Source organism: Lutra lutra, chromosome 3 (assembly GCF_902655055.1).
Source record: "Lutra lutra chromosome 3, mLutLut1.2, whole genome shotgun sequence".
Classification (NCBI taxonomy): domain Eukaryota; kingdom Metazoa; phylum Chordata; class Mammalia; order Carnivora; family Mustelidae; genus Lutra; species Lutra lutra.
The window spans coordinates 206,980-279,068 of NC_062280.1; the positions used below are offsets into that span (position 1 = coordinate 206,980).

The 72,089-nt window shown below is 39.3% G+C and overlaps 1 protein-coding gene across 2 annotated transcripts; it reads right to left on the reverse strand.

Moving 5' to 3' along the window:
* Nucleotides 1-1,967: 1,967 nt before the first annotated feature.
* On the reverse strand, nt 1,968-35,539 carry ZSWIM2 (zinc finger SWIM-type containing 2). Of its 2 annotated transcripts, none has more exons than XM_047722558.1 (9): nt 35,256-35,539; nt 33,498-33,574; nt 31,290-31,330; nt 25,692-25,902; nt 18,185-18,436; nt 15,439-15,523; nt 14,647-14,759; nt 4,431-4,584; nt 1,968-3,450 (listed from the first exon to the last, which is right to left on the reverse strand). In XM_047722558.1, the coding sequence occupies exons 1-9, from the start codon at nt 35,472-35,474 to the stop codon at nt 2,641-2,643; spliced, it is 1,962 nt and encodes a 653-aa protein (XP_047578514.1). In that variant the 5' UTR covers nt 35,475-35,539; the 3' UTR covers nt 1,968-2,640. The 2 variants fall into 2 exon arrangements, with proteins under 2 accessions (XP_047578514.1, XP_047578515.1); XM_047722559.1 differs by lacking the exon at nt 35,256-35,539 and adding an exon at nt 35,112-35,130 and having other exon boundaries at nt 1,969-3,450; nt 31,290-31,721.
* Nucleotides 35,540-72,089: the final 36,550 nt, after the last annotated feature.

Consider the following 72,089-nt stretch of genomic DNA (forward strand, 5'->3'; position numbering starts at 1 on the left):
TTCTGTCGATTTAGACGTCTGCTGCCTCACTACATGTCTTTGTTGCCATGACACCGGCAACATGATTGGGCCTCAACACATTTCCCACTGAGAAATTCGTGTACGGAGCATCCTGTGCTGAAGGTCACATCCTGTGAGTCTCTCCACCTGGGCTACGACCAAGCAGCAACTAAAATACAGTCTTTGAAACAACCTGTTCGCTATGCCTCAAATTTCCATTTATTGGTCACTTCTCAAGTGAAGTCCCATCTTTATTCTCACCTTTGTCACTATACTTTGTGTTTCCTTTCTTTCCTAACAGCTCACTCCCCTTCCCATTCCAAACCCTTGCATTTTTTCTCTGGACTTCTGATTCCACTACCATGAGCTCCATAAACCTGGTATCTTTTCATAAAATGTTTCTGTCCCTCCCACCTTTCCTCCCCTCTTGCCTTAACCTGTATTCCTTCTAGGGACTTCCTTCCCTGCAGCCCTATATTAAAAGCATATTTATTTTCTCATACTGTCCTTGCATCAGGATCATTTCTCTGTACTCCTTGTCATTTGCAGATCATAGCTCCAGACTTTCTTATAAAAATGTCAGTTCCCTTTGGGATTTACCATTTCTTGATTCCTCTCCTTTTCTACCCCTCCTCTGTAGATCTTCCAGACACCTTCAGCTAAGGATTTCTGGCAATATATTTACAGACTTTCTTCCTTAACTCCTCTTATGAAGAAGGTTAGTAATGTCTATGAGGCTGACCCAGTTATTGCCATTGGTTCTCATTTTCCGTCACATTTTCATTCTTGAAGGCTTCTCTTTGCCACATCCACCAACCTTTAGCTGTACCTGGAACCTCACTGAAACTTGCCCTTTGAAATTTCTTCTTCAGTCATTACTTTCTCTGACCCAAACTTCCTATTTTTTTGCAGCATGCCTGCCTAGTACTCCTGTTTGACCAATCTTAGTCTTTCAATCCATTTATCATTTATCTTGCCTTAGAGTCAGCCTTTTCCTATAATCTCTTCTAATTTGTTCAGATTTTGAGTCTCTTTCTTCTTCGATCTCTCCCTTGTTGTGGCCCCAAACTTGCTTGCTCCTTTTCCTTCCATTATAACTAGGATCAAAATTGTACCCATCATGAATTCAGAGCTCCACCTTTTCTACAGTGACACATCGATCGTGTTGTGCAGCTAAACATCACCCAAATGAGTCAGATTGGTGCCATTATAGAGGTTCATAGCTAGCAAACTTAAAAGGAACTTAAAGTCCTGAAATGCTATTATGCTTCTCCAGTTCACTTTCCATTTCCCTCAAGAAAATAGTTTCTTTAATCCTTTTCCAACGACCTCAAACATCTTTCTTCTTTACCTACTCTCTGCTGATTGAGTCTACAATTTAACCACTGCTTGCATCTAAATCTGTAATACATAAACCCCCTTCTGTTACAGTGGATAAGTTCCTGCATCCTACGATAGGCTATCCTGACACTTATGCTCTAGATCCTTCTGTTATTAAGTTATCACACATACCAGCTGTAGCTGTCTAATATCAGTTATCACATACACCAGCTATATTTTAATGGCATTTAAATACGTTCAAGTCTCAGCTTAAAAACAAAACCCTAAACTTACATCTTCCAGTTACTTTTGTCTCTTTTTTCATTCATAATCTCTTGTCCTGAGTTGTATATATTTCTGTTTCCATGTTCTCACCTGCAATTTTCTCTTCAACCCAATCCAACCTAGACTTGGCTCCCACCACTCCACTAAACTCTCCTAGCTAAGGCCACTAATATTTTCCTTATTGCTAAAGCAAAATTGCATTCTTCAGTTTTGATCTTACCTGATCAATTGCTAAAAATTGACTACATTTTCTTTCTTTGGTTTTCTGATACCACATTTGTTTGTTTGTTTTGTTTGCCTCCTATGTGGCCACATGTCTTCATAATTCAGTAGTTCAACAAATATTACAGAACACCCATGTTTGTCAAGCACTGTATGTTAAGTGTACAGCAGTGAATAAGACAACAAAGTTCTTTCCCTGAAATATCTTATACTTTAATGGGAGGATTAAGTAATTTATACAGTCTTCAAAAATAGTAGAAATAGTAGAATTTGATAGTACTTAAGTTTCTTGACATCAGTGAAATCATTCTAAATGTGGCATAACTTATAGCATTGTAAGTATATTTACTTTTCATTTCAGGTATAAGAAATAACTTTAAAGAAATAAAGTGAACAAGATAACCACCATCTGGATTTTCCCATAGGTTTGTGGTAAATATTAATGCAAAAAATATTCAAGGTCCTGGAAAGAATCCTTCCATGTTACATGTTATCAAATGGAATGTTTAAAAACAGTGGCTTAAAGCAAGGAAAATCTATTTCCTTAATTTAAGTAAAAATAATTATTTTAATCAGTATGAAATAAAATTTCTAAAAGTTATTCATAATAACATTCTGACCATATTTATCAAATGTTTTAAGTCTTATAAAGAATGGGGTCATTTCTTTTAAGAGTAATCATTCATAGACAAGCAGGCAAAATGATGACAATTCTATATACATTTGTCAAGAGTATAGTGTTTATGTTGTACAAATAAAACATTTTTATGTTCAATATCCAAATATTTTCTGATGTTAATAAAAAATACATCTTCATAACTGAACTCCTTCTAATATGAAAGATAGCTCAGGACTTTTTATATTTAAAGGATGAGATTCAGGCCTTCTTGATGGATTACTACATTTTTGTCTAATTTTCCCCATACAATTATTATATCTTTTAGACAAACTAATTTTAGTTGTACCCCAATTGGTAATAAGATTTAAATCTGGAAGTAAAGTATCTGATCTCTTTTTGTCTTCTCTTATTCTAGCACCAGAAGTCTTCTTTGGATTGTGGTTAATATGTTTACAGTCTTTTGCGATCTTCTGGCTTTGACAAGTATGGTATTTTTCATTGATATGTGGGGTTTCCATTCCAGTGGGACATATAATATTTTTGTGAGCAATAGAAGGAAGAAATGTTTGAGATGACATTTTTCCAAAGGGTCCAGTTGGTAAATCTTGAAGATACCTGGGGAAATGTTGGCTAATTTTATATTCATAGATTAATTTTCTTGAGTTTGAATCATCTAACTTGATAGAGAATAGATCATCTATTGCTATATCCTGATAGGTATCTGTTGGACTTTCAGGTGTCTTCAACTTTTCAGAATTATGTTGAGTTATGCTAGGTAAAATTCCAAGTCTATTTTGTTTAAGGACTAATCCAGTACCAGGAATAAAAAGTTCCGGTTCTTCCTGTTTTGACAGATGAGTGATGTTTGTATTTGAAATGGACTGATGTGTGTGTCCATTTACTGCTTTATCTTTCCAGATTAAAGGGTTATATATAACTTGTCCATCAAGAGGGCATGAATTGCACTTGTAGAATAACCAACTGTCAATACATTTCCTATGAAACTTAAAAAAAAGGTGAGAGATAAAATTAGAGATATAATTATCTTGTTTATAATGTATACTACCTAAGTTTTTCCTTGTTTCATTATTGTGTTACTATTAAAAACTATTAGCAAGAATGGAAGATAATTATAATTTATCAAGTTTTATGGAACTATTTTAAAGAAAAAAATGGAATGGGTTATGGGACTGATCTCCATTTTCAACATTAAAATGGAAAGGCTTCTATGGATAACATTTCTGTAATATCGTTAAATCCCACTATTTATTAGGCCATTAATTTTACTGTTGCTTTATGAATGAAATTTACATGAAATGTAAATACATGATAATAAAATAATAAAAATAATACATGAAAATGTATTAAATAATTAAGCTAATAAATAATAAATAAGTCATAAACAACTAGAGTTGGAAACGGATCTAATGATGGTAAGGTATAAAATATAAAATAACAAATCACATTCTTGGGAAGAAAACAAACTATCAGACATTTTAAGTAAAGGTGACTCTAAAGGTATAAATATTTATTTAAAGTAACTATTTCAGAAAAAACTGGTTACCAACTATATATATGATAGAAAAACGTTAGACTTTAATTTCAGTGAATTCATTTGAAATAATTAACTATGTCAACTTAAACATTTCTGTTTCATCCAAAGAATCACAAAAACACATTATTCTATAAGATTTTTCTTTATATGGGTAATGAAAGTAGATAAGGTAGACAAAATAATCTAACTTAAAGAGTTATTTTATCTTATCTAAATACCATATAGCAGAAATGAGTCCTAATCAGTAGAAATCCATCCACAAGGGACAGAGCTGCCTTTATAGTCTCCACTGCAGCTCTTTTACGCATACTGTTCAATATAAACATCTCTGCACATAATACAACTAAAAAGTGAGAGACTTAAATTGTCAATTCATAGGTAAACACTGGCCTTATGAGGAAAGTCAAACCAAAATGATGCAACGTCTACCTTATGAGTACATGGTAGCAATCTTGTATGTTGACCCAGATGAAATGCCTTCAGACAAAGTCGACATTGATAGCCTGGAGCAAGCAGCTTACTATTCTTTGTAATCAGTAAGAGAGGCAGTGACTTCACCACTTGTTTTGGTGTGTAAACTTGGCTGAATGAGAATTAGCAGAAAGACATGAATATTTATATGTGATTATAGATCAGGAAGTCATCAATGACACAGGTAAATAAACTCCATATAAATAATGTGAATGAATCCAATATTTTCTTGAACTAAAGGTAAGAAATTTCATACATTATAAAGTCAAATAAATCTATATTTATATATTAATGCTGAACAAAATGGCCCCAATTTCAACATCAACTTCATAAATAACAAAATTTATTCATTTCAAATAAAAAAGCTAACCTAAAATTTTTTTATTTGCATTTTTTAATGTCTATGAAATAAGAACAAAATTTTAATGAGAACCATATACTCAAATTATTTCAGTCTGGGCCAACACTTACTCCTTGTGTTTAGAAAAATACAGTCCAATTCATGATGCCATCTGGTAGGGAGTAAGGTGCATGGTAAGCCACATTAAATATTCCAGGTTACTGTGATAAATTGCTAGATGAGAATCTAAGAGGAAACTCACTTTCCCTTGGGGTATATGCTTACTACTTTAGTATTCTTAGACTATGTTTTGATTCTGAAAGTACCATTTCATTTTTGTACCAGAAGTACCAACCAACAAAACTAAAATTAATGTAAATTAGAGGTATTTTATGCTTTAATGACTGACAAAATAGATGAAACAAGTATTTAAAAACAAAACTTGGTTAAAGGTTAGGCATATTCCTATCATTTAAAAGTCCATCAGAACAAAGTTCAAGTACAGAAATACCTCACAGATATTGTGGGCTTGGTTCCAGACCATTACCAGAAAGTAAGTCAAATGAATTTTTTGGTTTCCCAGTGTGAATAAAAGTTATATTTACATTATACTATAGTCTATTAAGTGTGCAATAACATTATGTCTGAAAAAGCAATGTACATACTTTAACTAAAGATGGTTTACTGTTAAAAAATGCTAACATTATTTGAGTTTTCAGTGAGTTGTAATATTTTGTTGATCTTGCCTCAATGTTAATGACTGTAGACTGATCAGGGTACTGGTTGTTGAAGGTTGGGATGGTTGTGGCAATTTCTTGAAATAAGATAACAATGAAGTCTACCTCATCAAATAACACTTCTTTTCTGTAACATGTGATGCTGTTTGATTTCATTTTACTCACAGAAGATCTTCCTTCAAAATTTGTCAATAGTCTTTTTCTTAAAGATTTATTTACCTTTTCCAGAGAGAGAGAAAGAGAGAGAGAAAGTGAGTAGGGGGAGGAGCAGAAGGAGAGAGGAAGGAAGAGAGAGAGAATCTCAAGCAGACCATACTGAGCATGGAACCCAACAGAGGGTTTGATCTCAGGACCCTGAGGTCATGACCTTAGCCAACATCAAGAGTTGAATGTTCCATCAACTGGAATTTTAAAAATCAGCAGGCTTGGTTTTAGGAGAGGCAGAGGGGATAAGAAACTGAGTCCCCACCCTAAAAGAGAGAGCAAAACCAACAATACCATTAAGATCAGCATAGAAACGGCAATTTCAAAAACTGGGATATACAGGAAGATGTATTTACTAAAATCAGAGTATGTGCTGGAGAGGCAGGGATCTCTGGGAGACTACTCCAAAAACCAAATAGCTGGTGGGCAGCATTTCCCTCCCCTACCTCCCAGCTAAATACAAAGATGTGTGTTGGAACCCGTACAGTATTAACACTCTCCATCTATACTGCTAACAGCAGCACTCTGCCCCTGTGTTCTCTGGGGATGCACCTCCTCCAACAAGCTCTTTGCCCTTGGCAAGAGTTTGTCCAAAGAGGTGCCACAAGCCTGGCAGGGTACAAGCAGCCCTGAGAGGGGATGGCACAACTCCAAAGTGATTCCTGCCCCAGTGAGAGGGGAAGATAACCATACACACCAATTTTACTAGGTCCCAGCAGTGGGCTGGGGCAAATCTGTGCCCAACAACAAAAGCCTCTCAGGAGGTAACACATGGAAAATACTTTGCAGTTTATTGTTATGCAATTATGGCAAAAGTTTGGTCTCACTCAACTCAAGCCCAAGAGAGCCCCAGACTAGCCCACTAATAACACAGGGACAAACCCTGCCCATAACAGACAAACCATTGCAGGTGACTGGACTGAAAACAAATTCAACTCAGCCACAACTTGGGCACACATAATCACATAGGAGATACCCCTGAAGTGCCACATTTTGGTGACCAGGGGACATTGCACTACAGGGAACCACATAACTTCTTTTTTATAAGGCCACTACTTTTAACATAGGAGACACAGCTGACTTTCATAACACTTAGAAACAGACACATAGAGTTAGACAAAATGAGAAGATAAAGGAATATGCCCCAAGTGAAAGAACAGAAAATCATAGCAAGAGAACTAAATGAAATGGAGATAAGCAATATGCCTGATAATTTAAAGTAATAAAGATACCACTGGACTTGAGAAAAGAGTGAACAACTTGAGTGAGAACTGTCAACAAAGAGATAGAAAGCATAAATAGAGATGAAGAATTCAATAACTGAAATTAAAAAACACATGAGAGAGAATAAATAGACTGGAGGAAGCAGAAGAATAGGTCAGTGACCCAGAGGACAAAGTAATAGAAAGCAATCAACCCTAACAAGAGAAAGAAGAGAGAGAAAAGAGGACAGAAAATTTATTTGAAGAAATAAGAGCTGAAAACTTCCTGAATCTGGGGAAGGAAACAGAAAACCAGATCCAGGAGTCACAGAGAATCCCCAACAAAATCAACTGAAGGAGGTCCACATCAAGACACATAGTAATTAAAATAGCAAAAAGTAGCGATATAGAGATAATTTTAAAAGCAGCAGGAGAAAAGAAAGAAGTTAATAAGTTAATATAAGGGAATCCCCATAAGGTTATGAGCTGACTTTTCAGCAGAAACTTTGTAGGCCAGAAGTGAGTGGCATAATATGTTCAAAGTGTAAAAGAAAAAAACCTGCAGCCAAGAATACTCTCTCCAGCAAGGTATCATTCAGAATAGGAGGAGAGATAAAAAGTTTCCCAGATAAACAAAAGGTAAAAGAATTCATCACCACTAAACTAGATCTATATGCAATGTTAAAGGGGACTCCTTGAGTAGAAAGAAAAGGCCATAAGCAGGAGTAAGAAAAGTAGGAAGCACAAAAGCAGTAAAATTAAGTATATCTGTAAATATCAGTCAAGAAATTCACAAAAAGGATGTAAATTATGACACCATATCCCTAAAATGTAGAAGGGAGAGAAGAAAAATTTAGTGCATTGAGAATGGGTTGAAACTTAAGTGATTCCAATTAAATATAGACTACTATATGCATAAGATATTATATATAAACCTAATAATGGTAACCGCAAATCAAAAATTAGTTATAGCTACACAAATAACAAAGAGAATTGAATTCAAGTATGTGACTAAAGAAAGCCAGCAAACCGTGAGAGGAGAGCAAGATTACAAAGGAACAGAGAAGAACTACAAAAACAAACATAAAACAAGTTGAAAAATGGCAATACATACCTTCAATAATTACTTTGGACACAATGCTCCAATCGAAAGACATGGGGTGATAGAATGGATAATAAAGCCAGAACTATATGCTGTGTACAAGAGAATCATTTCAGGGGCGCCTGGGTGGCTCAGTGGGTTAAAGTCTCTGCCTTCGGCTCAGGTCATGATCCCAGGGTCCTGGGATCGAGCCCCGCATCGGGCTCTCTGCTCAACAGAGAGCCTGCTTCCCTCTCTCTCTATCTCTCTCTGCCTGCCTCTCTGCCTACTTGTGATCTCTGTCTAAGAAATAAATAAATAAATCTTAAAAAAGAAAAAGAGAGAATCATTTCAGACCTGAAGACACATGCAGACTGAAAGTGAAGGGATGGAAAAACATCTATCATGCAAATGTAAGTGAAAATAAAGCCAGAGTAGCAACACTTACATCATACAAAATCGACTTTAAAACAAAGACTGTGATAACAGACAAAGGATACTATATAATCATAATGGGAATAATCCAACAAGAATATATGACAATTACAAATATTTTTGCACCCAACATTTGGGAGCAACCAAATAGACAGAGTAGCTAATGACAAACATAAAGTAAATAATTGGTAGTAACACAGTATTATTAGGGGACTTTAACACCTTACTTACATCAAAGGATAGATCATCCAAACAGAAAATCAAAAAGGAAGCAGTAGCTTTGAATAACACATTGGGCCAGATGGATCTTAAAGATATAATCAGAACATTTCATCCTAAAACAGCAGAATACACATTCTTTCCAAGTGCATATGGAACAATCTCTGGAACAGATCACATATTAGGACCACAAAATAGGCCTTAGTAAATTAAAAAAGATTGAATTCTATCATGCATCTTTTCTGACAAGAACACTATGGAACTAGAAATCAACCACAGGAAAAAAATCTGGAAAAAAGCACAAATACATGGAGGTTGAATAACATGCTATTAAATAAGGAATGGCTTACCAAGAAATCAAAGAGGAAATTAAAAAAAAAATACATGGAGAAAAAGGAAAACAGAATGGTGGAAAATCTTTGAGATGCAGCAAAAGCTGTTCCAAGAGGGAAGGTTATAGCAATATAGACCTACCTCAAGAAATAAGAAACATCTCAAATAAACAACTTAACATTACATTTAAATAAGCTAGAAAAAGAAGACCAGAATGCAAACTTGTAGAAGGAAGTAAATAATAAATATCAGAACATAAGCAAAATAGAAGTTAAGGAAACAGCAGAACAGATCAATGAACCAGCAGTGGGTTCTTTGAAAAGATCAACAAAATTAATAAACCTAGCCAGACTCATTAAAAGAAAGAGGACTCTAAATCAGAAATGACAGAGGAGAAATAAAAACCAATACCACAGAAATACAAAAAATTAGAAGAGATTATTATGAATAGTTGTATGCCAACAAATTAGACAACCTAAGAAGTGGATAAATTAGTAGAAATGTAACATCCCATAACTAAATTAGGAAGAAATAGAAAATTTGAACAAACCAATCTCTAGCAATGAAATTGAATAGTAATAAACAAAACAAACAAACAAACAAAAACTCTCCAAAAACCAAAGTCTAGGACAGTGTGATGTCACAGGTGAGTTTAACCAAACATTTAATGAAGAGGTAATATCTACTCTCCTCAAACTATTCCAAAAAATAGAAGAGGAAGGAAAGCTCCCCCAAATTCATTCTGCAAGTCCAGGATTACCAGAATACCAAAACCAGACAGTATCACTATAAAAAAAAAAACACTACAGGCCAATATCCCTGATAAACATAGATGCAAAAATACTCAACAAAATATTAGCCAACGACATGCAATCATACATTACAAAGATTATTCACCGTGCTCAGGTGGGATTTGTTCTTGGGACGCAAGAATTGTTTTATATATGCAAAAACCAATCAACTCATATATCACATCAACAAAATGAAGGGTTAAAATCATATGATCATTTCAATATACAGAAAAAGCATTTGACAAAGTACAACATTCATTTATAATAAAAGCTCTCAAAGTTGGTTTAGAAGAAACATATCTCAACATAATAAAGGTCATATATGAAAAACTCACGCCTAACATCAAACTGAATAGTGAAAAGCTGTGAGATTTTCCCCAGGACAAGACAAGGATGTTCATTCTTGGGATGCCTGAGCTGTTCAGATGGTTAAGCATCCGTCTTCAGCTCAGATCATGATCTCTGGGTCCTGGGACCGAGTCATCTTGGGCTCCCTGTTCAGCAGGGATGTTTGCTTCTCCCTCTCCATTTGCTTCTCCCCCTCTCATGCTCTCTTTCTCTCTCTCAAATGAATAATAATAAAAAAAGATGTTCACTCTCACCACTTTTATTCAACAAAGTAATAGCTATAGCAGTCAGAGAAGAAAAACAAATAAAAGACATCCAAAAAGGTAAGGAAGAAGTAAAACTTCCACTATTTGCAGATGACAAGATATAATATATAGAAAACACCAAAAACTACTAGAACCAATAAAGAATTCAGTAAGTTCACATGATACAAAATCATGTAGCAATCTCTTGCATTTCTATACACTAATAATGAAGCAACAGAAAGAAAATTTAAGAAAAATTCTATTTAAAAGTGCACCAAAAGGAACAAATACCTAGGAATAAACTTAATCAGGAGGTGAAAACTGTAAAACATTGAAGAAAGAAATTGAAGATTACACAACAAATGGAAATACATTCCATGTTCACGGAAGAACAAATATGGTTAAAATGTCCATACTACCCAAAGCAATCTACAGACTTAATGCATTTTTTCTAGATTTTTATAGGGATATAAACAGAATTAGAACAATCCTAAAATTTGAATGGAACAAAAAAAGACACTGAACAGCCAAAGCAATTTTGAAAAAGAAGCTAAAGCTATCACAATTCTGGATTTCAAGTTGTATTACAAAGATGTAGTGATCAAAACAGCATGGTACTGGCAGAAAAATAGACAATGGAACAGAATAGAAAACCTGGAAATAAACCCACAATTATATGGCCAAAGAATCTTCAAGAAGAAGGCAAGAACATGCACTGGGAAAAGGTCTCTTTGATAAATGGTGTCTGGTAACCGCATGGACAGAATGAAACTGGACCAAACCTTCTACCATATGCTAAAGTCAACTCGAAGTAGATTAAAGGCCTAAATGTGAGACCTGAAGCCATAAAAATCCTAGGAGAGAGCACAGGCAGTGATTTCTCAGACATTGGCTTCAACAACATCTTTCTAGATATGTCTTCTCTCTCTCTCTCTCTTTTTCTAAAATACTTATTTTGGAGAGAGAGAGAGAGTATATGTGGGGGGTGGGGGACAGAAGGAACAGAAAGGGGACAGAAGAGAGAATCTGCAGTGGACTCCATGCTGAGCAAGGAGCCCAACGTGGGGCTCAGTTTCATGATCCTGAGATCATGACCTGAGCCAAAATCAAGAGTCTGATGCTTAACCAACTGACCAACCAGGGGCCCCTCTAGGCATGTTTCTTTGAGGCAAAAGAAACAAAATAAAAAACTATTAGGATTACATCAAAATAAAAATCTTCTGCACGGCAAAATAAACAATCAACAAAACTAAAGACAACATACTGAATGGAAGAAGATATTTGCGAATGACAAATCTGATTAATAGTATCCAAAATATGTAAAGAACTTGTAAAGCTCAACACAAATCAAATAATCTAACTTAAAAAAATGGGCAGGGGGCACTGTGTGGCTCAGTTGGTTAAGCCCCCAGCTCTTGGCTTTCTGCTCAAGTGATGATCTCAGGGTTGTGAGATCCAGCCCTGCATCAGGCTCCATGCTCAGTGCAGAATCTGCTTGGGATTCTCTCCCTCTCCTTCCATCCCTCCCCCTATTCTCTATATAAATAAAATCTTAAAAAAAATAAAATAGAAAAAATTAAAAATGGGCAGAAGAAGACATGAACAGACATTTCTCCAAAGAAGACTTACAGATGGCCAGTAGATACATGAAAAGATGCTCAATGTCACTCATCAGGGAAATGCAAATCAAACTCAGAATGGGATATCACCTCACACCTGTCCGAATGGCTAGAATGAAAAAAACAAGAAACAACAAATGTGGCAAAGGATGTGGAGAAAAAGGAACCGTCTTATACCGTTTGTGGGGATGCAAATTGGTGCAGTCCCACTGTTGGAAGACAGTATGGAGGTTCCTCAAAAAATTAAAAATAGAAATACCCTGTGATCCAGTAATCACACTACTGGATATAGACCCAATGAATATGAAAACATTAATTTGAGAGGATATATGTACCCCTTTTACTGCAGCATTATTTACAGTAGCCAAAGTATGGAAACAACCCAAATGTCCATTGATAGATTAACGGACAAAGAAAAAGCACACACACACATGCACACACACAGTGGAATAGTACTCATCCATAAGAAAGAATGAAATATTCATCATTTGCAACAACATGGGATGTAGAGATTATAATGTTAAGTGAAATAAGTCAGAGAAAAATAAATATGATTTCACTCATTCGTGGAATCTAAGAAACAAAACTAGGAAAAGCAAAGAACAAAGGAAAAAAGACAAACTAAAAAACTCTTAACTCTAGGGAACAAAACTGTAGTTACCGGGGGGAAGTAGGTGGTGGGGATTAAGAGGACACGTACCATGATGAGCACCAAGTAATGTATATAATTGTTGAATCACTATATTGTAACCTGACACTAACAAAACACTGTATTTAACAGTTAAACTGTGTTTAACTCCTGGAATTAAAATTTTAAGGATTTATTTCTTAAATAATAAGATTTGAAAGTCAAAAGTATTCATTAATTCATGGGTTGCAGAATGGATGTTGTATTAGCAGGCATGAAAACAACATCGCAATAGTAATGTTAAAGATCACAGATCACTGTAACAAACATAATAACAATCTGAAAAGTCTGAAATATTGCAAGAATTACCAAAATATGATGCAGAGACATGAAGTGAGCAAATGCTGTTGGAAAAACGGCACCGATATACTTGCTTATCACAAAACTCTAGTTTGTAAAAAATGCAGTATCTGTGAAGTATAATTAAGACAAGTGCAACAAAAAAGCCATGCCTACATTTCTCAGAAAACTTTACATATCTTATCACTCCACGGATACACTTCCATCAAACTACAGCAATTGCTTTTACCAAGGTCCTCTAATTGTCAACTAAAAAAAAAAAAGTGTATTTTCATTATTTAAGGTGATAACCATACTTTATTTTGAAATTATCCCCTTTTGTTTATTCCACTTTCTCTACCTAGAGTGCTTTTCTACCCTAATGTTCTTTTGCTTCTACCTATAATATACTCAAAACCTTTAGTTACACAATTTGTCACTCTAATGTGTGATAACTAGACAGAGCCAGAGGAAATGGAGATGAAGAACATTTACATAGGCTTATTCTACACCTGTGAGGTATTTTATGCTCTTCAAGACTGTGGTCTTCAAGTGTGTGGACTGTCCATAAGATGTGAGTAAACATGCATTGGGTTTGACAGAAACGTGTGTGTGTGTGTGTGTTAATGAGAACAAGCACAATTGTTATTTGGATAATTCACTGAAATTATTTTTTAAAAATTAATTTTATCTCATCCTTTCAAAATGACCTCTTTTGTATAGTTTTATGATGTAGCTAATAGGTCAGTAATACCCAGCATACGTAATTCTCTTTAATGAAGAATATGACAGGAAATCTAGAGGTCCATCCACTGATAAACAGCCCAGTCAGACTTAAGAAATCCTCCTTCATGAGGTGAAAGTGGGGGGTGAGGAAGAAAAGACTCTCTTCCCCCAGGGGTCAATCACCTCAAAGCAGATATCAAATCCCCCTGCATTTTTTTTTTTTTTACTTATTGTCAGTTTTAATTTTACATTTATTTAAACAATCATTTATTTACTGAGGGAACTACTATATGCCTAATAGCTAGTAGAATCTCTGGTGAGATTCATAATACTAGACAATATTATTTGAATATTTGCTCTGTGTATTAACTCATTTAATATTATTTATTAATAAGTATTAATATTTGCTTTGCATATTAACTCAAAATTCTTATGGGGCTGATTTTATGATTATTAACATTTATTTTTATTTTTTTTTAAAGATTTTATTTATTTATCTGACAGAGAGGTCACAAGCAGGCAGAGAGGCAGGCAGAGAGAGAGGAGGAAGCAGGCTCCCTGCTGAGCAGAGAGCCCGATGCGGGGCTCGATCCCAGGACCCCGAGATCATGACCGGAGCCGAAGGCAGCGGCCCAACCCACTGAGCCACCCAGGCGCCCCTGATTATTAACATTTAAAGACGGAATACATGTGGCAGAGGAAAGTGAAGTAACCAGCCCAAAAGTCGCACAGCCAGCCTGCAGTTAGTTGTACAAGGACTGGACTCAGGCAGTCTGACTCTAGAACCTTCCTCTTTGTTTGTATAATACTGTTAACATATGATTCGTATTTCCTGAACAAAGGAATGAATAAAACTTACTCAAACTGAAAAATAATTTAAATGTCCCAAGTCATAAAAAGAAATGTAAGTTTCACTGAAAATCTCACCCTTGTTTTTCTTGAAAATGTGGCATCTTTTCTTCTATCTCATTTCTAATGTCTACATATTTTACAATTTCATCTGATCCTTTTTCTAGTGATTTCCATCTTTGATTTCTCTTCTGTAATAGGTAAAAATAGGTTACTTTGCAAATCATGGAAATTTTAATTTTGTGGATTAAAATTAGTTGTGTATCAACATAATGTAAATAATGAAGACTCATTTAAAAACACACCTTTTTTAACATTAAGAATTTACAAATTATTAGTGAGTCTAACATACTATTGCACAGCTACCATTTTTAAGGCAAAATATTAATAATGATAATTGTGGATTTTTATCTTGTGTGATAGGTAGAAGGTAGCATTAGTTCTAAGAAACAGGAGACACTTCTAAGTGCACAGTTCAAATGATTGTAATAACATTTTATTACTTTTGATGTAAGAAATTTTAAACTATAAGTGGTGTCAATAAGTTATATCAATTTGAAACACTGAGATTTTTTAAAAAATTAATATTCAAGTTCAGTGGCTGTAATTCCTGTACTTAAGATATTTATGCATACTATCATCAGATGTTTGTTATTGTGTTAGTTTTATAAACTATCAACGTGATAACTGCTTCCCTTGTACGTTCCTATGAAAAAAAGTTCTCATAAAAATTTGGTCTTAGGTTTTTATTTTAAAAAATCAGCTCTGTTAAAAAGTATTATCTATTCTTATCATTCTTAGATTTATTTTATTTAGGTTTACAACAGGACAAATAGAAATACAATAGAAAATTCAAGATGGATATAGCACCTCACGAAATGTAAATGGGTGAGGAAGATGGCAGCAACTATCAAAACATTCCTGGCATAAGTGATATTCTGTACATTTGGTACACCTAAAAAATACAAAAACAAGACATACAAGAAAAAAAATCCAATTATTTTGATGGTTTTGGTGAACAATTCCTGCCAAAATTCCCTCGGAACTAGGCAAATAGGACAAAAGCCCAAATTATCTCACCCATATTAGCTTCCCACTGCTACTATAACAAATCAAATTTAGCAGCTTAAACAACACAAGTTTATTATTTCATAGTTTTGTAGGCTAGAAGTCTGACATGGGTCTCAAGGGACTAAAATCCAGGGGTTGGCAGGATTGCATTTGTTTCCGGAGGTTCCACAAGGGAGGTGTCTCCTTGCCTTTCCATTTCTAGAGTCTCTCTACCTTCCTGGGCTTAGCTTGTGGCCTCTTACTCCGTCTTCAGTGCAGGCAACGCTTTGTGTCTCTGGGCCTTTCTTCCATAGTCGTGTTTCCCTCTGACTCCCTTTTTCCTGCCCCCACTTCCACTTTTAACAACCTTAGTGACGACACTGGGTCTGGACCATCAAGAATATTATGTCAGCACTCTTAATTACATCTGCAACTTGAATTTCTCTACGACATGTAACTTAAGATACATGTTCTGAGCATGAGGACGCAGACATACCTGAGAGGCATTATTTTGTCTATGCGCGTCCGTTTGATTTGTTCCCACTACCTTAGCTTTCATTTCTTTCTCTCTCTAAATTCCTACAGGATTTATAGCCTATTAGATATTCTATCATTTGATTATCCAGTGCTTTCAATTGTTTCATAAAGAATTGTACTTAGAATACTTCTTGCAAACGGGAATTCTATTCCCTCTCTTCCCTCACATAATTTACCCTCAGAGAGGTGCAGGGCAGTGAGCAGAAGCACAACAGTGCGGAATGCCCGTGTCTGGAGCAATGCCTGTGCCGCCAGAGCATGCGGATTGCTGAGAGCTGACGTCGATCAAGGCCTGAAGGACTCAGGAAGCGTTTTTATGCCCCCAACCCCAGCCATGCGCTCAACTGCCTAAACGAATTTAGACAGAGGCCTGGTCCAGAAAGCAGCTCTCGCCCGAGATAGCTACAAGAGTATGGGCTGTGGCTGTGAGCTGGACGGAGCTCCACAGGGCCTGTTTCCCCAGACTCCTCTGTGTCCCGTTGTTTCTGCGCGGTGTGGCACACGCTTGCTGTTCTTGTCTTCTCACGGGTTGTCCCCTTCCCCTTTGAAGCCCCGGACCTTACTCCCTCTGATTAGCTCAGGCTCATAAGCCTCAACTGCTTGTCTCTGAAACTTTCATGCCAATGTGAGGCTCCAACAGGAACAGATTTAAAATGCTTTTCTTCTATTAATGTATCTTATGCCAGTTAAATTAACAGACCCACTAAAAGAAGCTAGAAAGGTACAGATAACCTTTTCCTCCTGTGCAAGTCGGAGCAAAAAGAATCACCCACAAAGACAGAAGGCGCAGCCCAAAGCTCAGAATAATGACAGAGCGTGCGGTCAGTAACAAAATACATGCAAGAAAGATTCGAAATAGTCCACTAGAGCCACATACAAATCATCTGAAGAACAGGCGATAACGAAGTCTGAGAATTTTACACCGTGCCGCTTCCTGCCCTCGTCCCCCACCGCTGTTCCCCCCAGTCCTCTCTCACGTTAGCGCCTTACTGTTTGGATCCACGCCTCCTGAAAACAACAGCTGTGAAAACCGAAGATCGAGTCCTTCCTCCTTCTAGATTCTATTTAACCAACGTTCCTGACACTAGCTGAACACTCACCAAGCCTCTACAAAAGTTCTCCCCTCTTCCTCAATTTAGAAGGCTCCTTTGGAGACTTCTCAGGCCAGTCAATTTCCAGTAAAGACTTTTACTTATAATGATCCAGTTGATTTTATTCTATGTGACACATAGAGGAAACAAAGAACACTTCAAAACAGAAAAGTTATCATTTTTTGATAGGAGTGACAAAAAAAGTTTTATGGTTTTATAAGAGGGTTCTGAAAATATATTAATTGGGCTCATCATAATGTATTTCTAGGAAGACTGAAAAAAAAGAATATATTTTCTTTACAGTTAAGCTAAAATTTTAATTAAAACACAAATTTCCCAAGCATAGCAGTTAATTGATGTTTTAGTGTGGCAACTGTGGGAAAGTTTGGGGATTACTTACAAAGTAATAAAAATTGTTTTCTCTAATATTTATCTTATTGTTGTTGAGGTAGAGGATTAAAGAAAAAAAACAACTTATACTCATTGCAATTTCAAGTTTGGGATACTTGAGTAACTATTCTGTCAATCTAGTCAGTGCCCCAGCTCAGTCCTAGGAGCGTTTGGTAATGACCTCACTGATGGTTCAAGGAAAGAGAAGGTGAGAGGCCTAGAAGCTGAGGGCTCTGAATTGGGAAACTCATTGAGGTCTATGTCCAGATCTTCCGAGACAGGGTGCTACCTTAGACTCTCTAAGACTGGAGAACAAAGCCAGGATTTTTGTGTAAGTGAAGAAAATAAAACAGAATTTTCGAGGTCCTGGGCTGACATAAACCACCAGCCTGGAAATCCTACATAAGCAGCCATCACTTAAGGCAAACACACTGTCTGCAGAAGGAAGGAGGCTAAGTGATCAGTGCCCCAATGCTCCAAGTTTCCTGAAGTTAAAAAAAACAAAAAAAGTTAGAATACATGTTTATAATCTTACTGATGACACTTACTTATAACATTTCCCTTCCACTGGAAACTGTTTACAGTTATTACAGGGAATTCCAAGGTGTTTGTCCAGTCGCTCTTTTTCCGCTGCAGTCACAAGTTTGCTAGAGTTTTTGAATTCTTCTAAAATCAGTTTTAATGGTGCAAACTCTTTCCTACACAGGGGACATTTCAACACAGAAGTGTCTGAAGTCATATCCTGATAATTAGCTAGGATCTTCATGCATTTTATATGAATGCTATTGCCACAGCCAAACCTGTTTGAAATAAAATTTGACATTTGCATACATCAAAGTTATATACATAAATATAACGTTCTGCGCTACCACCTTTATTTCCCATAAAAACAGATTCTGAACTGATTTTCCAGATATAGCTTGATTATGCACATCAACACTATCTTACCTACCTACTTAATCTATTATCTTTAATTAATACATTAGAATTCCTAACAAATTTTCTCTCATTCCAATGAAATGGTGGTTTAAACAATTTTGCATCATTAAAATATTTTTCATTTTTTTTAAGATTTTATTTTATTTTTTTTTAAAGATTTTATTTATTTATCTGACAGACAGAGATCACAAGGAGGCAGAGAGGCAGGCGGGGCGGGGGAGCAGGCTCCCCGCCGAGCAGAGATCCCGACTCGGGGCTCGATCCCAGGACCCCGGGATCACGACCCGAGCCGAAGGCAGAGGCCCAACCCACTAATCTCTACACCCAGTGTGGGGCTTGAAACCACAACCCTGAGATCAAGAGTTGCACGCTGCATTGACTGAGCCAGCCAGGGGCTCCAATATTACTCATTTTAAAAGTGAGAATAAATGTAATCTTAACAAAAGGAAAATTGTAACAGTAATTATCATTTTTTTAAATAAAAAGCCTCATTGAGAGCAGGGGTACCACCTCATTTTTCTAGAAATCACACAATATGTGGTTGTACCTGGCAAATATTTATTAAGAGAAATAATACTTTGAGAAATAGTTAACAATTTAAAAATATGAAATAGAAGCACCCATATGAAAAACTACATGGATGAAAATTTTGGCCAATAATCAGGAGTAAGAAAATGAAAAATTTAATAAGAAATGGTTGCCCAAATATTCAAGTCCAGTTTTGCAGGGCCTCAAAGAATAGTATGAACACGACACTCTTAATAAGTGTTTGTGTATAGGTAAACATTTCAATTACTTAGGTTTAAAGATAAAACTTTGACACACTGAAAAGAATTTTTATAATATTAAAGTACTATCTTTACTCTCAGAAGTTTCTTTGTAAATGGTCTAAGCCGTGGTATCTATTCATGTGTATAAAATAAAAATTTGAAAATTATCCTACTTTAATAACTTAAAGTGGAAAGAGGAATAAAGCAGAGTTTAGTCTTTATTTTCACCCTTTACAATGTAGCCTAGAAATACTTAGAATAAGAACAGGACCTCTTACAACAGATATGTTAGGAAACAAAAGGCCAATTAAATATAAATTAAGCAATAGGTAAAGCTTTTTGTTGTTTCTCTATCAACATATCTCGTAACAATCAATTACAAACATCTTAAATTACAATTTTTTTTTCATAAGATTTAAATACGCAAAGAAAAAGCGTGCAGAAAGCTGGGAAGATGGCAAAATAGGAGAATCCTAAGCTCACCTTGTTCTGACACAGTACTGACATCCACACTAACATATAAACACATCAGTGCAATTAACTCAGAAACAACCTGAAGACTGGCAGAACAGACTTTTCACAGTTAATCACAGAGTGAGAGCAACATCAAAAAGTGTAAGAGGAGCAGGGATACGGTCAGGAACTAAACCCATGGGGAGACCAACCACCAATGGGAGGGATACCACAAGCATGGAGAAGTGGAAGCATCAGACCTCACAAGGGTATCCAAGGCCCAGGCAGTCTGCATTGAGAAGACAAGTCCCCATAACATTTGGCTTTGAAACCAGTAGGCTTAACATCACCAGTTTTTACAATCACTGGGGCTTAGCTCCAGGAGAGCCAGAGAGCAAAAGGAAACTGAGTCTCCACCCTTAAAGAGCCAGCATAACATATAACCAAGCTGGGACAGAGCATAAAAGCAGTAGTTTGAAAAGCACCTGGGGTATCATGGAGATTTATTTACTAATTTCAGAACATGCCCCAGAGGGACAAGAATCATTAGGAAACTTCTCCAAGAACTAAAGAGCTAATGGGTGCCATTTCTATCCTCCCCCATCCCATAGGCTAGACAGCTGGATGCTTTTTGGAGCCAGCGCAAACTCTCCCCACCTATTTTGCTATCACAATGTTTCCGCCTCCACATTATTCTGTGGGGCCACGCCAACTTGCCCCATTTAGCAAGTACCCCAGAAAAGTGGATGTTGGAATAACACACTCTGCAAGCAGTCCGGGCAGGGACCAGCACCACTCCAAAGTGATTCCTGCCCTAGGGAGGAGAGGAGGGGAGAATAACTACACACACCAGTGCACACAGTCCCTGTAGCCAAACCTTATAGCTGGCAGCTCAGAGACGGCCCTGCCCATCAGTGCAGTTGCAGCACTGGCACACAGACTGGGGGTAGGTATGTTGTCTGACCTCTGGCCTCATCCACCCATGAAACCTCTCAGGGGACAAAGCAGGGAGAGCAGGCTGCATACAGATCAGTGTGATGACAGTCACAACGGGGACTGGAAGTAGGCATGTGTTCTGGTGTCTGGCTCCATATACCAATGAAAGCCTCTCAGGAGACAACACAGGAGAGTGCCCTGCAGTTCAGTGTCCTGCAGCCCCAACAGACAGGATGAGGGCAAGCATCCAGTGTGACCACTAATACGGCCCAACTAAAAGCCTAGTGCTTTCAGATGAGTTCAAACTTCAGCGACCAACTTAGATATACATTTATATAGACTTTTATATGCATAAGATGTTATACGTGAACCTAATGGCAACCATGCATTAAAAAGAAACTACACATGATATAGAAAAAATGAAGAGAAAGGAATCCAAGCATAACACAAAAGGAAGCCATCAAACCACAATGGAAGAGAGCAAGAGAAGAAGAAAGGAACAGAGAACTATGAAGACAACCATAAAACAAGCAGCAAAATGGCAATAAGTATATACATATCAAAAATTACTTTAAATGTAAATGAAATAAATGTTCCAATCAAAAGATGGTGAGTAAATGGATTTAAAAAAAGACTCATCTACATGGTAAGTTCAAGAGACTCACTTCAGACCTAAAGATATATGCAGACTGAAAATGAAAAGATGGAAAACCACTTACCATGCAAATGAAAGTGAAAAGAAAGCCAGGGTAGGGATAGTTACATTACAAAATAGACTTTTTTTTTTAAAGATTTTATTTATTTATTTGACAGAGAGAAATCACAAGTAGGCAGAGAGGCAGGCAGAGAGAGAGGAGGAAGCAGGCTCCCTGCTGAGCAGAAAGCCCGATGCAGGGCTCAAACCCAGGACCTGGGATCAGGACCTGAGTCGAAGGCAGCGGCTTAATCCACTGAGCCACCCAGGCGCCCCCAAAATAGACTTTAAAACAAAGACTGTAACAAGAAAAAAAGGACATTACATAATGATAAAGGGAACAACCCAACAAAAGGATAAAACAACTGCAAATATTTTTGCTCTCAACATGGAAGCAGTAAATAAAGGAACTACGAACAGACTTCAGGGAAAAAGCTGACAGTGATACAGTAATAGTAAGGGCCATTAATAACCCGCTTACATCAATGAATTAGTCAGCCAGATGGAAAATCAACAAGGAAATAGTGGATTTCAGTGACACATTGGGCCAGACGGACCTAACAGATATTCAGAACATTCTATCCAAAAACAATAGAATATACAGTCTTTTCAAGTGCACATGGAACAATGTCCAGAATAGGTTGCATGTTAGGCCACAAACAAGTCTCAATAAATTAAAAAATACTGAAATCATATCATGCATGTTTTCTGACCGTAACAATATGAAATTAGAAATGAAACAGAAGAAAAAATCTGGAGAGAACACAAATAAATGGAGGTTAAATAACATGCTACTAAATATTGAGTGGGTTAACCAAAATGTAAAAGAGGAAATAAAAAATGCATGGAGACAAATGAAAATGAAAACACAATGGTCCAAAATCTTTCAAATAAAGCAAAAGCTGATCAAAGAGGGAAACGTATAACAATACAGACACACCTCAAAAAGCAAGAAAGATCTCAAACAAACTTTATAGTTAAAGGAGCTAGAAAAAGAATAAATCCCAAAGCCAGCAGAAGAAAGGAAGTAATAAAGATTAAAGTAGAAAGAAATGGAGACCAAAAAAAATCAAAACAACAACAAAGCCCTCCTCAAACAATAGATCAATGAAACGAGGAGCTGGTTCTTTGAAAAGATCAATACAATTGATAAACTTTTCACCAGACTCATCAAGAAAAAGAGAGAGGACTCAAATAAATAAAATCAGATATAAAGAAGGAAAAAAAAAAAACAATGGCACAGAAATACAAAGAATTATAAAAGAATGTTATGAAAAATTGTATGCCAACAAATTGGGCAAATGTTGAAGGAATGGAAACATTCCTAGAAACATAACACCTTCCAAAACTGAATTTACTTCCAGTAAGAAATAGAAAATTTTAACAGATCAATTACTAGCAAGGAAATTCAATCAGTAATCAAAAAACTCCTAAGAAAAGTCCAGGACCAGATGGCTTCACAGGTTGAATTCTACCAAACATTTAAAGAGGAGGAAATATCTATTCTTCTCAAACTATTCCAAAAAACAGAAAAGAAAGCTTCCAAATTCATTTTACAAGGCCAGCATCACCCTGACACCAGGTAAAGATACTATAAAAAGAGAGAAGTACAGGCCAATCTCTATGATGAATATAGATGCAAAAATTCTCACCAAAATATTAGCAAACAAAATCAAACAATACGTTAAAAAAATGATTCATCACAACCAAGTGGGGTTTATTCCAGGGATAAAGTGTGGTTTGATGTTCATACATCAGTCAACATGATATATCACATTAACAAGAGTTAGGACAAAATAATCATCTCAATAGATGCACAAAAAGATTTGACAAAGTACAACATACATTCATGATAAAAACTCAAAAAAATAGGTTTGGAGGTAACACTTCTCAACATAATAAAGGCCATATATGAAAAACCCACACTGAAATCACACTCAATAGTGAAAAACTAAGAGCTCTTCCACTACGATCGAGAACAAGACAGGGATATCCACGGTCACTACTTTGATGCAGCACAGCACTGAGAGCCCCAGCCATAGCAATCTGCCTAAAAATAAATATATGACATCAAATTCGTAAAGAGGTAAAACATTTAGCATTTGCAGATGACATAATATTATACAGAGAGAACCTTTCACACTGCACCAAAAAATACTAGAATGAATATAATTCAGTAAGGTCACAGGATACAAAATCAATGTATAGAAATCAGTCGCATTTCTCTGTACGAATGATGAAGTCGCAGGAAGTGACATTAAGAAAACAATCCCACTTATAATTGCATAAAAAGAACAAAATACTCAGGAATAAATTTAACCAAGGAGTGAAAGACCTGTACTTTGGAAACTATAAAACACTGATGAAAGAAATGAAAGATGACACAACAAATGGAAAGGTAGTCCACATTCTAGGATCAAAAGAATTAATACTATTAAAATGTTCACACTTCTCAAAGCAGTCTACAGAATCAATTTCTATCAGAATACAAACAACATTTTTCACAGAACTGGAACAAATAATCCTAAAATTTGTATGGAACCACAAAAGACCTCAAATTGCGAAAGCAAACTTGAGAAGGTAAAAAAAGCCTGGAGGTATTATAATTCCAAATGTGAAGATATGAACAAAGCTAAAGTACTCAAAACAGCATAATGCTGGCACAAAAACAGACACACAGATCAATAGAACAGAAGAGAGAGCCCAAAAATAAACCCACACTTATATGGTTAATTAATCTAAAACAAAGAAGTCAAGAATATACAATGAGGAAAAACCCAGTTTTTTCAATAAACGGTGCTGGGAAATCCAGACAGCTATAGGCAAAAGAATAAAATTGGACCAGTGGGTTAAAGACCTAAATGTGACATCTGAAACCATAAAAATCCCCAAAGAAAACATAGACAGTAATTTCTTTGACATTATAAAATCATTTTTCTAGACATGTCTCCTCAGGCAAGGGAAACAAATGCAAAATTAAACTATTGGGACTACATAAAAATCAAATGCTTTTTGCACAGCAAAGGAAACCATCAACAAAACCAAAAGGCAACCTACTGAATGAGGGAAGATGTTTGCAAGTGGTATATCAGATAAGGGTTAATATCCAAAATATACAAAAAACTTACACAAGTCAACACCAACCCCCCACAAATAATCTGATTAGAAGTGGGCAGAGGATCTGCATAGACATTTTTCCAAAGCAGTAATAGAGACGGTTGACAGACACACGAAGAGATGGTCAAGATCACCAACATCAGGGAAATGCACATCAAAACCACAATGAGACGCCAGCTGACACCTGTCTGAGTGTCCGAAACACACACACACACACACACGCAGGAAATAACAGGTGCTGGTGAGGGTGTGGAGAAAGAGGAACCTTCATACACACTGGAAATGCAAATTTGTGTAGCCGTCCTGGAAAGCAGTATGGAGGTTCTTCAAAAAATTAAATATAGAATTACCTTGACTTTGTAATTCCACTGAAGGTAATTTACTGAAGGAAAACAAAAACATGGATTCGAGAAATAACGTGCCTCTACACTTACTGCAGCATATTTATAATACCCAAGTTACGAAAGTGACTCCAGTGTCCGTCAGTAGGCAGTGGATAACGAAGCTGCGGCAAACACACACACACACAGAACAGAATGTGACTTGACACAGGAAGGAGTGAGACTTGCCATTTGCAACAACATGGATTAAACTAGAGGGCAGGTTCCTAAGTGAAGTCAGTCAGTCAGAGAAAGACAAATACCGTATGATTTCATGCATATGTGGAATTTAAGAAACAAAACAAATGAACAAAGAAAAAAGAAGACAAGCAAAATACCAGACTCTTTTTTCCTAAAAAGATATTAATTAATTAATTTATTTATTTTTGAGAGAGAAAGAGAGAGAGAGAATGAGTGGGGAGGGAGAAACAGACTCCCTGCTGAGCATTCCTCCCCACCCCCAAAATGGGACTTGATCTCAGGACCCTGGGATCATGACCTGAGCCGAAGGCAGACGCAAAAGCCTCTGAGTCATCCAGGGGCCCAAAATACCAGACTCTTAAATACAGAGAGGACATGGGAGGTTGTCGGGGGGAGGTGAGTCGGGGCATGGGCGAAACGGACGGGCGAAGGGATTAAGAATCCCCTGATCTTGAGGAGTGCTAAGCCATGCAGACTGTGGGTCATTACACTGTACACCTGAAACCAACACGATGCTATGTTTCAGTCCTACTTCAACAGAAAAGAGGAAAAAAAGACATGTCACCTGCAAAACGTGACAGGAAGCTTTTTCTCTAAAAGCCCTTCTTGACAAATTGGGCAGATATCATCTGAATCAATTTCCTTCTGTTTCATGTGGCCGTCTTCTTCAGGACGCACAGTTTCATCAACAGTTTCTTGTTTAGGAGTTTGAACTCGATGTATCCCTCGAAGCAAGTCACTGATTTCTCCTTCCACGAGACCTAACTGCAAAGCAGCTAGTGAAAAATTCCAAAGTATTAAAATTCAATGGCAAAATTAGAGACACAGAAAAGTAATAATTTATGCTAAAAATTAGAATTTTCTTTCAAATATCAGAAAGATAGTTTTGATTGAATTATTATACCTGCAATTAACACTTTTTGTATTTTTTCAGAAACAAAAGGTCACGAAAGAGTCACTTATAAAAAGAATGGGAGTTGTCTTTTTTTCTTGTAACTGAGAAGAGTCAGTGCAAATACTGCACTTTATAAAGGTTTTGCATCAATTATATGATAGGGCTCATCCTTGGATTGGTGTTATAATCATGTCCTACATTTGATCTGTTCAACGTGTCTGTAAGAATATTTTATCAACATATAGTCAGAAGAAACAGGCATAAAAACATAAATGGGAAGCAGGGATATTTGAGTGCTTAGTAAAATTAGTATTTGTTACGTGAATAATGAATGAATGGATAACAGGAGAGCAAGACTCAATTAATTGTGTCTACTCTCCTGTCTTGGTTTTGTTTGTACAAGAGTGTCTTGGTAGCCCCGTCTGTCACAGATTTGGTGAGTATTCCTCAGGACAATCTATTATGAGCTATGCAGCTTATAACCTTGGGATGTGCATTCTTTGAATTATGAATTTTCTCTATCCTGCTGTCTTTATAAGAAATTATTTTCTAATACATACGGCTTTGATCCTAGATTCTTTATTCTCTGGCCTATCTCAGGCGCTCTTCCTTTTCTCTCTCCTTAACATGTCATCATTCAAATGCCATCTGTTATCCGTGCCCCGAATTCTATTCATTTTATACATCTATTCATTTTACACAAATAAATTTTTAAAATATTTGCAAGATAATGAAAAGGTTCATTTCTCTGGGAAGTCTCCCAATTAAACACTAAAAATACTGAAAACATCACAGGCACATTTCAATACAGAAATCTCTGCTCCGTGTATGAGGTGGGGTGGAGGTAGAATTAACAGGGTAACGTACTCGAATTACCCATTACTTTGGAGGACGAAGGCTATTTGTCACAGAGACAGAGTGACACCTGCACTCTAAAAAAATGGGGAGGAAAACGAAGACCAAAAATTGTGCTTTTGGGAATAAATATTTTGTAGAGCTGCAGAATTACTGAAACATAAAAGCTCGTAAGAGGAGCTGGTCATAAACTGTCCTATGAGGCATAATATGAACTGGAAAAGGCAAGGAAGAAACAAGCTCTTCTGAGATAATTTGGAAAAATTAACAAATGAGACCATGAAAGAGTGTTCTTTCACAAGAAGAGCGAGCGAGCTAACCTCATCAGAAGGCAATGGGAGATGTTCAGTTTCATTAACATCAAAGAAAAGTGAAGTGAAATACAAAGGAGGCACAAACACAGAATGAATAGTTACTGAATAAGCAGTGACAAATAAATGAAATGTTGTTTCCTTTATGCTATTTCTCTTTATGTTTACAAAAGTTATATGAAGGCATTTTAGATCTTCTAAGGATATGTTGGATGTATGGGAGAATGAAACTGTTCTCTTATTTAAGTTTACTAGGAATAAATAGATTATAATGAACCTTGTATCTGGCATTGTTGCATGTTTTGTATGATAGCCTTTTTTTCTAAAACTATAGAAATATTATTAACATTTCATAGTATTTTTTCGTATTTTTAAATTATTTTCTTCGGGGACTTAAGTATTTTGTTCATGTCTTTCATTATATGGTTAAGTAATAATATGACCTAAACATGAATCCCAAAGCAAAACTAGCAGAAAATTGATAAATTACTGAAATTGCAATCAACAAAAGTATTTTATTTATTGATTTTTTAAAGATTTACTTCTTTATTTGTCAAAGAAAGAGAGCAAAAGCCGTGGGAAGGGCAGGCAGAGGGAGAAGCGGGAGCGTGAAGTGGGGCTTCATCCCAGGACCGTGGGATCATGACCCGAGCCGAAGGCAGACGCTTAACCGACTGAGCCACCCAGGATCCCAGCAAAGGTATTTTCAAGACCAATTTGGTAATACATGTGGGTGGCAGACATAAAAATATTAATACTTTTAATCTAAAATCCAACTACTGAGACTTTAGGCCAAAGATACAATTGGAAGAGAAAATGTCATGTACCAAGAATATAACAAGTAGTTAGAAATAAATTAAATGACTAACAATAGAAGAATGTTAACTAAATTCTGATATACCATATTCAGTGAAATAATGTTAGCCATCAATGACTTTAATTACAGAGATTACATGGCATTGAAAATGTTTATTAAGTAACAGTGTGTGATGAAGGCAGAAGACAGAATTCCCATGGAGTATTAGGCAGACATAAATACAAACTCAAAAAGGAAGTAAGAAAGCATAAAAGGGTTTTAGAATTACAAAAAATTTCCTTAAATGTGGTTCTTATTTTATCTGTACATATTTAATTAAAAAAGGAACAGATGACATTTACTAGAAAAAAGAAAAAGAGAAAAGGGAGGAGAAGAGAAGAGCTCAAAAAGTCTGGTTTACACTTTGCATCTGTCTGCTGTTAGCACTGAAACTTTTAGAATCTCCATTATAAAAGAAGAGGGGAGGTGAATAAACTAAGTTTCTCTAATGCCAACATTTACAAAATGAAGAGAAGGATAAATTTCGACTCTTAGTTATTTGTCCCTCAGTCCCTGTTAAAAAGTAAACTATCAAAGGAAAAAATAGAACTATTAGGTGATAAACACAGGTTTGGCCTGATAGAAAAAACTGGTATCTTTATTATAAAATTCCTGGGTAATTATCTTTGTAAATCTTCAAAAAAAGTCTCATGTTTTTGATATGCAGGACTAGCATACAAATAATTATTTCCTGATATGTTTTAGAAGAATCTAGGAATGATATTCAAAACACTCTTCCCCCATTACTCCTAACCATCTCCTCCATTAGTACATACTTTATATAATCTTAATAAATATTTATAGTCTCCTTTAAGTTATTTTAATTTTCATATATGTTTGCTCTAGCTTTCATTTAAATTATAAATTTTGTTGATGTGCAAATAGGATTTTCTCAATGTTGATTAAAACTTCTTTTAAATATAAAAGATATGCAAGATCTTTTAGTAGGAAGTATCCATTTTTCAAAATTAATGTATAGGGTTAAACATTTAAAGAATTCCCTATTGTAGACCAATATTTATAAAAAGAACAAAACATGGTTTCTGTCTTCAAGACATACAAAGGATAACACAATATAAGTATTACACTGGTCCATATGAAATCGCTATTTTTGTAAATGAAAAAATCCATAAATGTTAGTGTTCATATGTTTTGATTTATAAAAAGTACCTAGCAGAGGCTCCTGGCTAATACACAGCACGATAACTCCTTGCCAAGGTCAGTGGTGTAGAGCTGCACCGTCTAATAGCGTAGCCAGCCATTAGCCACATGTGGCTACTGAGCACTTGAAATGTAGTTCATGTGACTGAAAAACTAAATTTCTAATTCTGTTTCATTTAAATTTAAGTTGAAAACTGCTAATTGATAGTTACTAAAAAGTTTGTAAGTATGTTTGTAACAATTCAGGTATCACATGAATCTTTTCTCCAACTGACTACTTTTTGAAATCTAAATGCAGATAAATTATTTCGGATGAAAACATAGATCTGAGATGAGATGCTCTGTATGTATAAAATACACACTAGACTTTGAGGACAGTATAAAAAATCGCATAATTCTTACACTTATGTTGATATGACAATATTTTGATGCATTGGATTAAATTAACATATTAAAATTAATTTTCCCTGTTTCTTCTTATTTTTTGTAGTACAGCTACTAGAAAATTACACATGTGGTTTACATCCCGTTTCTGCTGGACAGCACTGGCACAGAAGCTCGTGAAAATGATATGTCAAACAGTAGGGAGATGAAATAAGACTGGAAGAGGACGTGAACATTTGACTTCAGGTGGATATAGATCGAAGAAATAGAAAAGAAAACAATAGTATGATATCACAGAAACTAATCATTGTGTATGAAGGGATTGGAGAGAAGACGAAGTAGAGAATTAAGTCTCCAATGTGAAGGAGGCAGCAGCAAAGTGCGGGCAATGAAAAGGGGCTACGAGGAATGCGACGCTGGGCTCGAGAGGATGGACAAACGTGCAGACGGAGAGACAGAACACCGCTGAGAAGAAGGGAGGATGGCATGTAAGCAGGATTTAAGAGTGATAGAGATATGAGGGAAGAAATTAAGAGAGGAAAGATCAGGAGAACCCATGGTTTCTAGTTTTGGAGACTAAAGAGAGAAAGCTAACATATGAGGTAGGGAATAAAGACGGGAGCACAAATGGGGAGAAATTTGAAATTTAAAATGCCTGTGGGTCTTGCAAAACTGAGGTGCCCTGAAGTCAGCTGGAGATACTGCTTTGTTGAGAAGATGTTGAAATCACTACTAGAGAGGTAACAGCAGCCATAGAAAATGGGGCACATTTCTAAAAGAATGTGTAAAGTGGGAGAAGAGTACAAAAGAAAAATGCACATGAAACAGTAATATTAATTTATTATCTAGTACAACTTTTAAATGTTTATTATAATTGTACTTATATGATAGTTGGGAGGAATTAAACTTGGCTAAGTAAAACCAATACTCTTAGAACTAAAAAACCGAAAACTGATTATTACTTTCTTTATTATCACTATAAACATTCACTAATAAATCTTAAAATGTTATTGCAATTCTTAGGTGGATCTATGATAGGCCAAATAACCACATGACTACAGGAGCAAGTCCCTAACAGCAACATCTTTTTTTATAAAGTCTACAAATCGAAATGACCTGTAACAAAATTATTTTTCCTTCTCTTTTAATTCTGAGGACTCCAGAACTTAAAGTTATACAACTATATACTAGACTCTAAACTCAATTTCAGTACTGACATAAAACTATTTTATTCTTAAAAATATATATTTATAGATTTTTAAATATATATATATATATATATATATATTTGCATACAAATCTCAGTCAGTAGACCTTTTTAATGAAATCATGTACCATGTCAATTGTCTATTGATGGGATCTAAAAATTACATTTCTTATTTTTCCTGTAATTAAAATAATTTTAAATACAGAAATCACTGTAAATCTTTGCTTAGAACACACGAGGGAATATTGCCCTCAGAAAACTGACCATTGTTTCACCCCTTTTTAAATAAAATGCCACTGAATTTGCAATGACATATAAAGTTACACTTTTTAATTAAGGAAGAAAAATGTTCAACTGTCTTAAATGTAACAAACGGAGCTACAGCTAGTTGTCAGACTGTCTAGGAAAATAATTTTTTAAATTTAGACTATGCCCAAATAAAAAATCATCAAAATTGTTAACTTCAAAAAATAAAAGAAAAAAACACAACTTACATTCATGAGTCCTTGGAAGTTTGAATTTTTTCAACAAGACCCTAATATTCACAGACAGAAAACCAAAATAAAACATTTATTTCTGACACAACTGAAAAATAAACATTTTGTTCTAATCTTAAGACAGGAATAGCATTATAAAATTTATAAATAAACTTAATACTCATCAGTTTTCTGTTATAATAGTAGTTAAATATGTTAACTATACTGAGATTAAAAAAAAACTCATGCAAAAGATAGTAAATACATGTTTTACAGTCAGCATATGTGAAAAAAGTATGATAAATGAAAATAAAAAACATTTATAAAAGAGATTTGTCAGAGGGAGTCCACGCATTTCTTCAGGACATGTGGTTGCTCACAGAGACAGGTCAGTGAGGGACTGAGGTATTCTTAGTACTTCCTTTAAGCTGCTCTATAAGTTGCTTACTCCTGAAAATGGAATAATTTTCTGAAGCATACCAAATGACTGTTTTCCTCCATATATGACTTTAATGTATGACAATAAAAATACTTCAAATATCACCAATTAAAATGGAATATGGCTTTTTTAAAAAGTGAGAAATACATATGAAATTCTTACATAGATATATTAAACACACTCTGTATATTAAATACTTGAATCATATTTCCATTTAGTTTGGTATATTTTTATTATATATATATATATATATATATATTTTATTTATTTTTAAAGATTTTATTTATTTGACAGACAGAGATCACAAGCAGGCAGAGAGGCAGGTAGAGAGAGAGGGGGAAGCAGGCTCCTCACCGAGCAGAGAGTCCGTTGTGGGGCTTGATCCCAGGACCCTGAGATCATGACCTGAGCCAAAGGCAGAGGCTTTAACCCACTGAGCCACCCAGGCGCCCCTGGTATATATATTTTTAAAAAATGAGTTACATTACCTAAAAATGAGAACAGAAAGCCCTTGCCCTGAGGAAGCTAGCACTAAAAACAGAAAAAATGAAAAAAACCTATTTTAATAAATGTAATTTATTATTTTTAATAATAAAACCAAACTACAAGTTTTGAAAGGACCATATTTTATATCTTCCATGCTAACTACAGCAAATTGTGTTAGCAATGCTGAATAAAAATTGATCAAAAGGAAACAACAAAAACTTGGTAAGTAAAAGCATTGGAAATGACAGATATGCATTGTTTTTTTTTTTTTTAACTTATAAAGCATTCAAAATGTGAGATACAAACTCTTTGCTTAATTTTTTATTTGTTTTACTCTCAAATATCAAACTTTCTATAATAGCATAATTTATGATTTTTTGTATATAGATGAGTAAAATAAAATGAGTTGAAAGAATGAAAAAAAAAATGGAAAGAATGGAAAGAATTCCAAACTATTTCTAACCACTAAATGGAAAGTGCTTTTTTTTAATTTCCATTTCTGGGATTCCCCTACAAACAGGTTCTGATATTAGAGGAAAAATTTCAGATTTGTTGGAAGTAATCTTCAGTGGAGTCCTACTATCTTCAAAGATTCATAGTAACATGTGTATTGAAAACAAAAATAACAGATTAAAAGTATATCATAATGAAGAAAATTATAATTAATTTCCTTTTTTTAAAGATTTTTATTTATTTATTTGACAGACAAAGATCACAAGTAGGCAGAGAGGCAGGCAGAGAGAGAGGAGGAAGCAGGCTCCACACTGAGCAGAGAGCCCGATGCGGGGCTCGAAACCAGGACCCCGGGATCCTGACCTAAGCCGAAGGCAGAGGCTTTAACCCACTGAGCCACCCAGGTGCCCCTATAATTAATTTCTTATTAAATAATTTGTACTGTATTTACAAAGAAAACAATGCATCATTAGAAAGAATAAAAATAAATTGTATTTGGAGGTTTGTTTTTAACTGACAGCAAATAGAAATTCTGTAGTGAGAACATAATTATCATTAGTGATGGGAATCAGGGAGGTTTTTCTTTTTCTTCATAGTTAGATTTCACATTTGTACACAATGAGACCCTAGGAAGGGACTTTTTTCTTACTAAAAACATTTAACATTTAAAACTTGTGGAGGTGGTAGGGTGTTTCTCAAGTTAAACCTTACTTCATTTTCAGAGTGAAATAAAATACCGCACAACACACGGCAACACTGTAGCCATGTTACTGTCACCCCCTCCCAGGACCGACTCCCTCGTCCTGCGGCACCTGCGGTTAGAACAGGTGCATCTCGCACTCACCCACCAGCAGATGTGCTTGCAGAGCTCCCCGCCCTCCAGAAACGTGGCGCAGTTGCAGACGTGAGGATTCCCTAAAAACACCTTTAAAAGAAAATGCATCCTTTAGGAGAAACCCTCGGTTAATTTTTGGAGCCAGAATAAAATTAATCTAATGGGTCAAAGGCGCGAGCGGGATTTCGGGAGCCGCTCAACCCCGGGCCTCCGCGCTCTTGGTCTCAACAGTCCGCGTTGCCGGTCGGGACTCGGGGACCCACACCCGGGCCGCCGACGGGAAATTTCTCCCGGAAAAGTCCGCTGTGTCCTGCCGTGGACCGGCCCACGCTGGGTTTCTACTGTTTGGTGCGTCTACACCCGCATCACATCTTACGGAGAAGACGGGTTCACCGAGTCTGCCCCGGACGGAGACGGATGCATGACAGGGTTGTCAGAGACGAAGCGACGGAAGGGACAGGAGGGACAGAGGGGACAGATGGTGTCTGAAGGGGCCGGTGACTCGCACTCGGTCCGGAAAGCACGGGACACGGAACGCGCGCTTCCCAAGTCGGCCCTGAGGGTGGGGCGGCGGCGCTGCGAGCAGCCGGAGTGGGGGACGCGGACACGGACGGGGACACGGTCGCGGACACGACACGGACACGGACAGGGACACGGATGCGGACATGGACGGGGACACGGTCAAGGACACGGTCGCGGATACGGACACGGACGGGGACACGGTCACAGACACGACACAGACACGGACGGGGACATGGACGGAGACACGGTCAAGGACACGGTCGCGGATACGGACACGGACGGGGACACGGACAAGGACAGGGACACCGTCACAGACACAGTTGCCGATGGCGACATGGATACGGACACGGAAGCGGACACAACACGGAGGACGCGGACACAACACGGACGCGGACACGGACGGGGACACGGACGCGGACATGGCGCAGATGCGGACTCGGTCAGGACGTGGACATGACACGGACACGGTCACGGACACGGAGGCGGACACGACACGGACGCAGACACCACACGGTCACGGACACGGAGGCGGACACGACACGGACGCAGACACCACACGGTCACGGACACGACGCGGACACGACACGGACACGGTCACGGACGCGGACACGGTCATGGACGCAGACATGACACGGACGCGGACACGACACGGACACGGTCACGGACGCGGACACGGTCATGGACGCAGACATGACACGGACGCGGACACGACATGGACGTGGACACGACACAGTCACGGACACGGTCACAGACACGGACGCGGACACGGTCACATACGCGGACACGACACGGACACGATGCGGTCACGGACGCGGACGCGGACATGACACGCCGTCTTCACGGCAAACCGAGCGCACCGGGCGCGGCCGTGCGAGCGCGCGTGAGCGGGTCTTCCCGGAGCCGAGCGGCCGCCTAGTGCGGACAGTCCGGGTCATTGCGGTCCGCGTCACGGGTGCGGGCAGGTCGTGGGTCTCCCAGTCACGGCGCCGGGACCCCCGGGAGCCCCAGGACCGCAGCCTGCCGTGCGGACCCCGCGTCTCGTCCCCGCGCTCTCGAGCTGGAGACCTGCCCGGCCGCGGTTCCGACGCGCAGGACAGAGCTTCACCCGCGGGCGCCGCGTCCCGGCCGGAGCTCGTGCGGGGGCGTGCGGGGGCGTGCGGAGGCGGCCCGGGACTGCGGGGGCGGCCCGGGGGGAGCAGGCGGGACGCGGGGGGTAGCGGGACGCGGGGCTCAGGCGGGGCGCGCTCACTCGGAAGTCCCCGCCGTCCGGCGCGTCCTCCCGCAGCAGGAAGCCGGTGGGGCCGGTCTCCCGCAGCAGGTACATGCGGCTGCTCAGCGCCTGATCCTGCTGCCCGCGCAGGCGCTCGTTCACGTGTCTCCGCCTTCCGGGGGCTCCGGGGCCTCGGCGCGGCATCCCGCCCTGCTGCGGCCGAAGGCGGCCCCTCTCCGCGGCGCCCGCGGTCTCCATAGCACCCGCGGGCGCTGGTCGCCTGGGTGACGGCGGCGGTTCCTGGGGTCCGGGCGCGCCTGGCGCCAAGCTCGGGCTGGCCCCGCCCCTGCGAACCCCGCTCCGGTCCCACCCTCCGGCCCCTCCCCCGCCCCACCCACCGCGGAGCACCGGCCCCCCCCCCGCCCGACAGGCGGAACCAAGGCCCGGAAGCCACCGGCGCCGCGTCCCTGCCTCGCGGCCCTTCCGCTCTCCGCGCGGGCCAGGCCGCCGACTTCCCGCGGGCGCCGCCATCCGGGCTCCGCGCGCTGCTGGGATCTGGGGGGCCGGTGGTGTCCACCCGGGAGCCCGCGGGCAGCTGTCGGGGCCCCGCGTCATCCCGGCGCTTCCCAGGGGCTCCGGGTGCGCGGAGGCCGCGCACGCCCCGGGGGAGGCTGGAGGACGCCCCCGACGGCACCCGGAGCCCTGCGTCGGACCCGTTGGCCGAGTTCAGGGCCGCATCTCCGTGCTGAGTCCCGGGTAGGGGTGGGGGCCGTGTGGCCCGCGGGGTCCGCTGACACGGTCCTCCGAGTCCGCACCCGCCGCGCGGACGGGACTCTCGGAGACGCGCCGCCGGGCTCCGCCTGTGCGACTGTCGCTGCGCCGGCTCGGGGACGCCGGGACCGGGACGCGGACAGGCCGTGGCCCCGCAGCGTGAGGACGGGCGGGCGGGCCCGGTGCGCGGGTCGCCTGTGGGAGCCGCGACGGGGGCGACGAGGGGCCGCCGGCGCATGTGACAGGGACGGACACACGGACACACGCTCGGTCCTGCGTCCCGGTCCACCCTTGGGCGTTTCAGGACGACATTCCCGGCCCGGACGGCGCGGACCCGGAGCCGAAGTGGAAGGCACTGCGCCGGGGAAAGTCCCCGAAGCCGCAGGACCGCGGAAACGGACCCCGCTCGGTCCGTGCGCTCCCGCACCTGCAGAACCGCGCCCGCACGTGCAGAACCGCGCCTGCAGAACCGCGCCTGCGCCTGCAGAACCGCGCCCGCACGTGGAGAACCGCTCCCGCGCCTGCAGAACCGCTCCCGCACGTGCAGAACCGCTCCCGCGCCTGCAGAACCGCTCCCACGCCTGCAGAACCGCGCCCGCACCTGCAGAACCGCGCCTGCAGAACCGCGCCCGCGCCTGCAGAACCGCTCCCGGGCCTGCACAACCGCGCCCGCGCCTGCAGAACCGCGCCCGCACGTGCAGAACCGCGCCCGCGCCTGCAGAACCGCTCCCGCACGTGCAGAACCGCTCCCGCGCCTGCACAACCGCTCCCGCGCCTGCAGAAGCGCGCCTGCGCCTGCACAACCGCGCCTGCACGTGCAGAACCGCGCCTGCAGAACCGCTCCTGCGCCTGCAGAACCGCGCCCGCATGTGCAGAACCGCGCCTGCGCCTGCAGAACCGCTCCCGCGCCTGCACAACCGTGCCCGCGCCTGCACAACCGCTCCCGCGCCTGCACAACCGCGCCCGCGCCTGCACAACCGCTCCCGCGCCTGCAGAACAGCGCCCGCGCCTGCACAACCGCTCCCGCGCCTGCAGAACCGCTCCCGCGCCTGCAGAACCGCTCCTGCACGTGCAGAACCGCGCCCGCGCCTGCAGAACCGCGCCCGCACGTGCAGAACCGCGCCCGCGCCTGCAGAACCACGCCCGCACGTGCAGAACCGCGCCCGCGCCTTCAGAACCGCTCCCGCGCCTGCAGAACCGATCCCGCGCCTGCAGAACCGCTCCCGCACGTGCAGAACCACTCCCGCGCCTGAAGAACCGCTCCCGCGCCTGCAGAACCACGCCCACTGATCCCGCGCCTGCAGAACCACGCCCGCACGTGCAGAACCGCGCCCGCGCCTTCAGAACCGCTCCCGCGCCTGCAGAACCGATCCCGCGCCTGCAGAACCGCTCCCGCACGTGCAGAACCACTCCCGCGCCTGAAGAACCGCTCCCGCGCCTGCAGAACCACGCCCACTGATCCCGCGCCTGCAGAACCGCTCCCGCACGTGCAGAACCGCTCCCGCGCCTGCAGAACCGCTCCCGCGCCTGCAGAACCGCTCCCGCACGTGCAGAACCGCTCCCGCGCCTGCAGAACCGCGCCCGCGCCTGCAGAACCGCTCCCGCGCCTGCAGAACCGCTCCCGCACGTGCAGAACCGCTCCCGCGCCTGCAGAACCACGCCCGCGCCTGCAGAACCGCTCCCGCACGTGCAGAACCGCTCCCGCGCCTGCAGAACCACGCCCGCACGTGCAGAACCGCGCCCGCGCCTGCAGAACCGCTCCCGCGCCTGCAGAACCACGCCCGCACGTGCAGAACCGCTCCCGCGCCTGCAGAACCACGCCCGCGCCTGCAGAACCGCTCCCGCGCCTGCAGAACCGCTCCCGCACGTGCAGAACCGCTCCCGCGCCTGCAGAACCGCGCTCGGCTCGACGGGACGCGCGGGGTTCAGAGGGCGGTTCGCTCCGCGTACCTTCCCTCCCCCCGTGCCACACACGCAAAATGCGCGTCTCGCGGAATCCACGTGACGTGACGATGACGTGACATGACGCGGGGATTTAAGAATGACCTCGACGAGGAGCTTGTGAACATCAAATAACTGTTTAAAATGTCATGTTTTGCTTATTGTCATTAGATGACGCTCGCTTCGTGTGCGGGTGAGAAACATCATTTTCAGAAGGTCCCGTGTGAGTCGCGAGTCTTCGCTAAGCGAAATGTGGGTTCCTGAACCCCGTTTGGGTGATGAAAGCAGCATATTCACACTTTCCGGGAAGTTAAAAGAGCTCAGATTGTTGGAACTTCCGTCTAGACGGAAGACATTGGTGTCCACACCCGTCAGTGAAGACTTCAGAACATGTTCATAGCCAGGTGACTCTCCCATCTGTCCGCTTCCTCTCTTAAGACTGCGGGGCGAAAGTACCATTTGCAAGTACTAAATGGGGGCATTGAATTTCTCCCTCAAGTCTGCTGGGCTCCCGAGTCGCGTTTTGCAGCACATGGTCCCAGATGACGGAAGTGCTTAGTAGCCGAAGTGAATCATTGATAAGCTTTGAGTTTTGTGAATTAAGTTTTAGTCCTTTTGGCAACACAATTTAGCCAAAGAAGACAGGAATTAATAAATGTTATCCATCAATCAATCTTAACAATATAGGTTAAGATAGAAAACGTTGGGCCTAGAGTGTTGGGCCCTGGGATTGTGGACGAGAACGGCCCTGGGGGTGGGAAGAAGACGAACAGAATTCAGCGCAAGAAGTCAGCTGCTAATCTCAACATGGGCCTGTTCATGCAGGGGTGAGGGCGGGAGTATGTGGAGGGACGGACTATAACGCCGAGATGGGTTTGGGAAGGCTGAGCACACCTAGGGAAAGTGTGTGACGTCAGGATGCTTCCTTTTGGGAGAGTGTCAGAGAGGTGCGGGTTGCTGGGAAACTTCAGCTTTTGGTTTCGGTACCCCTGACACAAAGTGAGCAACACGCAGAGGTGCCAGTTGCAGACCGACAGGTAAACCAATGCTTGAGACATCCTGGTTCTCCAGAATTAAAGGCAGCAGTGGACAGAAAGAATGGGCACGAAGGCAAAACACTGGTGTCTGACTAAGGTGGTGCAGAACTCAACAATTTCAAGACAATAGAAGCAGGAGAACCGAGGACTCCAGTGGGGGGCTTCCACATGACACTTCTTTAAAAAAAAAAAAAAAATTAAAGTCAAATAGAGCGAGTCACAACTCAGTGATTACCAAGAGGGAGTAGTTCAGACTGATCACTGCAGAAGTGACCAGCAAGAATCCAGGGGACATTGTGCAGGTACAAGATCATCATCTTTTGTCATCAGACATATGGTTATGTAAGCTGCGCTTTCCTCATACGCTCATACACCTTTCTGGAGAGAAAGAGGGGATGGGTGGAAATCTGAAATGCTAAGCATTTTATCTTTACTGGTGGCTAAGGCAGACTAAACATTCTCCTCAGCTTGACTAAACTTTAGATAGGTTTCTTCCTGACTATAGGTCCCTGACCTCCCTCTTCTTAGAGAGTTTATTCTAGAAAACTTTAAATTGTACCTTTTCTCTGTGCCTTTGAGATGTAAATCCTCTCCCAGACTCTTGTTTTACAGACAGTGGTGGATTTCTGAAGGACCTGGAAACCAACTGTTTGAAAAGCAGTCATCAAGAACGAAAGGGCCCCTATCTCCCAGTCTTTGTGGCAGTGTGGAATCTAACTTTGGTGATCACCAGTAAGCAGTCACCAATGGCCCAATCACTTTGACCTACCTCCTTCCTAAAGTCCTCCAGTACTTTTCCACTAGTTGGCTGTAGGCTTCAAAACCCTCCTTTTGTTTCAGTGCGGTCGAAGTCAATCTCTCTCTTCCCAGCTGCAACCATCTTGAACAAAGTCTTCCTTGACTGTTTAATCCTGTGCAGTGCAATTTTTCTTTGGCAATAGATGCCATTCATCTAAAAAATACTAACAAATCCGACTAAACTTACAGTTCCCTATTTTTTTTCTTTCCTGTTATCAAAGGGAGTAGTAGCTAGCAAAGGGGTTTGGACCATTTACAGAGAAAACATACTTCAGTTTTTTGCACATCCAAGTGTAATATAGATAAAATTTGCAACCTACTGTGAGTGTGATTGGGACTTTTAGTTTAAGATATCACACTGAGTAGCTAATATCAGTTCTCTTCCACCTGAAAAGCCTATGAAAATAATAAAAAAGAAGTAAAAAGGTTGCAACCTCTGATACTGAAAACAACTAGAGAGGACTGAGGTAGGTAAACTACTAAGAATGACCCCAATGACCTTTGTCCTTGCATAATTCCCTCTCCTGTGAATATGTCATGTTATATGGTAAAAGAGATAAAGATATAATTAAGGTTGCTGTCAGTTGACTCTGAGTTAAATCAATGGGAGGTAATTTGGGTCACCGTGATCTAAACATACAACTCCTTTAAAAGCACAGTTTTCTCTGGCTGTTGGCAGAAAGAGAGATCTGTAACGAAGCATTGTTTTCTCACTGGCATTGAAGATGGAGGAGGCCATCTGAAAGGAAGGCTGGGGATCTCTGGAAGAAAAAAGTAGCCTCTGGCTGAGAGCCAGGAGGAAATGGGGGACTTAGACCTACAACAGTAAGGAGCCTGAATAAAAATGACACCAGAGTCTTCCTTAGAACTTTCAGATAAAAGTATCTCCTGGCTGACACTTTGACTTCAGTCCTGTACTACTCCCACCAGAAAACACAGCTGGGCCTGCCTCAACTTCTGACCTACTGAACTGTGACCTAATAATGGGTGTTGTTTTAAGTCACCATTTGTGGTAATGTTTAAAATATCAATAGAAAATGAATATATGGAGCCACTGGCAAATGGATATGGGGCCATCGGCAAATTCCACCAAACTGCTAGAAGAACAAATATGGATGGGAAGTGCTGGCCGACTGTCTCGGGGGAGTAAGTGAAGTTATGAGCATGAAACCGTTTACTCGTTGTCTGCCAGCCTTGGGTTAGTCAAGAGAATCACTCTGGCCGGTTCTAAGTATAAAGTAATTTATTATAGGATATAAGTTAGCTTGCAGAATGTTTATCAGAAATCAAACTTTGATCATATACTAAAGTGAGGCTCTCAGGAAAATTATTCATTCATACTATGAGATTTTTTGCAAGGGAAATAACTCAAGAAGCTGAGAACCAGACATCGATACCTCCACTATTGTTGCCGGAAACCAAAGAACTTCACACCTGTAATTGCTAGTTGGGCTTCATGGTCTCAAGAGCTCCACTTCTGCCTTTCAGGTCTGGGCAGACGCTAGCAATGTGTTACAATCTAGAGGCCAAAAAAAAAAACAAATTTGGGAAATATGGAAAGGTGGTTTTAAAAAAACTGGACCGGTAACAAAATGGCTAAGAGAGGGAGGTTAAAATAGTTTGGCCAGCCAAAAGGAAAAGTCAGGGAATCAGAAAGAGATTTTTGGTTTTGAAAATGATTGTCAAATAAAAAAAAAAAATTCCCACCACTGATGGACTTTACCTTCAAGTGGAGAGAGCTTATCAAATGTTAAGTATGATGAGTGAATTATAATTATTGCCATACTTAGATGTGTGGTTAATAAATTTCAGAACATTAAAGAGAATGAGAAAACTCATTTACAGAATAAAAATAAATAGGTACGAAGAGACAAAAATTAGATAAGCATCAACTTTTTAAATTTGCATTTATATTTCACTAAGTAGGACTCAAAAAACTTACCTCCCATACATGATTACTGAGTCTGGGACTAGAACCAGAAAAATCAGAGTCATTTTACTTTTATGTTTATTATTCTTTCTTGTTTAATTTTATGTTTAAATTATTCCTATTGGTCAACACCTCTCCTTTTATGATATAACTTCTCTGTTTTCTTTATTCAGTTGATTCATCCCTTGATTGGTTTGAATAATTTCTTGAATACTTTTTGCAGGAAGAGAACGTGAGTTATATACCTTATGTAATCTTGAATAACCTAAATTGTCCTAAAACAGCTTTCACAGGTGTATCACAATTTGGCTCACCATAAAATACTTGGATAAAAATCTTTCTCCTCTAACCCTAAAAATATTGCTATATATTTTACAGGTGATCCATGATATAGAAGATGTAACTCTGAGGCCAGTCTAATTTTTAATTCTTTATGTATTAGTAACATTTAAAACAAATCTTTGTAATTAACACTTCCACCAGGATCATTTCATGAGTTTTCCATTTCTATGTGCTCATGAGTTTTCCAGTTATCCTCTTCTCACTGATTTTTAGTTTCATGCTTTTGTGTTCAGAGAAGATACTCGGTATGATTTCAATCTTCTTGAATTTTCTGAGACTTGTTTTGTGGCCTAACATATTCTAGAAACATGGCTTAATACCCTAGAAAACAGGCCTGACACCCTAGGAATGTGAGCTTGAGAAGAATACGTGTTACGCTGTTGTTGATGGTGTGTTCTGTATATATCGGTTAGATCCTTTGGTCTACGGTGTTGTTCAAATCTGCTGTTTCCTAACTGGTTCTCTGGATGAGTTGTCCGTTGTTGAGACTGGGGTATTAAAGTCCCCAACTATTATTGTATTATTAGCTATTTCTCCTTTTAGCTCTGTCAATTTTGACTTGTTCATTTAGGTGTTCTGATGTTGGGGGCATGAATATTTACAGTAGTTACACCTCTTTGATGTATGCACCCACTTATCATTATATAAAGACTTTTCTGTAATTGACTGAAGTCCATTTTATCTGATATAAACATAGTTACCCCTGACTTTTTTTTAATTACTATTTGCCTGAAGTGTGTTTTTCCATCTTTCACTCTCAGTTTATACATCTTTAAGGCTAATGTGAGTTTCTCTTTTATTTTTATTTTAATTTTTTTAGTAAACACAGGGCTTGAGCTCATGACCCTGACATCAAGACCTGAGCTGAGAAGAATCAGATGCTAAACTGAATGAGCCATCCGCCCCTAAAATGAGTTTCATAAAGACAGCATATTGTTGGATTTTCTCTTTATCCATTCAGCAATTCTGTATCTTTTATTTGGAAAATCTGATTTGTCTTTAATTATTGATAGGTAAGAACTTACTATTGCCATTTTGTTAATTGTTTTCTGGTTGTTGTATTTTTTTTAAGATTTTATTTATTTATTTGAGAGAGAGAAAAATCACAAGCAGGCACAGAGGCAGGCAGAGAGAGAGGGGGGAAGCGGGCTCCCTGCTGAGCAGAGAGCACGATGCGGGGCTCCATCCCAGGACCCTGAGATCATGACCTGAGAGGAAGGCAGTGGCCCAACCCACTGAGCCACCCAGGTGCCCTTTTCTGGTTGTTTTGTAGATCTGTTTTTCTCTGTTTCTTATCCTCCTGTCTTTTTGTGTGTGTTTTGGTTTCTTTTGTTATTAGTATACTTTGATTTCCTTATGGCGTTCTTTTGTGTAATAACTACAGGATTTTTTCTTGTGGTTAATAAGACCTACAGAGCATATCTTAAACTTACAGCTGCCTATTTTAAACTGGTAACTTAACTTCAATAGAATTTGTGAATTTTGTATTTTTACTTCGCTTCCCCCTCACATTTTAGGTTATTGCTGTTACAATTTATATGTTTTTATTGTATTACTAATAACAGATTTTTGTAGTTATGGTTTTGTTTGGTATTGTTAAACTAGAATTGTAATGAATTATGCATCAGAATTACCATATTGCAGAATCTAACTATGCTTATATATTTGCTAATAGATTATAGATTTATGCTACCTTTTTGAGTTTTTATGATGTTAAATAATAGAATTCTTTTACTTATCACTCGAAGAACTATCTTCAACATTTCTTATAAGGCAGAGTCTGGTGATAATGAACTCTCTCAGTATTTGTTCAAGCAAGTATTTATCTCTCATTTCTGAAGGACAGCTTTCCTAGAGTGAGAATTTTTGGTTGACAGTTATTTTCTTCCAGTATTTTGAATATGTTCTATTCTCTCCTGCCCTGAAAATTTTCTGTTGAGAAATCCACTAGTCTTATGAGGGTTTTTCTTGTACAGAGCTTTTCTCTTTGCTCTTGCTGCTCTTAAAATTCTTTCTTTGAATTTTGGCAATGTGATTACAATGTGTCCAAAGTTAGCCCTATCTGATTCAACCTATTTGAGGTCTTTTGGGCCTCAGGGCTGTGGATGTCCATTTCTCTCTCTAGGTTCAAAAAGTTTTCAGCCATTAATGATTTAAATATATCATTTCTGTCCCTTTCCCACTTATCCTGGAATTCCAATAATGCAAATATTGTTTCCTTTCATTGTGTCCCATAATTTCCACAGGGTTTCTTCACTCTTTTTATTCCTTTTTTGCTTCTCTATGTAATTTCCAATGTCCTGTCCTCCAGATAGTTGATTCTTTCTTCTTTATGTCAAATCTACTTTTTAAATTCTCTATTGAATTCTTCTGTTCCATTATTTTTTTAACTATTTTTCAACTGTAGGATTTGGGGTTTTTTTGTTTGCTTTTTACTTCCTTGCATTTCTCTTTTTGCTCATGCACTGTTTTCCTAAATTCATTCAGTTGTCTGTTTATTTTTATATATACACTGAACTTCTTTAGGAGCCTTATTCTAAATTTTTCTTCTGACAGTTCATAGATTTCCATTTTTTAAGGTCAGTTGTTGGAGCTTTATTAGTTTCCCTTGGTGGTGCCACATTTACCTGATTTATTTGTGATCCTTGATTCATCATGTTAGTGTCTGTATTTGAGTAATCAGGCTCTTCTCCCAAACTTTACAGGTTTTGACAGAGATAGTTCTTCACCAGTCGGTTCAGTTTGGGTTTCCAGGTATGTTTATTGATAACCTCCTTGAGGAGGTAGGGCCTGCTATTATGGATGTTTTGGGGTGAGACAACTGTTTGAGTTTGGAGAACATGGATGGGTTGGGTGTGCCACTGGTTCCACAGTTGGAAAGGACTGCTGGCTTGTTTGCCTTCCTAAGTGCGGCTGAAGAATGGGCTCTGGTTGCCTGGATTCTCTGGTCAGGGATACTAGATGACCCGGACTGAGGACTATATTCAGTGGTAGATCAGGCTATGAGTTGTCCTCTCTGCCTGGCAGGGCAGTAGGACAGGACCCAAGGCCTAGATAGATCATTGTTTGTGGGTCCGAATTAGGCCAGAGTATGCACTAAATTCCCTGGTCAGGTGAGGCCACTAGTTCTGCTCTGCACATAGGGGACCCCAGGGGCTGTACATTGTTCAAGCTTCCTGTGTGCTGGGTTCTGTGGTCAGACAGGCTGAAGGCTGTCTTCAGTAATGAGTGGGGCTATTAATTAGATAGATTTCATGCCCAGGTGCAGTGAGAGAAGCAGTTCTTTTTTTTTTTTTAAGATTTTATTTATTTATTTGACAGAGAGATCACAAGTAGGCAGAGAGGCAGGCAGAGAGAGAAAGAGGAGGAAGCAGGCTCCCAGCTGAGTGGAGAGTCCGATGTGGGGCTCAATCCTGGGACCCTGGGATCATGACCTGAGCTGAAGGCAGAGGCTTTAACCCACTGAGCCATCCAGGCGCCCCAAGGGAGAAGCAGTTCTATAGCTACTAAGGCTCTTTGTCGTTTTAACTCAAGCTAACCTGCACCACAAATTCCGTGATTGAACAGAGCCATCCTCTTTGTTTTGCAGACTACTGGCTCTGCCTACATGCCTTTCAGCTCCAGGAGTTTTCTCTGGCCTTTCCAGTCAGATGGGGCCGAAAGACAGTTTCCAGGGCAGGTGGAGCTCTGTCTCAGTTCCCTTGCTTGGATGGGAGGGGGAGGAGCTGCTCCAGGCTACTTAGTTTCTCAGACAGCCTCTTCTGGTGGGGTGGTAGGGAACCACCACCCTCAGCCTTGGCCATTAATCAGCCCCTGCCTACGCATAGCATGGAAATGCTCCACACCCAGTACTGGGTGATCAACTCTGCCTGTCAGTCTGTCTGCCCGTCTGCCTGGCTTGGCGGCCTCGCCTTGGCTCACGCACTGCTGGGCTGCACTGCTTCCAGGAGTTGTCACCAGCCTTTCTGGGTGGGTAGGGCTGGAAGACGCTGTCCACTTCGGGTCGCGCCGTGATTCTGCTCCTTGCCCGGGCTCTGGGGTTTGCAGAACTGCCTCTGAATCCGACGGATTAGGGTGCCCAAGCTTGGTTCTGCGGGAGAGCGCACCTCTGGTTGGGATCGGTCCTCGGGCAATGCACAGGGGACCTCAGCCAGCCAGGGTTGCGGACTGGTTGTTGCAAGCCCCGCCCCCTCTGTCACAGGCCGATTCCATTGGCTGAGCCTGTAATGCCCAGGTGTGACGTCAGAGAAGCAGCCCCCAATACAGTAGAGGACGCTAGGGGTTCCTGGGTTCCCTCTTCCCGGCAGGGCGGGGGCTGGAGTGGAGCCTGCTCCTGTGGCGCTGTACGGGCCAGAGGCGGGAGCAGTGACCCACCTGTCGCTGCTTTTCCGATCCCGCTCAAGTGATGGAGGTTGATCTCCGCGGTGCAGCGGAGCTTCGGCTTCGCCCGTGTTCCAGATTCCCTCCGTGCTGTCTTGTTTTTGAAGAGTCGGGAGCTTTATTTCTTATGAGGGTGAGCGAAGTCAGGAACAACCGATGCTACCATCTTGGTTTGTGAGAGCTTTTCATCCTACTGGACTTAAAAATTATGTCATTGGATGTTTATTTCACAATGCTTTAGAATTCTAGTTATTTTGTTATTTCTGCCAATTTTCCATAAAATTTTGTCTCTGCCACGTCTCCTTTGATTGCAGACATCACCCTTTCTTTTTATTTCTTTTTTTTTTAATAAAACCATGAGAGCATGTTTTAGTGAATTTTACCAAGCATTAAAGCAGATACTGCTATTTATACTTTCTTTTTTATTTTATTTATTTATTTTTTTAAAAGATTTTACTTACTTATTTGACAGAGAGGGAGAGATCACAAGTAGGCAGAGAGGCAGGGGGTGGCGGGGGTGGGGGGGAAGCAGGCTCCCCGCTGCGCAGAGAGCCCGATGCGGGGCTCGATCCCAGGACCCTGAGATCATGACTGAGCTGAAGGCAGAGGCTTTAACCCACTGAGCCTCCCAGATGCCCCTATACCTTTTTTAAATGCGTGTTTTCTGCCTACCTCTTGAAAGGTGTGCCTTTTTTATTGTTCTTACAGAATCTTTTCTAAGTTGACTTCTTTTTGTTCATCCTTGATAGAGGTAATTTCTTATAGTCTTAGCATTGGCCTAGAGCAGGGGACACAGATGGAGTCTTGTTTTGCTTCAATATCTACTTGGATTTGCTAGGGTCCTCCTGTTAACATTTTGGGTCAGTGGGACTGCCTGTTGTGCATTGATCTGGGAATTGCTAAGGAAGCAGCTAAGACTGTGGTCAGTACCACTGGGCACTTCACTCTGTGAGGTTTTTTGTTTTTTTTTCCCCTTGTGTTTCCTGAAACAATTTGTAGAAGCTTTACACAGTATGGCCCAAGCTTCTTTCTAAGTTTGTTCCCCATGGCATCAAAGAACCTTGATATTAAAGGAAGAAACTCCATTTAAATGCCATTAGGAATTCATTTTGTGAGCTGTCTTTGTTTCTGGTCTCCTGAAACAGCTGGTCTTGAAATCATTTTGTTCTCCCTACTGTTGCTATAGCTCACAAAGTTAGGGTTAGAGACATTGATTTTTATAGACTAGTTCTTTGGTTAGCAGTATAGTCTACATGCTGTATCTCCTTGGTTCCTCTGGTACAGTTCTCTGCAAATAGTGCAGATCAGTGTTCCAGATTTTCTTTTACTGTTTTGCATTTATTTAATCTTTAGCTATAAAGGAGTCAAAAAGTGTCAGATACCTTTGTTTTAGTTGCTAACTGCATCTGGCAGTGAATCTAAGGACAGGTTCTCAGAACACTAAGAAGGAATACTTTTTAAAGGCACACATGTGGACAGGTGTCACCTTGATCTGTGTCCGTCTGGAGGGCTTGATGCATTAGAGAGGCAGACTGGCTCCTTATTCCAGCTGTCCAAAAATGAAGTGGGTCTTTTATTATGTTTGAAGATTCCCATCACAGAAAACAATTAAAAGCATACTGAATTGGCATATTCTGGGAATACTGCGGAAGGTTTTCTTGCAGAAGTGAAAGATTATCCTAAAGAATCTCTAAGGGACATTTTTGCTTTCTTAGAGTCTATAATTATCTGATGAATGTTGTCTTAAAGCTTATTTGAACTAGTTTCTTCTCACTGTTCACTTGCTTGTAGAAGCCATGTCTAACTTAAGATTTATTATACAATTTTCAGTGGCATTCATGAATCTTTCCTATAAATATGAGAATGGAAATATTACCTTAGTTGTCATTCTAAAAGAAAACCAACATGAAAACATTTTGAGAGCTCTCTAAACATATCCATAACTTTGAATATTTGATGTACAAATATAAGTAAATAATTCATGGGAGAATATTTTTGGGAACCTCATGGGCTGTAATATTACCAGATTAAATATTTGACATTAGGGTCTATGTAAAAAATAATAATAATATTTTAAGAGTGTCTTTTTTGTCTTGTTTCATTCTTGACTTGGAAAATACGTTCAGTCTGTATCTTTTCTTTACCCTCCAGGTGGTACTTTTTGTGATGTCATTTTGGCACTATTCTTAACTGTATAACAGGAACTGAATTCAACTGATCTATAATTTGAATATATTATTGGAAATTGCCTTTGTAACAAATGAAAATACTTAACATTCTTAGAGTAAAGCTATAAGAATATTATAAATAGAAAAATATTACATTTCTAAGCAGAATGAATGAAAATGTGTGTGTGTGTGTGTGTGTGTGTGTGTGTGTGTGTGTTTTCATAGTCAGGAAAAAAAAAAGGTACTTTGACCTAACCCATGTGGAAAACCTCAGTGTGAGATGGTGCCCGGAAGCAAACAATCTGAGAATACTGTCCCCTCTTTTGATGCCACAAAAGTAGTTTCCTGAACTTCACTGTATAGTTTTAGATATCTTTAGGCAATATTGGCATAAGTAAGTAAGGCAAAAAAAAAAGGGGGGGGGGGTTTACTGCACATCCATGTCTGGCCCCCAGTGATTCTCCTGTTTAGAGTATCCAGTGAATGGAGGGCAGCATGCATCACTGTACCCTGTTTAGAGCTCTCTGGACAGAAGTGGACAGTGCATTCAACAAGGGTGCATAGACAAGTCTGACTTAGTGGCCTGACTCATGAAGAATTAGTCCAGTTTACCTTGAAGAATTTCAAAAGAGACTGGGGATTTATGGGCTCAACTACTTCTGGAGTTGGAAGGTGCAATGGGATGTTACTCTAAAAATTTAAAAAAAAAAAAATTGATTGAACCTGCCAAGAAGGGAGTTATATCCCCAGTTCCACTTCCTCTTTTTGAACACTCAGATAACTGCCTCCATCCAGGTAAACCAGCAGAAATTTAGTCTCCAGAGGAGGTGACACAGAGGGCTCTACACTGGGGAAACTTGTGGATAATCAAGGATGTTTACATCATACTGAAAACAGGTATTAAGTGAACATATGCATATTAGAGACTGAGTCCCAGTGCTTTACTCTATCCACAACTAGATCACTGGTTGTCAAGCATTTACTTTTGAAGAAGGAAAAAAGAATGAATCTTCTCTAGGGAATCTGCCCAGCCCTAGATGAAAGATCTAAATACAATGCAATGCAATGCAATACAATACATATACAATGCAATACAATACAAATACAATACAGTACAATACAGATACAATACAATGCAATACAGATACAATAATACAGTACAGATACAGATACAATGCAATACAATACAGATACAGATACAATACAATACAGATACAATACAATACAATACAGATACAACACAATACAATACAATACAGATACAGATACAGTGCAATATAATACAATATGGATATAATACAGATACAACACAATACAATACAATACAGATACAATGTGATACAATGCAATACAATACAATACAGATACAGATACAATGTGATACAATGCAATACAATACAATACAGATACAATACAATACATACAGATACAGATACAATGTGATACAATGCAATACAATACAATACAATACAGATACAATACAATGCAATACAATACAATGCAATGCAATGCAATACGGTCTTCCCCATGACAATGACAAGACCTGGCAAGATCACTTGTAGTGACAGAGTCAATGAACCCCACCTGCATACTCAGAGTTTTGAACTAGGGTTTTCCATCACCCACTCTTAATGAACTGGTAAATATGAACACAAAATAGGGAACCTAAGGGAGGCCTTTAACATAAAAACAGAAATCAAATCGCCAAAAGCAAAAAAAATTTGAGGGAGAAACAGAGACTCTGCAGGGGCAAGAAAACATAAAACATTTTGCATAACCTTTTTAGAGAGTTAAGGCTATCAAAATAATAAAAAAAGAAAAAAAGCTATAATAAAGAAATAGAGGGAGAAAAAGAGCTTTTAGTAATTTTAAATAAGACAGAAGAAAACTCGAGAGGATTGTAACAGCAGAAGAAATCTCTCCCCAAATAAAACAAACACGGTAAAAACAACAACAAAAAACAAAACCCAAGTCACCACTACCACTATCAAGAAACAAAGAGGTTGAGTTTAAGTGACATCATAATACTTTATGACACAGTGGAAGAGGCCTAAATTCTAATTAATAGAAGTTCCAGAAATAGATCAAAGAAAGGAGAAGAAAATATTAAATAATTCCAAAAAAAATTTCTGGAACTGAAAGGCATGAGTTAACCAACTGGAAAGGGCTCATCAAATGGAACCCATCTGCTGAGGTAGTTATGGTTGGGCATTGAGACATTCCAAGGGGGCACCCTCTATGCATAGGTGGAGATGTGCAAACCACACCTTTGTGCTTTTAAGTGGTGGTCCTGAGTGCCTAGCTCCACGGCACACAAATGTGAAATTTCATATCACTGGGACAGAAGTTTCTATATTGTGTGTGTGTATGGCGGGGAGCGTGATGGGGAGAGAGAGAGACACAGAGACAATAAAGGATCTGGAATCAGAATTGCTTTTTATTTCTCATCAACACTGAAGCTCAAAGGCATGGGGCAATGTGTTCAAGTTTCTAGGAACAGCGGTATCAAACCCGGAGTTCCATGCCTCGCCGAAGGTAGTATGCAGATAGGATAAAAACATTTGCAGATATGCAAGGTTTTAAAGTATCTACTTTCCATCAAATGTGCCCCCCCCAGGAAGCTGCTGGAGTATGGGCTCTACCAAGACACAGGAGAAAGCACAGACACAGGCTCTCGACACCGGAGACTAACAGGAGGGGAGGCGGGAGGAATCTTCAGGGTAACAAGGAGGAGAAAAACCGTGCAGACCGGAGCAGTTCAAACAACGGCAGCTTTTGTTTCTTCAAGAAAATGAAATCAATGGAATGAGTATGTGATGTGCCCGAAAGTTTTAAGGTATTTTAGCGTGATTTGCGTGATTCACTTAGAAGTGAAGGAATCCCAAGGGACAGAAGGTTAAGCGATAATCCGTAACAGAACGTTCACCATCTCAGCTTACCTTGGTCACAGTCTTTGGTGGCCCCTGGGCACTTTTTTCCCAATGTGGATCCAACCTGCCAGCACGTCCGCCAAAGCCGTTCACGCCTCCGGCGGACCTGCTCCCGTCAGGTGTGGGTCCTTCGGTGACGAGCGTCCTGGCTCCCCCGCAACTGAGGCGGGGTTTCCGGCAGGTGGGGTTTTCAACAGTGACCCAGTAAGGCCGCAGGCAGATGGTTACAACGAGGGCTTGCAAATGCTGGGACCCCGCCATCCCTGGGGAGACGAACGGGAAGCCAGAAGCGGCGCATGCGTGGCCTCCGCGCCCCCAATCCGTCCCCCTGAAACCCGGGTCTGACGCGGGTCCTGCAAGACCCGATACCGCGGGGCCGACGCGCTCCTCCGTCCCTCACGCTTGCGGGCGCTGTTCCCGCCTCTCTCCTTCCTTTATCCTCTGTCCCTAAGGGTTCCACCAGTGAAATGCGGGCATACAAGTTTTACCTTAGATACTGCCTTCTAGGGAACCCAGGCTTAGGGGCAAGCAGACGCTTTCTCAATAATTATCAGTTCTACGAATAAAAATATTATACAGAAATTTGAAATTTAATCATAGCTTTACTCTGATAGGTGCTTACATATTGTTGATATTTTAACACACTGAACAGTGACCTAACCGAAAGCATGACGGAACTGGTTTGGGAAAATGAGAGCACGGGAAGGGTGAACATGTGTGGTGAGGTAGAGGTGAGAAAACGTTAAATCCTTAACTTCCACAGTGGGAAGTAAATGGAAAATTAAGAAGTTGTTTGAAAATTAAAAGTAATAATAATTAAAAAAAAATAGACACATAAAGTCAACCAAAACACTTTCAGCTCTTTGCTGTTGGGCAGTAGAACAAGTGTACAGGGTCCGGGGACCATTTTTGTCTTAACAAGCATTGATTCTTTAAGCTATGTTCATGTGAAACTCTGTGGAAGACAGAGTGCAGATCAGACTTCGCTTCCACTGCAACCAAGTCTGATGAACACGATGTGGCTGAGATTGAGAAACTCAATAAATTGAAATTGAAGACAGAAATGCCTTCAAAGGAGACGACTGAACCCAAGAAACAAGGGGACAAATCACAACGAGACCTGGGCCACCAGTATGTGCTGTACCTTCCACGAGCGCCGCCTTCTTATCTCACTTCTGTGTGCTCTTAACTCGTAGGATGGACAGAGCTTAGACCGAGTTTAAATGACTGCTGCCCCTTTTCCCATCAAAGAATCTGAACCACTGAGCATGAACACTGAGCCTCCTCTCCTGTCTGCCTGTCTGGCTGGCGGAGAAGGAAAAGAGCTTGTTGGTGGAGGGAGAAGCTGGTGGGGATGACCAGTAAAACCAAACTGGTCCAAGGAGTCAGGCAGACTGTACAATGCAGTTCAAGCCGAGTGCCATTTTTTTCTTCAAATGACTTTAATTATTGGAATGCACAAATTTTAAATATGCAAATAAAAGTTTCAAATGTGGTTGGTATGTAAGAAAAAAAAAAAAACTTGGATCAAAATAAAATAAACTCCCTGGCTACTTTTAAATCTAGTTTTCATCGAATTTGGTGAAGTTTTATTACTTGAGATCTAACAGCATCCAATTGCTTTCAAGTAACTTCTAAGCAAATTGGCCCCAAAGCTTTATCGTCTTTTGTAACATATTTAGAATATGTGTCTCCTGCGATTTGTATCACTCATTCTATAGGTTAATCTAAGTGTAAAAAGTGAGAATGAAGATCTTCGCAGCACCGGGTCGCGTCTTCATTCCACTAGGTGTCAGCGTAACCCTGTGAATTTGAATGTTATGGGCAACAAGGATTAAATCCTCGCTTGTTCAAACGTATTTTTATTTATCTCTCCAAGGACGACGATGTGACACTTAGATTTAATAATGTAATCTCTTTTGTATTATAAGAATTATTGTCTACCCGAATGTTCATTTTTATTGTACCTACTCAAATTAATGTCAGCTGCTTAAATTAGTTAAGCTTTGGTGGTAATCAACATCAAGAGAATAGAAAAATAAAACAATCAACTGCACACAGCAATGACGGCAATGAGGATGCTTCCTGCATCGTATTTTGTGGCTTTTTTCTTCAGTAAGTTATGAAAGACATTTGGCTGACAGAAAGATCAAAAGTATAATATGTCCCCCTTGTGTTATCTAGTTCATAAATATACTTTAAAGGATATGAACAATAATTGACTAGCTTAGTACCATGCTGACTGATAAGCTTTCCCGTTAAGAGAACGTGTTGGGTGATTCGTAAGTTAGATATTATTAATGTATTTCTCCCTCTCTGACTACCCAGTGGAGCATTAGAGGCTTTGACTTTGTGTTGACCTTGATTCATTAGAACATAAGCTTCATCTTCTAGTAAATAGGGAAAACATGAATATTCATGAAAGTTATTTCATTTGAGTTCTATTTTCCTTAGTATGCAAAATGTTTTTTGCTTAATAAAACAACATTTTACTTTTTTTTTTTTTTTTTTAATATGCTCCATGCTGAGATCAAGAGTCTCGTGCTCTAGTGGCTAAGCCAGCCAGGGGTCCCACAACTGTTAACATTATTTTTAAAAAAGTTTTATTTATTTTATAGAGAGTGAGAGTGAGCCCATGTGAGAGAGCACAAGAATTTGGGAGACAGGGCAGCAGGAGACCTAATCCGACAGATTCATCACTGAGTACAGAGCCCAACCCGGGGAGGGGCTCCATTTCATGACCCTGAGCTGAAACCAACAGTCCCACACTTAACTGACTGCACCATCCAGGCACCCCACAAACGTTAACACTTTATTTTTTTTTTTAAAGATTTTATTTATTTATTTGACAGAGAGAAATCACAAGCAGGCAGAGAGGCAGGCAGAGAGAGAGGAGGAAGCAGGCTCCCTGCTGAGCAGAAAGCCCGATGCGGGGCTTGAACCCAGGACCTGGGATCATGACCTGAGCCGAAGGCAGCGGCTTAACCCACTGAGCCACCCAGGCACCCCAAACGTTAACACTTTAAAGGAGGAAGTGACATGTTGAAGTATTTTTCAAATAACAGTACATAAAAATGCATTAAAGTGTGCTATTTTGGGTAGTTTGTAATGTGGTCAATATTTTATTAAGTTTTTAGCCAAAGGCAATAGGGAGATATTCATTGGCAATATATACTGACTTTAATGAAGTATTATAAGTCTTTCACTAATTAAGTAATTTTCAGTTATAATCTTGAAATTCTTCTTCAAAAATTTTCCTCAGAACTCACAGGAAATTCCACTCCTTCTTGCTATTTAAATTTAAATTTATTTATTTAATGTAATCTAATTTAATTAAATTATTATTAATAATAAATAATTAAATTACTTAAATTTATTTAAATTAAAATTATTTGTTTATTTAAATTTCAGTTAGTTACCATACAATGTAACATTGGTTTTCAGGTACGGAATTTAGTGATTCATTACTTACATACAACACCCAGCACTCATCACAAGTGCCATCTTAATACCTATCACCTATTTAACCCATCCCCCACCCTCCACCTCTCCAGCAAACTTCAGTTTGTTCTCTATAGTTAAGAGTCTGTTTTATGGTTTGCCTCTTTTTCCCCACGATGTTCATCCATTTCAGTTCTTAAGTTCCACATATAAGTGAAATCATATGGTATTTGTCTTTCTCTGGCTGACTTATTTCACTTAGCGTAATACTCTCTGGCTCCATCCACATTGTTGCAAATGGCAAGACTTCTTTCTTTTGATGGCCGAGTAATGTTTCGTTATATATATATATATATATATATATATATATATATATATATATACCCCACACTTCTTTATCCATCCATTACTGATGGACATTTAGGCTCGTTCTATAATTTGGCTATTGTTGATAATGCTGCTATAAATTTTGGGGTGCCTGTATCCTTTCAAATCAGTAAATACTTAGTAGTACAATCGCTGGATTGCTGGGTAGCTCTATTTTTAACTTTTGGAGGAAACTCCACACTGGTTTCCAGAGTGGCTGCACCAGCTTGCATTCCAAAAACAGTGTTAGACGTTCTCTTTTCTCTGCATCCTCGACAACAGCTGTTGTCTCCTGTGTTGTTAACTTTAGCCATTCTGACAGGTGTGAGGGGACATCTCGTTGTACTTTTGATTTGCGTCTCCCTGATGACAAGTGGTGTTGAGCACCTTTTCATAGATTTGTTAGCTATTTGGATGTCTTCTTTGGGAACATGTCAATTCACATCTTCTGCCCATTTTTTAACTGGGTTGTTTAGTTGTACAAGTTCTTTTTAGGATTTTAATCCTTTATCAGATATGTCATTTGCAAATATCTTCTCCCATTCCGTAGGTTGCCTTTTAGTTTTGTTGACTGTTTTTTTCACTGTGCAGAAGGTGTTTATCTTGACGTCCCCATAGCTTATTTTGGCTTTTGTTTCACTTGCCTAGTGACACACCTAGTGAGAAGCCGCTAATGGCTGAGGGTACTATCTGGGTTTTCCTATAGGATTTGGATGGTTTCCTGTCTCACATTTAGGTCTTTCATCCATTTTGAATTTATTTTTGTGCATTGGGTAAGAAAGTGGTCTAGTTTCATTCTTTTGCATGTGCTCTCCAGTTTTCCCAACATCATTTGTTGAAGACACTATCTTTTTCCATTCGGTATATTTTCCTGCTTTGTCAAAGATTAACTGCTCATACAGTTGTAGGTTCATTTCTGGGTTTCGATTCTGTTCCTTGATCTATGTGTCGTCTGTTTTTGTCCCAGTGCCATGCTTGTCTTGTATTACAGTTTGAAGTCTGGAATTGTGATACGTCCAGCTTTGTTTTTCCCATTTTTTGGAATAGTTTGAGAAGAATAGGTAGTAATTCTTCTTTAAATGTTCAGTAGAATTCTACTGTGAAGTCATGTGGTCCTGGACTTTTGTTTATTGGGAGATTTTTGATTACTGATTCAATTTCTTTGCTGGTTGCCAATCTATTTAAGTTTTCTATTTCTTCCTGTTCAGTTTTGGTAGTTTGTATGTTTCTAGGAATTTATATATTTCTTCCAAGTTGTACAATTCGTTGGCATATAATTCTCATTACATTCTTTTATATTTTTTGTATTTCTGTGGTATTGGTTGTGATTTCTCCTCTCTCACTTGTGATTTTATTTATTTGGGTCCCTTTTCTTTTCTTTTTGATAAGTCTAGCTAGGGATTTATCAACATTATTAATTTTTTCAAAGAATCAGCTCCTGGTTTCACTGATCTATTTTATTTATTTATTTTTTGGCAAAATAATCTTAAAAATTTAGATTGAAGAAATTCTATATGTTACAAATCTAAAGTGGAGGATATGTACAAAATATACATATGTATATGAATACGGATATGCACACACACGACTAAAAATACAGGGAACATCCTTGGGGCACCTGGGTGGCTCAGTTGGTTAAGCGTCTGCCTTTAGGTCACATCATGATCCCGACGTGATCATGTCCTGGGATTGAGTCCTGTATCAGGCTTCCTGCTTGTGGGAAGTCTGCTTCTCCCTCTCCCACCCTCCCTGCTTAATCTCTCTCTCTCTCTCTGTCAAATAAAAAAAATAAAAATTAAAAAAATAAAAATACAAGGAACATTCTGTACATTACAGAATGAATGTACATTATGTTTAGAATAGCACCTGCAACATAACAGGTGTGTAATAAATGCTTGTTAAAGGGACACGTTAATAGGTGTGACTAGAGAACATACATGTGTAAGAGATTTGATCAATAAGCTTGGTCAGGGGCGCCTGGGTGGCTCAGTGGGTTGGGCCGCTGCCTTCGGCTCAGGTCATGGTCTCGGGGTCCTGGGATCGGGTCCCGCATCGGGCTCTCTTCTCAGCGGGGAGCCTGCTTCCCTCTCTCTCTCTCTCTCTCTCTGCCTGCCTCTCCGTCTACTTGTGATCTCTCTCTCTGTCAAGTGAATGGATAGAATCTTTAAAAAAAAAATAAGCTTGGTCACTCATGGAAGCAAAGTGTGAAGAATTGAGAAGGACTCTCAGGGTTTCCTAAGGTTTTAGAAGGGTTGGTGGTGGTATTCATTAAAATGTGAGACTCCAGGGAGATTAAAATGTGAGACTCCAGGGAGAGGGACAAATTTGGCAGGAAATATAATGAGTTCAGATTTTACAATTTTGAGGCAGTGTAGCAGACAGCAAAGTGAGGCTGTCTGACAAGCTTTGGGTGTAAAATAGATGCATTTGGTGGAAAGGTTTGAGCTGGAGATACACAAGTTATGATGTAGGAGGGGTCAGGAAGGTAGACTAGATCATCCAGGTGGACCTGTTCAGTGAGAAAAGAAGCAGAAACCTTGCAGAACAGTATTTTAGGACCAACAGTATAACAGGGTCTTGGAAGACAGACTGGAAAAGCAGGAATAAAGCAGCAGACTTGGAGACTAGAGAATTTCAAGAAAAACAGAATGGTTATTAAAGTCAAACTCTGCAGGTCTGTCCAGCCGTGTGAGCAATAACGGAAGTGGAAGGACCTGTAAACTAGGAAGTTTTCTGTGACTCTTACATGAGCAACTTCAGTGGAGTTTCGTCAAGGAATTACTGTCTATGCTTACTGCATGATTGTGGAATTAGTAGGAGGCAAGAAAGTGAAGATAGAGAATACAGACTACACTACATTTGGGTGCACTATGGATATTTTAAAAAGGGGAGCAAGAGAACATGTTACTCAATGTTTGCTGAAGTCTGCTGACTTGAGGTGGGGCTTTATGGGGCCGTGGATCAGCAATCTTCAAGCTGATACATGCAGTCTCGAAGCCCACAAAGACTTTACAAAGTTCATGGGCTTGAATTTTCACAGATTCAATGTCCACATACTCAACTCCCAGACTTACTGTTTCCTAAGAACTTCAGTTAAAACATCATGCTGGTCTTTTTTCCCCACTTTCCTTTTGTAATCATACTTCTCTCATTTTAGAAAACAAAATCACCTTATATCCAGTCTGGTATTCATCACCCCAGGGTGTGAAAATCCCCGGCACAACAAACAAAAAGAAAATTTAAATCAGTAGTAAGAAAATTAATGTCTCTTATGGCTCAAAACAAATCCTTCTGAAAGTCAAGGCATTTCTAATTCTTTGCTTTCAAAACAATTGAAGAAACTAATAGATCATTAAAACATACTTTTTTTTTTTAACAATAGATCACCATGTGATTTTGGCATACACTTGAAAGGAGTGCAAATAGTTGAGTTATATTGCTAATATCAAAACTTCCATTGCCATCTGTCCCATACCACATCGTTAGGCCTACAATTTTGCTCAGTAAAACAACAAAGAAATAAATCCAGGCTTAACACTGCCTTCTACCTTAATAATATTCATTGTCGCATAAACTAAAACACAAAACAATAAAGGAGAATTCCAGAGTGCATAAAGGAAAGTGCTGGGAAAGACAAGGGCATTGGCAGTTAAACTGAAGACATGTTGAGGTATCAGACGAAAGGAAAGGTCGATGAGGAGTGTGAGTGTTATGCTTGACTGGATGGACAGTGACACTGGGATTGATGGCCCACGTTTCACGGTTCTAAGCAGAGACTGGCAGAAGCCTCAGGGGATATGACTGGCCCAAGGAGGCCAACTACCTATAACTCTAGGTCCTCCTCAGTACCGTTCCAATTTTAGTACATGTGTTGCCCCAACAAGTGCCCGTTCTTCCTCAGGATTCGTGATTCAGAGAGGCATTCAAGTCAACGTTGACTGTGACTGAATGAGTCCTGAAAGGAAGCCCTCTTATGGTGTAAGGAGATTCAACACACGTAAGAAAACTCAATTCACCACTTAAGAAGTAGGAACTTGAGTATTTTCTTCAATGCGGTATTCTGAGTGCTCGGAACACTGCCTGCAGTGGTTCAGATACTTTCTGTTGAACGAATTGTCAGTGACTGAAGGTAGCCAAGACTCCCAAGTCTTAACTTAAGGAACTAAGTTGTGTTGCCCATTTGTGAGAAATCCTACTTGAATTTGTATATTTCTTGTTCATTGCACATAGATTGGCACAAAAACAGGTTCCAATTATACATTTATGTTTGTATAATTCAGTTTGAAGACTCTCTTCCAAATATATCTCATATCTCTTTCTACCTAAAATGAGGGATAGAGGTGCTACATACTACCAAAAGAAGGATAAGTCAAGTGCTAATATTATTAAATTATATTCTACCTGCCATAATTAACTGTTATGGCATTATGTGGTAAAGAGTATTTGTATGTCTGGATGATAGCAGAGAATAGGCTAAAACTGCAAATCGGACTTGGTGTCATCAGGTTGAAAATGTCACAGATTTAGCTTTTAATAAGCCAGAATGATCGTGTAAAATAAAACAACTAGCAACAATCTCCTACTGATGTTCTCGGGAAGATAGGGAAAACTTTGAAGCTAAGAACTATTTTTAGATTAAAAGACTTGATATTTTCTGTCAATTAAAATGACTATAATTAACAACTATGACTAGAGTTATTCAATTGCAATTTATAAAAATCCAACTTTAATTTGTTTTGATGGTAAGTGGGAATTTCTTGGCCACAATCATGGGAAGCCCAGAACGCATATAGCTTTAGCACAGCTGGACGCAGGAGCTTAAATAATGTTGTCAAGTTACCCTCTTTCTTCCTCTCTTGGCTTTCTTTTCTTAGTGTTGCATTTATTTCTAAGTGGATTTTCCCCACTTGGGTGGCCAAGAGAGCATCGGTAATCCAAACTTGCTTAGTACTTAGTGCTTTTAAACTCTGAAGGAGAAGATGAATCTCTTTGCTGATAGTTTTAACAAAAAAAGCTAGGAGAGTTTTTATGGGCCTGACACAGGTCATGTATCTGAACATGAAACGTTCATGATGGTCAGCACAACGCAATACTCTTGAGTGATCAGATCTGGATTTTTTGTATCCCTGAAGAAAACATTGGTGATGAGGTTTCCCTGCATGAACCACATGGATTGAAAATCCCCACAAACACATTGTTACCAGACAAAATAATATGACATCTAAAATCTTTTTTTTTGCACATTACATTATACTGATTAACCACATCGTAAAATTGATGCATCAAATAGACTAAAGAGCTATAACAAAGAATTAAATATACAGTGGCTTTCAAGATCAATCGGAATTTGAGGTTCCTTCTATTTTGTTGTTCCTTGTTTCCTCCTGCCAAAGCTAGCTCATTGGTAGCAGTCCCTAAGAAGGAGGAAGGGGATATAGAAGGAGAAAAAAAAAGAGAAAGCAACTTCTGTTTAAGGAGATGAACCAGAGTAGCATACACGATTTCTGATTGTATCCCATTGGTCGAAACATGGTCATAGGACCATTTGTGATGGCAAGGGAAGCCAGTAAATACGGCATCTGCTGTGTGCCAGTGTGTTCTGGAGGGTTCTGTTACTAAAAGGAAGAACGTGGAAATGTATAATGGGAAAGGTAACCATTTCTTCAATGGTCCTTCTTTTAACCTTTACAAACTTAAGTAGGGGAAATTTTTAAAATTACTTTCACTATGGAAGCCATTGCTAAAAAACATCTATTTCTATGGGAAAAGAGTAAAGGGAATTTTCACTTTTATAATAAAAGAGAAAGTTTCAGTATAAGTGTTTAGTATATTTTAAAGTCTCTTACAGATGGTGGTACTATTGAAGAATGCTTTAATTTTTGACATTACTATGGATATTTTAGATATAATACTAACACATATTTTTCATTTATAAAAGAATGGAGGGACGTCTGGGTGGCTCAGTTGGTTGAGCGGCTGGCTGCCTTCTGCTCAGGTCGTGATCCCGGAGTCCTGGGATCAAGCCTCACGTGGGGCTCCTTGCTCAGCGTGGAGCCTGTTTCCCCTTCTCTCTCTGCCTGCTGCTCTCCCTGTTTGTGCATGCTCTCTCTCTCTTTCTCTGACAAGTAAATAAATAAAATCTTTAAAAGAATGGATATTGATGGTCTTAAAATTATAAATATTTTGGTTTTGAACTTTTTATATCATTAACTAGTATATCTACATTTTTAGAAAACATGGAATTTACTATCTTGTTTTTCTAAAGAATCAAATTGTTGTAATATGTGCTATAAAAGAGTAGATTAAAAATTCAAGTCAAATGGAATTGCAAGACTGTATCTCTTTCTAAAGCTAAAACCTTACTGAGCTGGAAAAAGTATAATTTAGCATATCACCAACTTGCCAAACCAAAAAAAAAAAAAAAAAAAGATGCCTGGCTTGGATTTCATCCAGGAAGACATCTGTTTGCCTGAAACTAATAATAGTACAACCCTAATGATATGCCAAACAAGTTATTTTAATAGAAAAGCTTTGTTTTGAGAGGTTAAGTTTGGTTACTCAGCAGAACTGCTGTGTTTATAAGTGTATTATGTTTGATTCTGCACCTAGGGAACACATAGCCCACTGAAGGCAAGCTTGGGAAATTTGGTGGAGTTTCTGTACATTTTACAGCTAAACCAACAATGCTCCTGATCTCTAAATGACCTCTCAAGATTAACACATTAGAAGATTGGAGGCAAGGGAGTAGGAATGAATTTTAAAATAGATATTGGAGATTGTCCATTGCTTTTAAAAAGCAATATTCATTCAAATGCCTATCAGCTATTCCTCAAAATCTACTCAAAATAAAAATTCTGCTTGGTTCATTTTAGTCCCATTATTTCTTACGCCTAATTTTCCTGCTCTAAAATGTCAAAAACATTTGGATAAAATGAAGGAATAGTCAAATGTTTAAATGCTTGGTCTATGTGATTTTAAACATCTAGATTTTTAAAATCATAGAAAAGATTGAATTTCTCAGATTTTATTCATAACTGCTATTATGTATATTTAATATGTTATAACTTTTTAGAGAACCACTACCATGTGAACAAGGCAAAAGGGGAAATGTTGTAGGGAAAGTCATTTATAAGCATTTAGGCCTCTTGCCTAGTTTTTGTGACTGTTCTGCTCAATTTTCATTGTGCCAATACTATTTCATTTAAGCATTAGACTAATGGGTAATACACATTTAGAAATATATTTATCTAATACTATTTTGGTTGTTAGTTCAGAGGCATCATCTAAACCAAAAATGGGAAGCTAAAGTGTCTTTTTTAACAACATTAAGAAACAGGCTTACTACTTCAAAAAAATATTCAGGGGGTAACTGGGGGGTGCAGTTGGTTAAGCACCAACTCTTGGTTTCCGTTCAGGTTGTGATCTCGGGCTTGTGACGTGGAGCCCTGCACTGGGCTCTGCGCTCAGCAGAGTCTGTTCAAGACTCTCTCTTTCTCTCTCTCTGCCCCTCCCCCCAAATAAACAAAGAAATCTTTTAAAAAAGTCTTTAATGTTTTATATTTTACTTTCTTCAATAGATTAGTGCTGTACTCAAGTATAAAAAGGCTAAAATAAGGTTTCCTATGTAAGAAATTTCTATGTAAAGAAATTTTGTAAGAGTAACATTTTCTAGAAGTTTTTGTACTAAAATATAACTATTACGTGTAACAGATCACATTTTTATGTTGACTAGCCATCCTCTAAAGGCACACAAAGTTCTGACTGCTGTGCAAAGAGAGAGCAGCCAGAGGAATACTTTCTGGCAAAGTCTGGTTCCACATGTTGTTGCTGATTATGGGAAACAGATTTTGGCCAAAACAAATGCTAAGATTATTCCAGGAACTTTCTGGCACACCTGGAGCTTTATTTTTAATTACACAGTCTCTACTGAAATGATTTTCTAGTCTTGGCTAATTTGGGGTACAGTTTTAAAATGAATTACTTAATTCTAGCTCTGTGAGGAGTTTCAGAATAGGCTGAGCGTCTCGGGAAGAAGTAATAATGGAGTTGTAATATACAGTGATAACTGCCTTTGCATGAGAAATCTCTTTTTTGTGGTTTATTCAAACATAATTTATACTTAATAAAAAGCAATCCTTTTTGGGTATACAGTTCTATGAATTTTGACAAAATTATATAGTAGTTTAACATCACAGTCAAGATACAAAAGATTTCCATATCTGAAAATTTTTTCTCATGTGTTTTTGTGAGCAACGCCCCCTTCCTACGTCTGGAAGCCATTGATCTGATTTCTGTCCCTATAGTATGATCTTTCTTAGAATGATAAATCAAATCATACAGTCCGTGGCCTTTTGATTCTGGCGTAATGCTTTCATTCAGCGTAACATTTTTCAGGTACGGCCACATTGTATTGCACATATCAGTTTATTCCTTTTTCCCCCTTTTGAGATTAGCCTTTTAATGCTAATGGAATCACTCCAAAGTGGCCTGAACCAATCATTTGTGGTCTGGCATTCACATTTTCCTTAGCCAAGTGGTCCCTTTCCCGTCATCCTGTGCATGCAGGGATGGTCATATGACACTGTTTAGACAATGGAGAAGAAAGGAGAAATTTGTTGGAGAACATTTGGGAAAGATTTAACCCTCATTTATAAAACTAAGTTTGTCATACTGTAGTCCCACTGCTTGCTTCCTCCTCCTCCCAGATTCCTTTAGGCATATGATGTCTAGAACCGTGAGACCCATTCGCAAGCCTGAAGGAAAGGCCAAAAGAACTGTAGACATAAAATCCCAGAACCTTGTCCTGTTTGGCTTATCAAGAAACCTTTAAAACTGTCCAACTTCAGATTTCCTAGTGTGTATGATGGCTAAATGTGCTTGTTGTTTATGCCATTTTATTATGTTATTTGCAGTCAGTGACATTCCCTGCTGAGAAACGGTCATCCAGTCTAAAAGCCAGTTTGGGTGGACACTGGGGCTCAGTTTGAGAATTGTGTGATTCTGCTTATTATGGTCAGAAAGTGTTCACTACTACTTTCCATCATTAACTCCTTGTCGTACGTGAAATGGGTTGCCACCTAAACATTTTGCTGGAGAATTGCAACCTTTCAGTTCACTTAAACAATGATAATTTTATACCATTATGATCTGCCTTAATTCACTTACTAGGTTTCTGGATTGGTTGAAGAACTGTGAAAATGATACTGTTCACCGATTATGACACTGCAACTCTCTTCCAGAGCAAAATGTGTGCGTTCTTTTCAGATTATTCTCTAGAAAAGAGAATTAACCAGAAAATCTAATGAGTCTTGATAGGAACGTACTGTTCATGACCTCCGTCATTGCAGGATCATAACGGTTGATACAGAGTTGCTCAACCAGTATGTTTGACTATATTAGGTTAATTTTAAACCAATAGAACATATCATTACTTTTGGGAATTAAAGGAACACAAGTTGTTGTCTTTGAAACAAAACAGAAAATGAATGAAAATTATTTCTCTATGTAGGCCCACATATTAATCTGGAGTCTGTCAAATATATGCTATTATTACTTACTATTAAGTACTTATATCAAAGTTATTCCAAACTCACATCCTTTTAGTTTTCCAGTCACTGAACAGGAAATCCTGTCCTGAAGGAGTTGTTCTCTCTGCTGCTAATGAAGGGATGTGCCCACTGGGAATAGCCTGAGAGGGCAAGTTGTCCTGCAGAAATATTGGAATAAGGTAATATAAAACTTGGAAATATTTCTGCTAATAAAACATTTTTATCCTAATAATTTGAAGATAATTTTAGACTAAAGCCTATTTTATGTCAAATGCTTTTGCAAAGATGCCAAAGTTTTTGACTGAAGGAAGTGTCCATATTTATCCATGGGCCCCAAAATAAATTTGAACAATGTTAGGATTATTCTTCTTATATATTTCATGAATTATTTCTTGAATTAGTGTTAATAATAAGAAAGTAGGCTGTGCTTGAAATTGAATAATAAACTCCATATGCCTTCATCAATATTTCATAAAATAATTCTGCAAATGTGAATAGATAAGGAATGATTTTGTAATTTTATTAGCTTTTCAATGAGTCTAAGGTACAACCACTTTGCTTTTTTCCCCAATGCATATGGAACACATTTTCTTGAGAATGTTTACCCAAATCTTTGTTCATTCACTATAAGACCATAGAATTACTTGAGAAATGTAGCAAATTTATGTTACTTTAGATTGTCTAAAGGATCTTCTTTGAACATGTCCTGGGATTTCTTCAAGTTATAAATTTTAGAACTGAAAACATTTTAGAGATCATCTGTTTATGTTGTTTCAAGTGCCCTGATTTACTCACTGATAGATATATATGTTTTTTGAGTTGGAGGAAAAGGAGTGAGATTACAAAGAAAGTTCTAAAAATTTCTCATTCCCACTTGTGATATAGTCCACAGAGAAGTGTTGTACCTGTGAGTGGCGTTGGCCATGGCTGCATGGGGACAGAGTTTGAGAAACATTGCTCTGTAGATTACACAGTGGAGGAAACCAGTGGTCAGAGATGTGAAATAAATTGTGTAGCTTAAAACAGCTACTTAGAGGCATAAGATAGAGGAAAAGTCCTCAAGTAGCAATCAGTCCTCTTTGGTCTAGCCCTATATGTGCCACGAATTTGTTGGAAACAGCAGCAAAAAGAGGACTGTAACCATAAACAGTAACTTACCAAGAGTATGCAATTTATAGATTCAGGACACGGTGCCAAGACAGATCTATTGCCTGTGTGATGCAACGTGTTCACAACTCTTAGACACTGCTACCCTTCGGGTCTCAAAATCCTGGCATGGGCAAAAATTATTTAAGCCACAGAAGGGAGCTGACCCGATACTAGCCGTATCACCGTGTTGCACTCTCAACTAGAATGATGAACCAGGTGGGGAGAAGGACCTGGTGGTGGTGATTACAGGGTCTGGGCAGCAACCAGGTTGAGTCCGAGTGATTCACTGTAGACAAAGAAGCACAGACCAAATCTGACACCTATAGAGCACTTACTGCTTACTACGTACTAAGTACTACGTACTAAAAATATTAGTATCTCTACAGTCCTGTATCTTTATGAGAAAGGTACTTCTTCCCATTTTTTAGACAGAGAAAATAAGACGTAAATATAGTAAATGGTTTATTCATAGTGATGTAGATAGCAAATGGTGGAACAAGATTTTAGGCTTAGGTAGTCTGACTCAGGACACACACTCCTAAGCAGTGAGAGAAGCAGAGGTAGGAAGAGTAACCTGCTACTAATAAACTTCGGGTTTCTAGGTCTGGTTTTATTCATGCTTTGGGATCCTGTGAGATTCTTTGTCTACCCCCTTCTCTATTTTTTACATGAGCTATGTGCTCCTTAAACAATAACAAAAAGCTTTTACTAGTTGTTGAGAACTTAGGAGCTGAGAGTAGGGACTGCAGAGACACTTACCAACAGGCTACTGGAGCCACTTACACAGTGTGCAAAATAGCAGACACGGTAGATTTTTAACAAAGCCATCTCTACTTGAAATACTCTTTCTCTACTCTACTTGAGAAATAGGAATTATAGAACAATGCAGAGAAGTAAAGAATGAGGATCCTTAAATAACCTGATCATGCTGAAAATCTAGAAATTCTGAGAATGGATGTGTGCCAGATTTGGGCTCAAAATTTTAAACTGCTCTGGAATCTAAGAGCCAGGAGTGGAGTGATACGTCAGTTGTATGGGGTTTTTAATAAAAAAGGGATGCACAATTTGATACTTGTAAGATGGTCAAAATTTGTTGTAGACATCACATAACACACACTTACATTTTACCTGAGTAACTCTTAAGAAAACGACACATTGACACAAGTACTATTGTACTGACTATTCTTTGAATCCCGTCCTAAGACCGCAACCACATTAGGTAAATTGATTTGTGTGCTATGCAAGTATTATACTCTTTTCACTCTTTAAAATTTTTAAGTGTACAGTCAGTCTTGCTAACTATAAGCACAATGTTGTACAAAAACCTCTAGAACTCTTTCACTTCATGTATGACTTTAGACCCGTCGAATAGCGACTCCACATTTCTCCTTTCCCTCAGCGCCTGACAACTGTCATTCTACTTCCTGCTTTGATGAGTTCGACCGTTTTAGACACCTCATGTGAGCGGAATGATGCAGTGTTTGTTCTTCTGTGACTGATTTATTTCACTTATCATTATGGCCTCAAGGTTAATCCATGTTGTAGCATGTGATGGAATTTTTTATGGGTAAATAATGTTCCACCTGATGTATAAACCACATTTTATTTATCCATTCATCTGTTGGTAGACATTTAGGTTGCTTCTATGTCTTAGCTATTGTGAACAAAGGGGCACTGAACATGGAAGTGCAGATGCCTCTTTCTGATCCTGATTTCAATTCTTTTGGATAAATACTGAGAAGTAGGGTTTCTGGGTTACATAGTAAGTCCATTTTGACTTTTTGAGGAACTTCCATATTGTCCTGCATAGTGGCTGCACCATTTTACATTCCCAGCAAAGGTACACATCTCTCCACATCCTTATCAACAAATGTCGTTTTCTGTTTCCTGGGTTTTACACTTTCATGTCTCATGTTTGTCTTTGACCCATTTGGAGTCAATTTTTGTGTATGGAGTAAGAGAAGAGTCCAATATCATTCTTTTGCCTGTGGATATCCAGTTTTCCCAATGCCATTTGTTGAAGACTCTACCCTGTCCCTGTTGTGTATTCTTGGCACCATTGTTAAAGATCACGTGATGCGTGGATTTATTTCTAGGTTCTTTTTTGGTTTCATTGGTCTCTGTCTTTATACCAGTACCATGCTGTTTTGATTATTGTAACTTCATAGTATGTTTTGAAATAATGATGTATGAGACTTCCAACTTTATTCTTTCTCAAGATTCTGGTTTTTTGGAGTCTTTTGGGGTCCCATATGATTTTAGGATTGTTTTTTCTATTTCTGTAAAAATGTCATTGGGGTTTTGAAAGGGATTGCACTGATTCTGTATATTGCTTTGGGTAGTGTAGTCATTTTAACATTGTTATGTCTTCCAATCCATGAACATGGGATCTCTATTTACTTATGTCTCCTTTAACTTTTTCAGCAATGCTTTGTAGTTTTCAGTATACAAGTCTTTCACTTCCTTGGTTAAGTTTATTCTTAAATATATTATTCTTTTTGATAGTATTGTAAACAGAATTGTTTTCTTAATTTTCTTTCAGATTGCTTATTGTCAGGCTATAGAAACACAAGTAATTTTTGTACACTGATTTTGTATCTTGCAACTATACTGCATTTGTTTATTAGGTCTAACAGTTTTCTTATGTATATGAAAGTGGAGATGGGGAGGTAGCAAGGAGGTTTGAATGTGCGACCGTCAACATGCTGCTGATAGAACTTCCTGAGAGACTGAGTAAACTTAGTTGGGAACAAATCTGTTTCAATTTAAATATAAGTAATATCATACATTTGTAGTTTATAAGCAAGTTTAATAAAATTTTGCATTAGTTTTAACCTTTTAAACATTAATGGATTTCAGACTCAATTTCCAATACTGGTGCAAGTTAGTTCTTTTGGTGAAGAGCATTTGTCATAGTGGTGGCAAGAAGATAATTTACTGCCTGTTATGCTTTCCTTGGTACTTTCTTCAGTTTATCTTGGTAAGGTTTCATTGTCTAGAAGGCTGAAATTTGTAGAAGTGATATTCTAGTACCATAACAAAAGGGATTAGCAGTGACAGTTTTCTAAAATATATGTTTCCTACCAGAGGTAGGCTTCTCAGCCCATTTCCTTTAATGATATCTGGAGAGGATCTGATAAGCTTTATTCTACTTTACACAGGTTAAAGGGCATTGTCTTCCCTTTCACTCCAGCAGCCAACAACAAAGTCAGGCATATGTTATCAGCACCACACAGGAAGCTGCGGACTAGCTTGTGTTAAACAGAGCACAAATACAGGAAAAGTGTCAGACAGGTTAAAAGCTGGTAGAGCTCTGCTAAGAGAATATTATGCTAATAATATTTCAGGCAGATATATGTTATTCGATTTCAGCATAAACTACTTAGAAATACTTAAACATGTGAAACCAGACTGAGAGTAGTCATTTCACTTTCCTCACATTGGAATTATGACCCCATTTTGTAAAGATAGAAAAATAACAGTTAAATTAAAAACAGTTAAGTCAGGAAATGACACAATTTCTCAAACATACAATTAAACAATTTCTTAATAATTTAAAAATTGTTCCCCTCTGCTTTGTGTGATAAAAATTCTAATTATATTTTCTTATTTCAAAAGAAAAGGGGATTTCCATTTTGTGGCAAAAATTTTGTCATAAATAAAGAATGCTTGCCTTTTGGAAACTAAAGAGCTTGTTTCATTCAGGGATTTTATGTTGTGGGTTTTAATTGTGGTGTGTGTCTGGTTTTAAGCAGTCATGGTGGGTGTATTCCAGTTGTATCTACCAATATAGTGCTGTGTATCATTAGCATTTGCTAATGGTGGGTATGTCTGAGTAATATCTACCAACGTAGTTTTACATACCATATTGGGTTTGTTAAGAAAATGATCTCAAGGGGTGGCTGGGTGGCTCAGTGGGTTAAAGCCTCTGCCTTTGGCTCAGGTCGTGATCCCAGAATCCTGGGATTGAGCCCCACATCCGGCTCTCTGCTCAGCGGGGAACCTGCTTCCTCCTCTCTCTCTGCCTGCCTCTCTGCCTACTTGTGATCTCTGTCTGTCAAATGAATAAATGGTATTTTGAAAAAAAAAAAAAGAAAAAAAAAGAAAATTATCTCAAGCGTTTTGCAAAGTGATTTCCAAACCCCTTCTTTTATTTTTTTTATTTTTTTTTTAAGATTTTATTTATTTATTTGACAGAGATTACAAGTAGGCAGAGAGGCAGGCAGAGAGAGAGAGAGAGAGAGAGGAAGCAGGCTCCCTGCTGAGCAGAGAGCCCGATGTGGGGCTCGATCCCAGGACCCTGGGATCATGACCTGAGCCGAAGGCAGAGGCTTTAACCTGCTGAGCCACCCAGGCGCCCCTAAACCCCTTCTTTTAAAAAAGCTTACAAACAAAATGAATTACAAAACTTCTGAAGATAAAACAAAAATAATAATATATAGTTTTAAACTTTGACATAGCCACTATCAGTATTTTGATTCATTTTCTGTTCATGTGTATTTTTCAATACATTTTCAAGTTTGCAGTCAAATGTGTATACACACACAAATGTATACATGTATTTATAATTCTAAATATAACTTTTTTCTTAAAAATCAGTATTATATCATCCATTTTCATATATTCTTATATTTTTATAACCTTCAGTTTTAATGGCTATATAACATTTCATGTTTAAACAAGCCATAATTTATTTATTCAGTGAACATTTGTATGGGATGCACAAATATCTTTGTTAAATTCTTTCAAATCTTCTGATTACCCTAGGGAGATTGCCTCCCTATATTTTGTATCTACTTTTTTTTTTTTTTAAAGATTTTATTTGTTCATTCATGAGAGATGGTGAGAGAGGCAGAGGCAGAGGCAGAGGGAGAAGCAGGCTCCTCACAAAGCAGGGGGCCCGATGCAGGGCTCAATCCAGGATTCTGGTATCCTGACCTAAACCAAGGGCAGACACTTAAAGGACTGAGCCATGGAGGCGCCATATCTTGGATCTTCTTATGACCGTGACCAGGAAGGGCCATATCATGTGGATCGACTGTCGGATTTAATGGACCAAATGTAATGCACATGTCCTCAGAATAAAGCATTAAATATTGAAATATTAAGTTAATTGTCTCCGGGGTGTTGCATAGAAGTGTGGTGGTTCTATACAAATGTAGGAGCCATTCCTAGTTTGGATTCAAGCAGGAAAATGTTGTAGACTGCTAAGGAGGCTTAAAATATCTACCATCCAAGATCAGAGCAGAATTAAGCTGCCGTGCCAAAGTGCAGAAAGAGAAAACTCATGTCTGAGACAAAATCAGGATTAATAAGTAAAAATAGTCCTCTGAAAAGTATTTTAAAGTATGTTTTTTGTCTGGATGTGTTACAAACCACACGAGGGCCATATGTGATCTCTATATATCTATTTGTGTTGGAAAAACTATGCTGCTTGTGATCTTGCTTTTAGGACCCCAGGAATATACTAGTAATCACACATTGATTGTCTTCTCTTGCTATTGCTTATGAAGAACCAAATACAAACGTCGGAATACACACCACACTTTATCAGGGGGTGTTCCTCATCTTCCTCAGAAATGTTACTGTACGGCCTTGACACTAAAGAATAGAAATTTTATTATTGCTTTATACCTTTATTTTTCCCCTAATTTTTTTGTTTCTTTTTGTTTTCCCCTCCCTATTCTTTTTATTTAAGGGGATGAACTTGACAACCAGATTTTTAAGAAATCAAATACACTGAAGCAGTCGAATATCTTTTGCCTTAGAGTGTATATTATAGAATAATGGGTTATTTTTACCTTCATGGGAATAATGATTTTTTAATAATTACACCTTCAACTTTCTTTTGACTTTATTAGGCCTTCACCATTGAAAAATTCCACTTTTTCTTATTTATGGCCATGATTTAAAGTAGTTTATCAGTGAATAAGTATCTTTCATGCTTCTCCACAAGGGACTGTTTTTTAAAAGCTGTAATATGCCGATTAACATGGCTTGATTAAAAAACAAACTCTACCTTATTTTTAGTTAGGAAAATCTCACATGGAAATATCAAAAGACAGACAACAT

Excerpts from the sequence above, each read along its gene's own strand:
- ZSWIM2 (XM_047722558.1), bottom strand. The coding sequence starts at position 35,474 with ATGGAGACCGCGGGCGCCGCGGAGAGGGGCCGCCTTCGGCCGCAGCAG. Across the intron at positions 31,331-33,497 it reads CTCTGCAAGCACATCTGCTG|GGTCTTGTTGAAAAAATTCA; the intron begins GTGGGTGAGTGC and ends TGTGAATATTAG. Across the intron at positions 4,585-14,646 it reads CATTTTCAAGAAAAACAAGG|CCAAGTTTACACACCAAAAC; the intron begins GTGAGATTTTCA and ends ATTCTCATTCAG.